The sequence below is a fragment of the Chiloscyllium punctatum genome, chromosome 7 (assembly GCF_047496795.1).
Source record: "Chiloscyllium punctatum isolate Juve2018m chromosome 7, sChiPun1.3, whole genome shotgun sequence".
NCBI lineage: Eukaryota > Metazoa > Chordata > Chondrichthyes > Orectolobiformes > Hemiscylliidae > Chiloscyllium > Chiloscyllium punctatum.
Window position 1 is genome coordinate 33433224 of NC_092745.1, and position 72089 is coordinate 33505312.

The 72089-nt window shown below is 47.2% G+C and overlaps 1 long non-coding RNA gene and 1 pseudogene across 1 annotated transcript; both read left to right on the top strand.

Annotated features, from left to right (window-relative positions):
- Positions 1-28111: 28111 nt before the first annotated feature.
- Positions 28112-36977, top strand: LOC140479567 (uncharacterized). Its single transcript, XR_011961076.1, has 2 exons — positions 28112-28147; positions 36104-36977. It is a non-coding gene; the product is annotated as an uncharacterized lncRNA (long non-coding RNA).
- A 15149-nt stretch (positions 36978-52126) lies between these two features.
- Positions 52127-53364, top strand: LOC140479562 (caspase-3 pseudogene; annotated as a pseudogene).
- Positions 53365-72089: the final 18725 nt, after the last annotated feature.

The window sequence follows — 72089 nt, forward strand, 5'->3', positions numbered from 1 at the left end:
TTCCCGTTTTGCTGGGAGGCTTTGGGGGCCTGGCAAGATTTCCTCTTCCTGTTTTTAACAGGTATCCACTCCTCTGCCTGCTTGATTACCTCCTCCTCCATTTCTTCCATCTGCCCGGCTAGAGCTAGGATCAGCTGCTGTGTCTCTCCGCTGGCTGCTGCCTCCTCCACTCCAGCCTGTTCTTCTTTCTGGGTGCCACCAGACTCCGTTTCCCTGCTGTCCGGGTGGACCTTACTGGTCTTTGGGGGTCCACGGCTCACATTGCCACCTCCAGCCATCTGTGCGTAAGTGGGGCCCCCCGTCTTGGGCAGGTCTTATACATATGGCCCGCCTCTCCGCACAGGTTGCAGCTCTTTTCTTCCTGGCAGTCCTTAGTCAAGTGACCCTCCTGTTTGCAGTTCCTGCAGATGGTCACTTTGCAATTCGCCGCCACGTGTCCCGACTTTCCGCAGGTTTGGCACACTTTCGGATGCCCTGCATATGTCAGGTGGCCTCTGCTCCCTCCAATTGCGAAGCTCGAGGGTGGGTGGAGGATGTTCCCACTATCATCGGCCCTCAGAGTTACCCTGACCTGCCGCTTACTGGTCCAGATCCCAAAGGGGTCGATCACATCAGTGGCTTCTCCCTCAACTTGGACGTACCTTCCCAGGAAGGTCAGGACATCAGCCGCTGGAATGTAAGGGTTGTACATATGGATTGTAACAACCCGATTCCTCTGTGCAGGAAGCACACACAATGGGGTCGCTGACAAGTTGGAAAACAGCGGCTCCCCTTCCTTCTCCTTGAAGACCTTCCTGCACACAATATTCCAACAGTGGCCTAACCAATGTCCTGTACAGCCGCAACATGACCTCCCAACTCCTGTACTCAATACTCTGACCTATTAAGGAAAGCATAACAAACGCCTTCTTCACTATCCTATCTACCTGTGACTCCACTTTGAAGGAGCTATGAACCTGCACTCCAAGGTCTCTTTGTTCAGCAACACTCGTGTATAAGTCCTGCTAAGATTTGCTTTCCCAAAATGCAGCACCTCGCATTTATCTGAATTAAACTCCATTTGCCACTTCTCAGCCCATTGGCCTATCTGGTCCAGATCCTGTTGTAATCTGAGGTAACCCTCTTTGCTGTCCACTACACCTCCAATGTTAGTGTCATCTGCGGCACTCAGAGACATGCATCTGCAGACAACATTACTAACAGACACACCTCGCTGACAGTCACACCTCCAGACAACATTGGGTATTAGTCACTTCCAACAGGGTCATGTATGATATAAGATCCTGACTGATCCTCTCGGAACGAAGGCCTTAGTCAGTTCAGTTTAGAGTTCTCATTGTGAGTAACAGGCTCAGCTGGGAGAAATTAACATTACGACTGCAGCTACTAACATCTGAGATTGGCCGAAGCTGATTTCAGTGTTGGACAGCAGAGAGAGTGGGCCTGGACCAACGGAGTGAAGAGTGAATGCCTCAGATTGCAATGATTGTGGAACCAGCAGCTTTCAGTTTCTGTTCTGTTTAGAATCTTGTAAACTCAACAAATTCCACATCAAAGGGATCATTTGAAAATGATTGATGTTTGGCTCTCAACCCAAACGTCATTGATTGACAGGCCAGGCAGCCAATCAAAACAATCATTTGCTGAAATCCTGCCAAATAACTGAATGGCTGATGGTCATTTCCAAAGTACTCACAACCGAATCTTCTTCATCTTTATTCCCTTTTCCAGATTGACATTGATAGAAAACAGACTGCAATTAACAGCCCAGACAGAGAAGCTGCACAAATTCACAGCCACAATGGAGCTTGAGGAAAACACTTGTGGAGATTTTCTCAGTAACATGAGAATACTGTCCCTTTAAACAGTGATAAACCTTAAATTGGAACTGGCGGCTGCACAGGAAGGAGATCTGGTTTACTGAAGCAGAGACTTCGGAGGTTCACCTTGTTTTGTGCAGCTGACAGTCTTCAGCATCTTCGAGAGATTTTACTGGGTAAAACAAGTCAACACTGTCCCAATCAAACACTCCCAGGACAAGGACAGCATGGGGTTAGATACAGAGTAAAGCTGCCTCTACATTATCCCCAAGAAACACTCCCATGTCAGGGATATGCATCATGAGATTAGATCCAGAGTAAATCTCCCTGTATACTGTCCCAGTTACCTGCTGTAACCCCTGAACCTCATAAATGTCTCTGAGCCAGTCCCGAGAAGGAAGAGAGTTGAATTTCAGTGCTGACAATGACCTTTGTCCTGCCAGCTCAGCCCTGTTCTATTTAAAGTTGTGTCTCCTCTGTGGACTGTCTCAAACATTCTACACACATTCTGATCTCCTGATGCTCTTGCTGAGGGGAGCGGGGAGGGTCACATGGGTGAGGGCACAGGAGAAACGAGCGTTGGACTCCCAGTCAGACCCAGAGAGGGTCAGCAGGCTGCTGACACTGTAGGTCCTGTCAGAATCTCGCAGGTAGTTGCTGGTCTGAACCCCGTCCGAAATGACTGCACCGTCCTTCTTCCACTGCACCTCCAGCTCATAGGGATAGAAGTGATTGGCAAGGCACACCAGGGTGGCAGTCCCCTTGGCATTGACCTGCTCTTGGGAGGGGGGCAGCAGGATCAGCTTGGGCTGAGAGTTCTCACGGCCTGAAAGACAAGAGAAATAATTTTAATCCCTACCATTCAAAGGGATTTCAATTATCTGAACTTTGACTAACAAACAATTTGCTTGAAGTTTTGCACTCTATACCTAACAACCTCAACAAAAGAACAGACATTTTTGAAATTGCTTTTTGAGATGTGAGTGTCACTGGTAGGGTCAGCATTTATTGCCCATCCCTAATTGCCCCTAATTACAGACGGTGATGGTGAAAGAGAAGGAACAGTTTTGGACCATTGTCTAGGGAATGAATGTGGGCAGCTGGAAGGGCTATCAATGGGGGATCATTTCAGTGACAGTGATCAGAACTCAGTGAGATTGAGAGTCGGGATGGAGAAATGCAGAGACTGTGAACATCATTTTGTGATCCTCTCTGGCTCCAGATGAGATGTATGAAGGGGGGATAAGGACAAGGCAGATGGGTATTTTCCATTTTTGGTTGACAGTGAAAACAAGGAGTTTGTTTAATCTGGAACTGTATAAAACCCCAGTTAGAGCACAGGGATGGAACAATGTATGGTTCTGGTCACCACATTACAGGAAGGATGTGATACCAATAGAGACCAGGACAGAGGAAGGTTTTGTCACAAAGCGGGAGTTTGAGGAATGATTGGTTCGAGGGGATATTTGATCAAGGTGCTTAAAATGATGAGGGATTTATATAGAATGGGTAGGAAGGACTGATTTCCATCAGCACAGTGGGCAATAATCAGGAGAGATTGAAATGAACTGGGAGCAGGGTTCGAGGAGTAATTGCTTTCACCCAGAGGCTGGTGGGATCTGGGACTCACTGTCTGAAAGGGTGGGAGAGGCAGAAACCCTCATCACATTGAAAAAACACTTGGATATTCACTTGAAACATTGAAACCTCCAGAACTATGGAGCAAGAGTTGGAAAGTGGGATGGAGCTCAATACCTCTTTTAAAAACCCACAGATCCGAAGAACTTTATACACAAACCTTGGATCAGACTTGGATCCAAACATTTCAGGAAGGAGTCACGTTCGGTGTCTGTGTAGATGATTCGAGAGTACATTTCAAACCTTGCTGCAACAACTGGGCTGAGGTCAAGGGTGAGGCTGCAAAGACACTCAGTGTCCAGGGTTAGCCAGGGTCACTGCTCCTAATGACCCCGTGACCCCTGTAAGGTGAGAGTGCATGGACAATGTGTGGGTCAAGAAGGATGTGATCCCAATAGAAAAGAAACGGGGGATTTTTGAAGATTTTATCAGGAATAGTGAGTTTTAGCTTTCAGCAATGATTGGATTGGCTGCAACTGTTTTCTTTCGAACAGAGCAGGCTGAGGGGAGATTTGATTGAGGTGTGTAAAATGTGGGAGGGCCTGGAGAGTGGATATGAAGGACTGATTTCCATCAGCAGAGACAGCATGAAATAACATAGAGTCAGAAATCATACAATCTGTATGGGTAGAGTTGAGCAAGCACAAGAGAAAAAGACCCTGATGGGAGTCATGTCCAGGCTCATGAGCAGTAATCAGGATGGGGGGAAGAAAATAAACCGGAGATGGAAAAGGCCTGTAAGAAAGGCCTCATTGCAATATGAATGGGGGACTTCAATATGCAGGTGGACGGGAAAATCAGTTTGGTAGTCGATCGACAGAAATGCAATTCATGTAACATCTACAAGATGATTGTTTTTTTGGAACAACTTCTGGTAGAGCCTTCTGGGGAGTAGGCAATTCTGGATTTGGTCTTGTGTAATGAGGCAGACTTGATTGAGGAGCTTAATGTGAAGGTCCCCCTCAGAGGCAGTGACCGTATTGTGACAGAATTCACCCTGCAGTATGAGAGGGAGAAGCTGGAATCAGATGTAATTGTATTGCATTTGAATAAAGATAAATACAAAGACATGAAGGGGTTGCTGGTCAGAGTTGATTGGAACGGGAGTCTAGCAGGGAAGCAATGGCAGGAGATTTTGGGGGATAATTTGGAAGGGACAGCAGAAATTCAGCCCAAGGACAAACATACGTACCAAGGGGATTATGAGACAACTATGGCTGACAAGAGAAATCAGGGACAGCATAAATGACAGTGGGGAAGAGGTGAGTGTAGTGTACGTTACTAAGGAAAAGGTGCTGGGGAAGTAGAAAGTCTAAATGATCTCAGAGATGAAGGGCATGTCATATGAGGACTGTTTGTGCACTCAAGTGCTGTACTCTGTGGTGTTTAGAATAGTGAGGGGCTATCTGATTGAAACTTTCAGAATACTGAGAGGCCTGGATAGTGTGGATGTGGAGAAAATGTTTTCACTCGTTGCAGAGACAAGTATGTGAGGGTCAGAGAATGACTCTTTTGAACCGAGATGCTGAGGAATCTCTACAGCCAAAAGGTGCAAAATCTATGCAGCTCATTGCCACAGAGGGCAGTGGAGGTCACGTTGAGTGAATTCAAAACAGAGAGAGGTAAGTTCTTGATTGGTCATGGGTTCGAAGGCTTGTGGAAGGAGGCAGGAGAATGGGCTTGAAAAATATCTCAGCCATAATGGAATAGCAGAATAGATTTGATGGGCTGAATGGCTTGATTCTGTTCTAATTAAGAACCAATTGTCTTTCAGTTTTCCAAATCCTGGGATACTGAAAGCATGGGACTGTGAGCCCTGCTGTAGCTGTTTGTCATCAGAACTTTGCCAAGAGGTAACCAGGGAGTGGAGCCAATGAGTTCCATATGGGAACTTCAGGATGCTTCCGGGGATCCTGGAAGACCATGAGAGTAGGACGGTCAATGACAGCAGTTTGAGCTCCGGGTTTCGGAGCTTGAGCAGCAGCTGGTGTCAGTGCAGAGCGTCCGTAAGGCTGAGAGCTCCGTGGAGAGCACGTTTCTAGATGTGGTCACTCTGCAGCTTCAGAGTATGCAGGGAAAGAAGGAATGGGGGAGCAGCAGACAGTCCAAAAGGACTAGGCAGCTAGTACAGGAATCCCCTGAGTGCATCCCACTGTCCAACCAGGATTCAGTTCAGAATCCTGGTGAGAATGATGGTTAATCTGGAGAGTGCAGCCAGAGCCAAGACCATGGCACCATGGGGAGGGCTCAGCTGTACAGGGGGGCACAAGGAAGACTGGAAGAGCGATAGTGAGAGGAGATTTGAGAGTGAGTGCAATCGAGAGTGAGTGCAGCTGCAGATGGGAATCCAGGATGGTGTGTTGTCTCCCTGGTGCCAGGGTCAAGGATGTCACTGAGCGGCTGCAGAGCGCCCTGAGGGGAGAGGGGGAACAGGCAGCAGTCGGGGTCCACATCGGTCCCAGTGACACCGGGAGAAAAGGGATGTAGTCCTGCAGTCAGAATTTAGGGAGGTCGGGAGGGAGTTCAGAGCAGGAGCTGAAAAGTAGTCATGTGCACATTACTCCCAGTGCCCCAAATAAGTGAGAATATAAACAGGAAGATAAGACAGATGAATAAGAGGCTGGAAAGAGGGTCTAGCAGGGAGGGCTTTAGATTCTTAGAGCATTGGGACTGGCTGTGGGCGAGATGTTACCTGTACAGACTGAATGGGATGCTCCTGAACAGAGCTGGGACTGAGTTCCTTTTGGGGTGATTTGTTGCTGCTGTTGGAGAGAGTTTAAACTGACTTGGTCGGGCTGTGGGAGCCGGGGGGAGCATCAGAGATAAACACCAAGGTTTACAGAATCCTCGGTGCAGTCCAAAGATCACCATCAAGTGGATCTTAGGAATGAGGAGGCCCAAGTAGATCAAGTGTCAGTGAGAGGACATTAAGGGAATAGTGATCATTGTATCATAAGGTTGAGGGTGACCATGGAACAGGAATCCAGATTCGAAATGATTCACTTGGGAAAACACAGACTTCCGTTGGGTAAGAACACATCAGAGTGAATGAACTGGAGTTAAACGTTGCAGCAAAGTCCTGAAGTAAATATACCTCGACTGTCCCTGAGGTCGGAGTTCAGGGACAGTCGAGGTATATTCGAAGAATGGCACTCAATTCCTGGCTGTTTTGAGACAGAAGTGGTCGAAATATTGTCAATAAGAAAAGGGAAAAAGTGTAACTAGGGAGTGAATAGGTCCCCTTAAAGATGGCTAATTCACTTAGCCTGCACATTCCTGTACACTTTGGGCAATTTAGCATGACCAATCCATCTAACTTAGACATCTTTGGACTGTGGGAGGAAACTGGAGTACATAAAGGGATAGTCAATGTGGTTTTGTGGATTGGAAATCATTTCTCACAAACTTGATTGAGTTTTTTTGAAGAGGAAACAAAGAAGATTGATGAAGGCAGAGCAATTGACATTGTCCACCTAGATTTTAACAAAGCATTTGACAAGGTTAGCCATGGTAGACTAAGTAGGAAGGTTAGGTCACATGAGTTCCAGGGTGAGCACGTCATTTGACTTGAGATAGGAGACAAACGGTGGTGGTAGAGGGCTGCTTTTTGGACTGGAAGTCTGTGACCAGCGATGTGCCATAAATATCAGTGCTGGGTCCACTATTTTCATCATTTAAATAAATGATCTTGATGTGAATATAGTATGTAAGTTTCGTAAGTTTGCAGATTACATCAAAATTGGTGGTGAAGTGGATAATAAAGAAGATTATCTCACAGTACAGCAGGACGTTGATCAGTTCGGGCAATGGCTGAGGAGTGACAGATGGTGTTCAATTTAGATAAGTGCAAGATGTTGCATTTTGGATCGGCAGGACTTATACAGTTAATGTCGGGCCTGGGGATTAATGGTAGGACCCTGGGGATTAATGGTAGGACACTGGAGATTAATGGTAGGACCCTGGGGATTAATGGTAGGACACTGGAGATTAATGGTAGGACCCTGGGGATTAATGGTAGGGCCCTGGGGATTAATAGTAGTGCGCTGGGGAGTGTTGTCGAACAGAGTCAAGCTGAAATTTGATCAGCAAGAGGGTGGTAGACCTGTGGAACTCACTGCCACAGTGGTCTATGGAGGCCCAGTCATTAAGAGTAGTTAAGAATAAGATAGATAGGCTCCTATTTGGTAAGAAGATGGAGCGTAATGCAGAGAACAGAGGGGAATGGGGTTGAGAAACCAATAAACCATGATCGAATGACAGAGTTGACCCGATGGGCTGAATGGCCTGATACTGCTCTTGCCCGAAAATTCGATTTTACTGCTCCTTGGATGCTGCCTGAACTGCTGTGCTCTTCCAGCACCACTAATCCATGATACTGCTCCAATACATGGTTATAAATGTACACCTGGATATGAAACATGATAGTTCAGAACCAATAAAACAAAACCCATTTTGCTGGAAGCCAGAGAAAAGGTCAAATTAACAAAGGAAATTCAATACATGATAGAGAATCAACTGATTAAACTGTCAGAGTAATTGGAGTTCTCCTGTGGTGTTGGTTCCTAAACCAAACAGTTCGATTAGATTCTGAGTAGACTACAGGAAAGTGAATGCAGTAACAAAGACGGATTCATTCCCTATTCACAGATGAGAAGATTGCATTGACAGGTTGATAGTGTGTCATTCTTATCTAAAATTGATTAATTAAAAGGATATTGACAAGTACCGCCAACACCAAGAACACATCTTCAGGGTTAAACCAATTGGGGAGTGTTGCCATTTCCTACGGTGCAACACTGGTCACAGGCCTCAAATCGCAGGCCTCTTATTTGGAAGCTGGTTTTGGATCCTATCCTGCCTTGGATTCCAATGGGCTCTTAGCCTTTAGGCCAGCCTTCCATATGGAACCTTGTCAAAGGCCTCACTGAAGTCCATATAAGCCACATCAACTTCACGACCTCATTAATATGTTTATTCACATTTTCAAAACAATCAGTTAACTTATTCAGAGGGAATTGTCCTCTAAAAAATCTGTGCTGGCATCCCTGTCCTACTGTCGGTTAATCCTGTTCGTCAGAATTGTTTCCAATAATTTCCCTCCCACTGGTATCAGATGGTTTGGTCCGTAATTTCCTGGCCTATCCCGGTCACTCTTCTTGAGCAAAGGAACCATATCAGCAATCCTCCAGTCACCTGACACTTCACCTGTGGCCAGCAAAGTTTGAATATCTTCCCCAGCGTTCCAGCAATCACCTCCCTTGCCTCCCAAAGCAGCCTGGGATACATTTCATTAGGCTATGGGCATTCACACACTGTTATGCTCCCTTCATTCTTACTAATCTTGACATGCTCTAGAACCCCGTTACCCGAAGTAAAATCTCCAGCTACAATGTCTTTCTCTGTTGTGTCCATTGACTCCACACGATGTCCATTGGTCTCCAATAGATTCCACTATTTCCCTGGTCATCCTCTTACCCTTAACATACAGATAAAATTCTTTGGGGTTCTGTTTGATCCTATCTCACAAAGATATTTCATGGTCCCTCTTTACCCTCCTAATTTCCTTTTTAAGCACTCTACCCAGTACACTATACTTCTGAAGGGTCTCCCCTGCTTTTAATTCTCTTTATGTGACATGTGCTTCTTTCTTTTTCTTTATCCAACCTCACTATCCCTTCACATCCAGGGCCCCCTGGGCTTGCTGTCCCAGCCCTTCACTCTTAGGGGAACACGCTGTCCCTGAATTCTCACGATACCATTTTTAAAAGACGCCCACTTTCCAAACGTCGACTGACCTGCAAGTAGCTGCTCCCAGTCTATGTTTGTCAGATTCTGTTTAATGGCATTGAAATCGGCCTTCCCCCAATTAAGACACTGAACTTGTGCACTGTCTTTATCCCTTTCTATCATAACTTTGAAATTTACAGAGTTGTGGGCACTGTGCTTACCAACTGACACGTCAACCACTTGACCGGCATCATTCCCTCAGATTAGGTCTAGCTCTGCCCCATCTCTACTGGGACTATCTACGAACTGGTACAAAAAGATCTCCTGGATGGACTTTAAAAATTCTGTCCTGTCTAATCTTTTCACACAAAGGCGATCCCAGTTAATGCTCACAAAATTGAAATTCTCTCCTAATATAACCCTGTTCCTCTCACATCTCTCTGTGATTTGCCTACATATCTGCTCGTCTCTCTCCATCTGACTATTGGGGGGCCTGCAGTATAATCCCAGCAAAGTGATGGCACCTGTTTTATTTCTTAGATCAACCCAGATGGACTTATTTGAAAACACTTCTAAGACATCCTCTGTCATTACTGCAGTGATGGTTTCCTTTATGAATAGTGCAATGCACCCGTCTCCCTGTTGCATGCCCCTCCATCCCGCCTGAAACTTCTATACCCTGGAATGTTATGCTGCCTGTCCTGTCCTTCCTACAACAGCCTCAGTGCTTGCAACAATATCATATTCCCACGTGCTGATCAATGTTATATGTCCATCTACCTTACAAGTCAAGCTCCTTGCATTAAAATAGATACTATTTAGCTTTCTAGTCCTCACATGTTCTGTATCCTGCCTATAACTCCCTGGTGGTTACTTAATACTTTTCTGTCTGTGTAGCCCTTACCCTCCCATGAGGGGAAACATCCTCTTACCGTTTATCTTGTCAAGCCCATTAAGACTCCTATACGTTTCAATGAGATAGCCATTCATTTTCCTAATCTCCAGCAAGCAGATTTCAAACCTTTGAGCTTTGCCCACAGGACAGCCCCCTCCACACTGAGGATTATCCCAGTGAACCTTCTCTGATCTGCCTCCAGTGAAATAATATGTTTTCATAAATAAGGCAACCAAAACTGTTCACAGTACGCCAGATGTGGTCTCACCAGCACCTTGTACATTGGCAGTAAGAATTCCCAACCCCCTTGAAACAAGGGCCAACATCCCAATAGCTTTCCTGATTCCCTGCTGCTCCCGTGTGCTAACTTCCTGTGTTTCGGGCACTTTCATGTTGCAGCTTTCTCATTGTTTCTCCATTTAAATAATATTCTGTTGTTTTATTCTCCCTACCAAAAGGTACAACTTCACATTTTCCCACATGAAACTTCATCTGCCAGCCTTTCCTCACTGACCTCACCAATAAATATCTCTCTATTAACTGTTTGTATCACTCTTGTAACTTGCCTTTCTCCCTATTTTTGTGCCATCTGTAATTGTGGCTACAGTACATTCACTTGCTTCTTCCACGTAATTGATAAATATTGTAAACAGTTATGGCCCCAGCACTGATCCCTGTGGAATGCCACTGGTCACAGGTCACCAACCTGAAAAGGAAACCCTTTATCCCCATTCCGTGTTTCCTGCCTATTTGCCAATTCTCTATCCATGCCGATATACTACCTTGAACTCCATGAGCTCTTATGATTTAATTTTCTGTGAGGTACGTGTTGAACACCTTCTGGAAGTCCAATCACAAACATCTAATGGATCCCCTCTACCCACTCTGGTGGGTCTTTCATGATAAACTCTAACAAATTAGTCAGCCTTAATATTTTGTTTATTATTGCTGTTCCTTAATGATTGATTCTAAAATTTTTCAAACAACAAATGTTTGTGAAATTAGCATCTGGTTCCTCCCATTTTAGTCAATTAATAATAAGAATACATTCCTATCCACTCTATCTCTGCCCCTCACAATCTTATACCTCTCTACCAGGTTCCCTCTCAACCTTCACTGCTCCAAGGAAAACAACCCCAGCCCGTCCAATCTTTCCTCATAGCTCAGACCCTCCAGGCCAGGCAGCATCCTGGAAAATCTCCTCTGCACCCTCTGGAGTACAATCACACTCTTCCCATAATGTGGGGACCAGAACTACACACAATACTCCAGTTGTGGCCTAACCAGTGTTTTATGCAGTTCCAGCATACCCCTCCCCGCTCTTGTATTCTAAGAAAGGCAAGTATCCCATCTGTCTTCTGAGCCACCGTATCTCCCTGTCCCCCGATCTTCAGTACAATTTTGAGTCCTCACTCTCTGCCATAAACTTTACCCTTTTACCTTCTCCAAACCTGTCCATCCCTTGACATCCAGGGTTCTCTGGCCTTGTTGGTCCCTCCCTTCATTTTTACAGTAACATGTTGACCCTGCACTCGCATTATTTCCTTTCAGAAAGACTCCCACTGCTCTGATATAGATTTTCCTACAAGGATCTGCTCCCAGTCCACTTCAGCTAGCTCCTGCTTCATCATTGGCTCTGGCACCACATGGAGGCCAGACCAGATAAGGATGGCAGATTTCCTTCCGTAAAGGTCATTAGTGACCCTGATGGGTTTTTATGACGTTTGTCAATGATTTCATGGTCATCACTGGATTTATCGCGTCTTACAGCTGAAAAAGATCCTTTGGTCCATTATCAGGCAGTTGCCTCCACTCATCCCACTCTATTCATGTGAGAGTGTGAGAGAATCTGGGAGAGTATGCGTGTATGTATGTGTGCATGTGTGTGTATGTGTGTATGAATCTGTGTGAGAGCGTGTGACTGTGTGAATGTGTGTGTGTGTGTGTGTGAGAGAGAGAGAGAGAGAGAGAGTGTGAGCAAGAGAGAGAGAGAGAGAGAGAGACCCCCACCTTCTCCATTTTGTTTGCTCTATTACTTTTGTCACCATTCATCGCCTGCTCCACAAGACACGGTAATGACAAATAGCTCCATCTCTGACCCATTCCCCATTGGGACTGGAACAAGCAGGGCTGTGTCATCTCCCCAACACTGTTCTCAATCTACCTCACTGCAATGCTTCACCTCACCGCTGACAAGCTCCTTGCTGGGGTGGAGCTAACTTACAGAACCATGTTGGAAATTATTCAACATCTGCTGCCTTCAAGCCAAAACCAAAGTCAGACCAACCAGTGTGATTGAGCTGCAATATGCAAATGATGCTTGTGTGTGTGCAATCTGAGAGAATGTATTCCAGACCATTGTCAGCATCTTTACTGAGTCATATGAGAGCATGGGCCTCACCCTGAACATCCACAAGATGAAGGTCCTAAACCAACCTGACCCGATCATCAAGGTCCATGAGGAGGCCTCAGAGAAACTCGAACACTTCCAAAACCTCGGAAGTCTTCAGTTGGCCAAAGCAGCTGTTGATGAAGAGATCCAGCATCACCCCCAATGTGTTAGAGCAGCCTTCAGCCACCTGAAGAAAAGGGTGTTCAAGGACAAGAGCATCAGATCCAACACCAAGCTCATGGTTTACAGAGCCGTGGTGGTTCCCACCCTCCAATATGTCTCTGAGACATGGACTGACAGAGCAAGCACCTCAAGGCACCAGAGTAGTATCACCAATGCTGCCTGCACAAGATCCTGTGAGTCAGCAGGGAAGACAGATGCATTAGCACCAGTTAGTCCTCAAAAAGGCCAACATCCCCAGCATTGAGGCACTGACCACCCTTGATTGGCCACAATGGGCTGGACATGTCATCTGCATGACTTACACAAGCCTCCCCAAGCAGGTGCTTTACTCCCAGCTTTGAAATGGCAGGCAAGCCCCAGGTGGACAGAGGAAGCGGTTCAGGGATACCCTCAGGGCCTCATTGGCAAAGTGTGGCATTCCCAGAGACACCTGAGATTCACTGGCCCAAAACTGTCTAAAGTGGAGGAGGAGCATCGAGCATCGTGAGGCTCACCACCGGGAAAAAAATGGAAGCTAGCTGAAAACAGCGAAAGGAATACACTGCCTCACCAATGCCCCATCTATCCCTCCCCGTGATCACCACCTACCCCACATATAGCAGAACCTGCTGTAGCCACATCAGTCTGTCCAGCCACATATGGACTCACCCTGAAGGTGGAAGAGTGTCATCCTTGTCTGCGAGGGACCACTGTCAATGTTGATGTCTTTTGTGTGTATGTCTCTGTGTGTGTGTGTGTTGAAACTGTCTGAGTGATCCCAGGATTCAGACCTGAGAACATTACTTCAAGTATGGGAATTTGAGTTCAGAACACATTCCACTGATCTCTGGAACAGGAGGAGGCCTTTCAGGTCATTCACTGGGAAAGTGACTAGAATAATGACACATCTCTGAGAATCACCTTAATAACTGTTTTATTGAAGCTTTCAAGAATTCTGTGTTGATTGACAAAATGCTCTGGTTTGGGTTTTGCTGTCTGTACAAACCATCTGTAATGTCTTTGCTGCAATGGTTCACATTTACATCATCAAACTTACACTCAAAATATCCCATCATTATTCTCCATGGGATTTACTGGAATTGGCTCAAATGGGATCCCAGTAGCTCAAATGGATGGAGGGATGGAGCTCAGAGAGATAGACAGAGAGAGAGAGAGAGAGAGAGAGAGAGAGAGAGAGAGAGTGAGAGATTATGTCTCCACAGAACAGGTCCACTCTGGATCCGAGTAAATCTTGGGTTAGGTTTTGGGAGTGAGTGGGACTGCTGGATCTGAGAGGGGGAAAAGGTAACAATGAGAATCCAATCCGACAGAGCCTTGTCAGGGAGAGAGGGTGGGAGGGGGTGTAGGCACTGGGCACAGTAAACCAACTCATGGTGTCCAAGAGGCCGAGTGGGCAGTTCCTGGTTAGAAACTGAAGCTTCTGCAGCTTCTCCTGGCTTCCAGCTCCATCATTAAATCAGGAGCAATTTCAATAGAGGAACCCCATTTCTCATCAACACACATCAACACCATCATCAGAACCAAAGGAATAGGGACAGCAGGAGGCCATTCTGTCTCTCGCTCCTTCCCTCTCTCTCTCTCTCCCCTGGCCCTCCCTCTGTCTTGGTGCTGACTTTTACCTCTGAAGGGGTTCTCTGGGAGTCAGTGTTTAATAGAAGAGGCTGGGTTCATGCTTTTTGATGCCATAGTGTTCATGAGTGTGGTGGGGGAGGGGATTCAGGCACTGTGCTTTGATGTCAGGCAGTGATGCCTGTCCCAGTGTATCAGACTGTGATGCTGTTGTTTGCTGGCACTGACATTATGATATTGATTGCAATGTCACCCAGTGTGACAGGAGGTTACATGGCTTGATCAGTGATGAGGGAAAAGCAGACTGAACAAGGAGCTGCAATCATCAGTCACTGTTGAAACCCTTCACATAGCCCTCACTTCTGGAAACTTCGTCACCAAAGGTTCTTTCAGCTCCTTCCTGACAGCCCTGGAGCTGAAAAGGGAGAAAGAGAAAGACATCTTTTCGAGAGGCTCCTGGACACAATGTGTATTCCCCATTAATGACAGGCCATCTGTCCACATTGAACTCATCGTTGAAGCTGCAGCCCAGCTCCTGTTTCTATCTGTGTTTCAGTCAAGGAGACAGAGAAGGATCCAGCACAGGAGGAGGCTGTTCATCCCCTTGTGTCAGTGCTAGATGTTTACCGACATCACTCACAATGAACATCTCTGTTGAATGTCTGTTGTTGGCAAGTGATTGAATCTGTTTTTAAGAGATAGAATATCTGACAAATATGAACTGATACAAGAAAGTCAGCATGGATTTTCTCAGGGTCAAACACCTAGAACTGACCTGGTTACATTTTATCAAAGAGGTCACAAAAGTGTGAGATAAGGGAATGTCGATGGGTGCTGTTCACATGAACTTCCAGAAGGCATTCAAGAAAATTGCACACAAAATTTATAATGTTATAATGAGAACAAAAAGATGGCAGAATAATTAAATATATATTCAGGATTTTTGTACACAAAGGAAGACTCGAAAACATTCCCAAATTGTTGTGTTCACAGGGTCTACACCAGGGGTGGGGAACCTGCGGCTTTAAGGCTGCATGTGGCCTTCTAGGCCTTTTGAATGAATCCAAAATTTGCAGAACAATTTTTTTTATTTTTTATTAATATGTATTTTTCATCCTTCATTATTTTTATTTTAATCTTAAAATGAATGTATTTAAAATACCAGAGAGTAAAAGAAAGTTCAACGAAATAATCCTCACACTGACCGCCACAATGAAAAAATGTGAATTTTCAAGAATATATAATTGAAGTTTCTTGGATGCAACCTTATTAGATTACAACTAACATCATGCAGCATTCCAACATGAAAAGGTTCCCCACCTCTGGTCTAGAGCGAGGGCAGAACAGTTTTTAAAAGTAAATGGGAAAATTGATGGGATTAAAGTTTGATAATCGACATACTAGGTGTTCAGGAAATGGCTCAAAAATTTTGGAAACATTGATGATCATCTTCCAAGATTCTATTGATTCTGGAACAATTCCTGCAGATTGGAGAGTTGCTGATGTAACCTCACTCTTAAAATGGGAGGGAGAGAGAAAACAGGGAATTTTAGATCAGTCTGCCTGGTGTTGATATTGGGGAAAATACTTGTGTCTGTTATAAAAGATGTAATAGCTGAGCACATGGAAAACAGTGACAGGATTGTACAGAGTCAGTATGGATTGTGGGAAGGGAAATCATACTTATCAAATCAACTGGAATTGTTCGAGGATGTAAGGAATGGATTTAACAAGGTGAAGCTCGTAGTTTTTTTTTCTTTATTCATTCATGGGAAGAGGGTGTCACTGGATAGGCAGCACTTATTGCCCAGAGGGCAGTTAAAAGTCAACCTTATTGTTGTGGGTCTGGAGTCACATGTTGTCCAGACCAGGTACAGATAGCAATTTCCTTCCCTAAAGGACATCAGTAAACCAGATGGGTTTTTCCAACAATCAACAGTGAATGCATGGTCATTATTAGATTCTTAATTCTGGATTAATGTGCTTCATTTACACTTTCAAAAGGCTTCTGATAAATCCCACAAAAGAGGATAGCATATAAAATTAAGGCTCATGGGATTGTGGGCAGTGTATTGACTTGGATAGAGAACTGATTGCAGACAGGAAACAAAGTCATGGAGTCATTGAGTCCTACAGCACGGAGACAGGCCCTTCGGCATAAACTGGCCCACACCGACCAAAATGTCCGACCACACTAATACAATTTCCCTGCACTTGGTGCATATCCTTCTTAACCTTTTCCACCCATGTATTCGGCCAAACGCCTTTTAAATATTATTAATGTGCCCGCCTCAATCACTTCTGCTGGCAGCTCATTCCATACATGTAACACCCTCTGTGTAACAAAGTGCCCCTCAGATTCCCTTTTATTCTTTCCCCTCTAAACTTAAACTGATGCCTTCTCGTCCTTTATTTACAAACCCTGGGAAGAAGACTGAGTGCATTCACCCTATCCATCCCTCTCATGATCTGAGACACTGCTATAAGGTTCCCCCTCAGTCTCCCATGCTCTAAAGAAAAAGGTCCTAGCTTGTCCAACCTCTCCCTATAACTCAGACCCTTGAGTTCTGGCAACATTCTTGTAAACTTCTCCTGCACTCATTTCCAGTTTAATAACATATTTCCTATAACAAGGTGGCCAAAACTGAACACAATACTCCAAGTGTGGCCTCACCAACTTCCCAACTTCTATAGTCAATGTCCTGACTGATGAAGGTCAGTGTGCCAAAAGCCTTCATCACTGTCCTGTCTAACAGTGACTCCACTTCCAGAGAACCATGCACCTGAATTCCAAGGTCCCTCTGCTCCACTACACTCCTTCAGGCCCTACCATTCACCATGAAACACCTACCTTATCTATATTAAACTCCATTAGCCATTTCTCGGCACACTTCCCCAGCTGATCAAAGTCCTGCTGCAATTTCTAATAACCTTCCTCACTGTCCACGATACCGCCTATTTTAGCTTGATTTGGAAATTTATGTATCAAGCCTTGTACATTCTCATCCAAATCATTGATATTGATGTAATGTAGGAATAAACGGGCCTTTTTCTAAAAGGGCTGGATGAGCACAGGTCTGGACCACAGGCCGGGATACCAGCTACTCACATGATATGTTAATGATTCAGATGATGGAATTAACATTAATATCTTCGAGGAGAAAGTGAGGACTGTAGATGCTGGAGATCAGAGCTGAAAATGTGTTGTTGGAAAAGCGCAGCAGGTCAGGCAGCATCCAAGGAGCAGGAGAATTTGGAAAGGGATGAACTCAGATTTCTCCAGTTTCCTCATTTCCCCTCCCCCCACCTTGTCTCAGTTAAATCCCTCGCACTCAGCACCGCCTTCCTAACCTGCAATCTTCTTCCTGACCTCTCTGCCCCCACCCCCACTCTGGCCTATCACCCTCACCTTGACCTCCTTCCACCTATCGCATTTCCAAAGCCCCTCCCCCAAGTCCCTCCTCCCTATCTTTTATCTTAGCCTGCTGGACACACTTTCCTCATTCCTGAAAAAGGGCTCATGCCCGAAACGTCGATTGTCCTGCTTCTTGGATGCTGCCTGACCTGCTGCGCTTAAGACTAATATCTCCAGGTCAGCAGATGACACAAAGCTGGTTGGGAGGGGGAGCTGTCAGGAGGATGCAGAGGTGCTTCTGTGTGATTTGGATGAGCTGAGTAAGTCACAGATGAAATATAATGTGGATAAACATGAAGTTACCCAGTTTAGTATCAAAAACAGGAATGCAGATTATTATCTGAATGGGGATAGACTGAGAATGGAAAAGTGCTATACATCAGTCGCTAAAAGTAAGTCAATGGTATTGAGGTCTTCATAGCGATAGGATTCAAGTACAGGAGCAGAGGTGTCTTGCTGCAATTTTGCAGGGCTCTAGTGAGATCACACCTGGAGTATTCCATTAAAATTTGGCTCAGTTGACAGGAGACAGAGCGAAGAGGCAGAAAGTTGTTTGTGTGACTGGATCCAGTGTGCAGTGGGTTACCACAGGGATCACTGCTTGGTCTCTTATTATTTGTGATACTTAGAAACAATGTGGATGAGAATGTGATGGTGTAAGGGGTGGGGTTAGTGAATGAAACTAAGTTTGTATATGATATGAAGATTGGTGGATGGTTAACAGTGAGGAAGAAGGTGTTAGGTTACAGGAGGATGTAAGTGGATTGGTCAAATAGGCAGAGCAAAGGCAGATGGGATTTAACCCTACTAAATGTGAGGTGAACCGCTGTGGAAGACACAACAGGTTAACAGGGCAGGAATGAAGACATATAGGACACTTACCGTTATCATTTCAAGGGTGGGTGATAAAACCAGGGAGGTTATATTGGAACTGTTCAGAACTTAGGTGAGGCCAGAGCTGAAGTACTGTGTGCAATTCTGATCTCCACACTATAAGAAGGACGTGAATTTACTGGAGGGGGTACAGATGAGATTAACCAGGAAGTTGCCTGTGATGGAGCATTTCAATGATGAAGCAGAGAAGGTTGAGGGAGTCCCTGATAAAGATGTTTAAAGTTATGAGGGGAATGTACAGGGTGGATAAAAAGTTCTCCTGAGGCAGAGAGATAATAACATGGTGGCACACATTCAATGTGAAAGGCAGGAGCTTCAGAGAGGATTTGAGCAGCATATTTTTCACCCAAAAGATGGTGACCATCTGAATACGTTGACAGGGAGGATAGTTGTGGTAGGAAACCTCATAAGCTTAGGATGAACACTGAAATGTCATCGCATTCAAGGCTATGGGCCTAATATTGGAAAGCAGGACTCATGCAGGTTTAATGTTGTTTGGCTGTTACAGGTTCAATGGGCTGAAGGGCCTCTTCTGTCCTGTGATTTTATGATTCTATTATGTGCAGTTTTGGTCCCCTTATCTGAGGAAGAATGATCTGGCTGTGGAGGGAGGGCAGGGAGGGGTTTGAGAACATGGGTGAGAATTTGAAAATCGAAGTGTTGCTCAACCGGGAGCCAATGTAGGTCAGCGAGCATGGTGGGGAGGGCGGGGGATTGTGATGTGGGGCTTAGATCAGCCTCAAAGATGAGGTCAAGGTTGTAACGAGTCTGTTTGATCAGCAGGCAGTGCTCAGGGAGAGGGATGGAGTTTGTGCCAGAATCTGAAGAGGATGGCTTTGATCTTCCCAATGTGTTTCCCAGTGAGCCTGGCTCCTCAGTCCTGACTGCTCTTAGCTGCTGTGATTGTCACTGATTGGACACTTATTATTAGAGATTCCAACCACAGCAGAAAGCCCCAGTGTAAAAAATAACTGCAAAGACTGTCAGCTCGCAAGGTTGAAACTTCACCAAGAGAGGAAGTGAAAGAAGGAGCTCGGAGCAGCTGGCTGTTTGATACTGAGATGAGAGAAAACTGTGAACCATCTGCACTCCGTGGAATCTGACAGCAAATAAGAATATAAGGACTAAGATCCTGAGTATAATGATGGAAAAAGTGTCAGTCTTTCTCTCACAAACAAACACTCAGAGATCAAAAACAGATCCCAGCAGCAGCTCTGTCTCCAAGCTGTGAAGCCTACACAGAATTTTTCTCTCATTCAGTTTTTAACTGGCAGGATAGACCAAGCAGGGGAGGCAACACAGTGGTGTGTACAGTCAGAAGGGAGTTGCCCTGGGAGTCCTCACTATTAACTATGGAACCCATGAAGCCTCATGACAGCAGGTCAAACATGAGGAAGGAAATCTACTGCTGATTACCCCATAGCATCCCCCTATCCTCTAACCTCAACTGAGCAGTCAGTCCTCCTCCATGTTGAATAATACTTGGAGGGAGCACTGAGGGTGGGAAGGATGCAACATATACCCTGAGTAAGGGACTTCAAAGTCCACCATCAAGAGCTGCTCAGAAACATCACTACTGAGCAAGCTGGTCACGTTCCACCTGATCCAGCTGCTAGACTGGACCTGGGGCGGGTGGTGAGGGAACCAACAAGAGGGAAAAACATACTCACTATCACCCTCACCAACCTGTCTGCTGCTGGTGTATCTGTCCATGACAGTATCAGTAAGAGTGACCACAGCACAGTCCGTGTGGAGACAAAATCCCATCTTCACATTGAGAATACCTTACATTTTGTTGGCGAAGAGATATGCGATGTCAGGAAGAACTTTGTTTTCAGCAGCAATTGGTAATGACTTGGAAATTAGTGCCCATTCAGGTGAGGCAGGTGAAGACACTCAGTTATTACAATGACAGATTGGATGGGCTCTTGATGGAAATAAACCTGCAAGGCTCTGGGGCTGAGGAGGGGAGTGGGTGGGACTGACTGGATTGCCCCATGAAATGACAGCATTTACCTGACAGACTGAATGTTCTCCCCCTGTGCTGGGAATAGGTCTCACTCAATGAGGGGTTCACAATTGGAGAGATTGGATGCAGTAAATACAGGAAAAATTGTTTCTCCAGGCAGGAGGGTCAGTAACCAGAGGGCACACATTTCAGAAAGGGTCTGAAGGACAAGGGAGAAGATAGGAACATTTTTATCCAGCGAGTTCATGATGACGGTCTGCAAGGTGAGTGGAAGTGGATTCAACAGCAACTTTCAAAAGGGCATTTGGAGAAATAGCTGAAAAGGAAACAATTTCAGGGTTATACAGGAAGGGCTGGGTAAATGGGGCTCATTGGACTAATTTGACTAACAGGCACAATCGGCCCAGTGACCTCTGTCTGTGCTGGAAAAGAGCTTACACACACTTAGTTTCACCTTTACACAAAGACTGGGAGAAACAGACAACCCAGTTTACAGAAGAGTGTTGTCTCATGCAAAACGCTCTTGAACCAACTCAGGGAACAGGCCAGACTAGATTTACTGATGAGGAATAAGTCAGCAAATCAATGGTAAGAGAACAGCGAGGGAGGTCAGAGAGGACGCTGTCGGGGTCTGAAGGCTCTGCTGTCAATGTTGGGATGGAGGAAGCAGCAATGGGCCGGAGACCAGAGATGGAAGGAGGAGGGAGGGAATGTGAGTCTGCAGCAGGACACAGTGTGAGGGAGGAGGGAGGCCATGGAGGTAATTGTCTGGCAGTGAGGCCAGGAGCAGGGGTCAGTGAGGTCATGGGGAGGAAGGCAGTTAGGTCAGGGATCACTCTGCAATGGCATTTGGTGTGAGACAGGGAAGGGACCACTCCATTTCAGACAAGCTGGGGTTTATGGAGCTTGGATAGAGGAAGCTGGGAGAAACGTCGGAATCATGGAGTCAGGAGGTGGGATGAGCAGGTATAAGAGTCTCTGTGGTCTAGGGGCTGATGTAGTGCAGAGACGGACAATGTTGTGGAGATGCAAATAAGAGGCCTATATGATGGAGAGGATGTGAGGTTTGCAACTCAGTTACTGGACAGTCGAGTGGGAAGCAGGCTCATGTTTATTGGTGAAGGATTCACATCCATTGGTGAGGAAGAACAGTGGGAGATTTCCCCTGAATTTAACTATATCCCCCCAGGGAGTAGGGTGGAAAGGGAGAAGGGCAGGGAGAGACAGAGTGAGGTACAGAGGGAGAGTGAGCAGGAGACTGTTAGTGACATAGAAAGAGAGAGAGAAGGCATTTAACTGCTGCACCAGGACTCTGTGTCCCAATGTCGAGCAGTAACATGGGGTGTAGAGATCAGTTAGAGAATGATAGGGAGATGGAGGGTGGGAGAGAGGAGTCAGTAGGCAGAGGGACAGGCATCGAGAGAAACAGGAATGAGGGAGAGCTCTCTTGAATAACAGAGAGAGAGAGAGTGAAAGAGTTTGGAGTATAGAGAGAGAGAGTTAGAGAAAGAGAGAGATAGGGAGTGAGACAGAGTTTGGGAAAGGGACAGTGAAGGAATCATAAATAGAGAGGAAGGTGGAGATGGATAGAGAGATAAAGAGCCAGACAGCTGGAGTGGGAGAGTTAAAGGCTTGAGAGTCTTTTTCTGTTGGTCAAAGTATACCGAATGGTTTTGTCACAGTGGTCAATGCTGGACCCTCAACTGTTTCCAATTTCAATCAATGAGTTGGATGAAGTGGGAGGAAAGGAAATTGTCGACAAGACAGAGACAATTTGGAAAGTAAGTTGTGATGCAGTCTAAAGGAGGCTATAAAAAAGTTAAATGAGTGGGCAAAGGTATGACAAATGGAGAATAATTTGGTAAAATGTGGAATTAGGAGAAAGTGAGGACTGCAGATGCTGGAGATCAGAAATGAACGTGTGGTGCTGAAAAGGCACAGCAGGTCAGGCGGCTTCCCAGGAGCAGGAGATTCAATGTTTTAGGCATATGTCCTTTATTAGGAATGAGGCTATCGACGTTTTGGGATTAATCCCATCATCAGGAATGAGGGCTGATTCTTGATGAAGGGCTTATGCCCTAAACATTGATTTTCCTGCTCCTTGGATGCTGCCTGACGTGCTGTGCTTTTCTAGCACTACACTCTCGACTAAAATGTGGAATTGTCCCTTTTGCAGGAGGGATGAAAAAGAAGCATATTATCGAAATGGGGAGAGATTGCAGAGTTCTGAGATGCAAAGGAATTTGGATATCTCAGTGCACGAATCACAAAACAGTCATGAACAGGCACTGCAAGTCATCAGGGAAGTTCAGAGAATGTTTTCATTTATTACGTGGGGAATTGAATACAAAAGTTGGGCAGTTCTATTTCAGTTCTACAGGAAACTAATGAGCCCACATCGGGAGGACTGTGCATAGCCTTGGACTCCTTATTTCAGGAAGGATGGAAATGTGTTGGGAACAGTTCAGAGGAGGTTTCCCAGATTAATCCTTGGAATGAGTGTGGATTCCGACTGATGAGGAAAGATCAGACAGACTGGGATTGTATCCGTTAGAGTTTCAAAGAGCAAGAGGTGACTTGATTGAAATTTCGATCATACTGAGAGGCCGAGATGTTGTGCATGTGGAGAGGACATTTTCCCCTATGGAAGATACCAGAACTGGGCTAGTATCACACTCACATTCACTCCATCACCGTCACCCTGGCCCCATTGTCAACAGAAATGAAGCAAAGGAATTTCTCTCAAAGGATTGTGAGAGTGTGGAATTGTTCTTCCAGGATCTTTTCAGGAAGAGAGTTGTTGACCATTTTTACAGTAGATTATTGTCAACCAAGGGGGTGAGAAGTGATCAGGTGAGAGGGGGCTGTGGGTTTGAGGTTACAATTAGATCAGCCGCCAGCTTATTGTCTGGTGGAACAGTATCTAGAACTCAGTGCCATTCTCTGGCTCCTAATTCACATCTTTACATTTTCATCTGAGGGAGAACAAAACAAGGAGAGAGAGAGAGAGAGAGAGAAGAGAGAGAGACAGGGAGAGAGAGGGAGAGGGAGGAACAGAGAGAGAAAAGAGAGAGAGAGGAAGAGAGAGAGATAGGACAGAGTTAGGGAGAGAGGTGGAGAGTGACAGAAAAAGAGAACATGGTGAAGCATCAAAGGATGAGATGGGGAGACGCATGGAGAAACGGAGAGAGAGAGAAAACAGAGAGAAAGAGAAAGAGATGGAGAAAAAGGAAGGCAAGTATACAAAAGGAGAGCTGGATAGTGATAAATAAAGAGACGTAAATTCAGAAGGACAGATGTAGAGAGAGGCAGACAGAGACAGAGAGTGAAGGAGGCTCTGTCACTGATACAGATGGACAGGTGGAAAGGTTTACAGAAATGGTGAAAGACAGGAAAGAGAGAGATGGTAGAGCAGTGTGGCTGAGTGACAGAGAGAGTCATGGAGATCTGCAGCACAGAAAATGGCCCTTCGGCCCACTGAATCTACATCAGTTAAAACCAGCAGCTGCCTATTCTAATCCCATTTCCCAGCACTTGGCCCATAGCCTTGAATGCCTTAACATCATCTCAGTGATTAGCACTGCTGCCTCACAGCACCAGGGTCCCAGGTTCAATTCCAGCCTTGGCCGACTGTTTGTGTGGAGTTTACACATTGTCCCCGTGTCTGCGTGGATTTCCTCTGGGTGCTCCGGTTTCCTCCCACAGTCCAAAGATGTGCAGGTTATGTGAATTGGCCATGTTAGATTGTCCCGTAGTGTTAGGTGCATTAGTCAGGGGTGAATGTAGGGGAATGGGTCTGGATGGGTTGCTCTTCGGAGGGTCAGTGTGGACTTGTTGGGCCGAAGGGCCTGTTTCTACACTGTAGGGAATCAAATCTAATCATCGGAACACATCTAAATACTTCTTCATGGTTTTGAAGGTTTCTGCCTCTCTCCAAATTGAACCCTTTGGGTTAAAAGGTTTTTTTTTCTCATGTCCCATGTTAACCTTCTGCTCCTTACCTTAAACCCATGCCCAGGTCAATGATCCCTCCATCAAGGGGAAAGGTTTCTTCCTGTCTATCTTGTCCTTCCTCCTCATAATTTTCTACATCTCAATCATGTCCCCTCTCAATCTCCTCTGCTCCAAGGAAAACAGCCCTAATCTGTCGAATCTCTCTCCATAGGAGACAGGGCGGTTGGGAAAGCTTCACTAGTTTTGTCTCCATTGCTCAGACCTTTGAGTATCGGAGTTGGGATGTCATATTGAGGTTGTGTAGGCTGTTGGTGAGACCTCTTCTGGAATACTGCATTCAGGAGGACATTATTAAGCTGGAGAGGGTTCAGAAAAGATTCACCAGGATGTTGGTGAGAATGTCGAGTTTGACTTATAAATAGAGGCTGGATAGGATGGGACTTCGTTCATGGGAGAATAGGAGGCTGAGGGGTGACATCATAGAGACAGGAAGAGAAAGTGACAGGGAGAGAGATAGGGAGAGAGGTGGAGAGTGACAGAAAAAGAGAAACGGGGGGGGTGGGGGGGGCGGTAAAGGGATGAGATGGGGAGATGCTTGGAGAGACAGACAGAGAGAGAGAAAAAAAACAGAGAGAAAGAGAAAGAGATGGAGAAAAAGAAAGGAAAGTATACAAAAGGAGAGCTGGATAGTGATAAATTCATAGACATATATTCAGAAGGACAGATAGAGAGAGACAGACAGACAGAGAGTGAAGGAGGCTCTGTCACTGATATTTCGGCCCATTGAATCTTAACCAGTTAAAACCAACACCTGCCTATTCTAATTCCATTTCCCAGTGCTTGGCCCACAGCATAGAGGTTTATAAAATCAGGAGGGGTGGAGATGAGGTGAATGGCAGGTGACTCAGGACATATTTTTAAGTTGAGAGGAGAAAGGTTTAAAAAAGACACGAGAGACAAGTTTTTTACTCGGGGGTGGTTCCTGAGTGGAATAACTTCCAGACGAGCTGGTGGATGCAGGTATAGTTACAACATTTAGAAGATATTCGCATAGGTACATGAATAAGCAATGTTTGGAGGGATAAGGGCCAATGGCAGTGAGGTGGGACTAGCTTTAGTTTGGGAACATGGTCGGTGTGGACTGGTTGGACGGTAGGGTCTGCTTCCTTGCTGTTTTCCTCTATGACTCAAGAAACTGAAATTCTCCAGCCCGTGCTCCATCCTGGTAAATCTCCTCTACAACCTCTCCAGTGCTATCACATCCCCCCTGTAATGTGAATTCCTGGATTGCACAAAACACCCTGGCTGTGGCCCTAACCAATATCTTATACAGATCCAGCATAACCTCCCTGCTTTTAAAACACTATACCTTGATTAGAAAAAGTAAGTATCCCTATTCCTTGGTGCCTACTTTATCTGCCTGTCCTGAAGGGACCTGTGCATACTCACAGCAAGATCCTATAGCCCTCAGGTTCTGCAGTCCTGGGTCCTACTGTCCTTGTGTCCTACTATCCAAGAGTCCTAATGTCCAAGGATTCTACTGATGTAGGGTCCTACAGTCCTTGGGTCCTACTCTCCATCATGTAATCCCTTGCCTTGTTTGTCCGGCCCAAGTACATCACCTCTCATTTATTCAGATTGAGTTCCATTTGCCGCTGATCAGCTCATTTAACCAGTCCATCTCGATCCTCCTGTAATCTAAGGCTATCCTCTTCACTATCTATCACCGATTAATATTTGTATCATCTGCGAACTTACTAAACCTCCTTCATGCAAGTCTAAATCATTGGTATAAACCACAAACAGCTAAAGCCCAAACACTGACCCCGTGGGACCGCACTGGACACAGACGCTCAGTCAGAAAAACAGCCCTCATCCCTTACCCTCTGCTTCCTTACTCTCAGCAAATTCTGATACCAATTTGTCAAGATTCCTTGGACACAGAGAAAGTGAGAGACAGAGAGTGACAGTGAGTGAGAAAGGAGAGTGTGTGAGAGAGGGGATAGACAGAGTGCGACAGTGGGTGAGAAAGGACAGTGTGAGAAAAAGAGAGGAAAGGAGATTGTGAGGGATACAGGGGTGGTGACGGCCTATTCGTATTGTCGTAACACCATTAATCCAGGGACACTGGGAATGCTCTGAGGAACATATTCTGCCTCAGCTGGTGGTGGAATTTGAAATCAATTAAAAAGAAATCTGGAATGAAGAGTCTCATGGTGACCACAAACACATTAAAAAAACCCATCTGATTCAGAAATGTCATTGAGGAAAGGAAATGGCCTTTCTTGCCTCGTCTGGACTACATGTGACTCCAGACCCAGAACAATGTGCATGACTGTGAACTGCCCGCTCGGCAACTAGGAGTTAGCAATGAATGTTGGCTCAGCTAGTAATGCCAAAACCTGAAAATAAATTTAACAACTTAAAAATCTGCTCAAGATCTCGAAAATTTAAAATTGTGAGCAAATGAGTGAGTGAGTGCGAGAGAGAAGAGGAAGTGTGAAGGGCTACGTGGCTCTCTCTGCCTGATGCCATTTACATACTGAGGAACACCCAGTCAGACTCTCACAGGCTGCAGCTTTATAAAGCAGAGCCCAGTGCAGGGAGAGTTTATCAGGAACCAGGCACAGGGACAGGAGCACACACCATGATTTCACACATCCAGCTGATCTGGCCCCTGGCATTCTGTGTCGCAGGTACAAATCTCTCTCCTTCCAACTTGAATCTTTAGCTGCTCTCCATTTCTCTTCAATTCCACTGACTTGTGATTGAAGGGAAAATGCTGAAATCAGAGGAATGCTCAGTATCTCCAACAATCTCTCATTTGACAGTCTCTTTCTGTGACAGGTCTGACTTTACTGTGTTTCTCTCTGACCCCTCAGGTATCAGTGGGGACATCATCATGAGCCAGTCTCCCCCGGTGCTGTCAGTGAGACTGGGCCAGACCACAACCATCACCTGTACGGCCAGTCAATCTGTTAGCAAGTGGGTTCGCTGGTTCCAGCAACGAGAAGGACAGAAACCTTCTCTCCTGATCTATGATGCAACAACTCGATTCACAGGAGTCTCCGATCGATTCACCGGCAGTCAATCAGGGACCAGTTTCACTCTGACAATCAGCAACGTTCAGAATGAGGATGGCGCTGACTATTACTGTATGCAACATAATAGCAACCCTCTGCACAGTGATATAGAGCCGTACAAATATCTCAACATGCACAGCACCATTGCTACAGTTATATGTAAATGAAATTAAACAAATTACCCCATGCTGCATTCATTACTGTCCACTACACACTCCAGTCCCTGTGGTGTCCACCGCTCACTGAAGGCCTTAAGTTTCCCTCTTGCCCTCCATGGCCACATGTGAAGGGCAGCTGCAAGATTTAACATCAAAAAATAAAGTTCACAAACTGTCTGAGCCCAGCTGCACACAACCCAGAGAGAGAGAGAGAGAGAGATACATTGATACAGACAGAGACAGAGAGAGAAAAACAGAATCAGAATAAGACAACTACAGAGAGAGAGAGAAAGACAGACATGAATAGGTGAGAGAAAGAAAGAGAGAGAGAGAGACAGGGAGAGGGTGAGAGTGACGGAGATAAGCAGAGAGCTGAGGTTTTTGTTCAGCCTCTGCACTGGGAACTCTCACTGTGGCTTACGTTCGGTAAAGGAACCAAGCTCCGACTGAGTAAGTAAACCTCAATCCTCTGTTATTAACCCTGTTAATACTGAAATACACTTTCTAAAATACAGTTGCTGAATTGTTGAAGGTGTTAGTCGGGAGCTGCAGTGAATGAAATGGTTGATTGAGGAGCACTGTCTAACAGGGTGTCTAGCTGTATTTCTTTAGTTCCATTGCCCCCTTTAAGCAGCAAGATATAAGTCAGTCAATTTTACTCACCGTGTGGAGGAGCTCTGTCCATTTGCAGCCTGTGGTCCCATTTCTGCAGCATGGAGTGAAATCAGTGAGTAGCCTCCTGCCAGTCTCAGTGTGACAGACACGGGCAGAGTTTGATGTGAGCTCTGGCTCCCTGTCCCAGTCTCTGATCTCACTGACCTCAGCAGCAGCAGCAGCAGCAGCAGCACAGTGAGACACCGAGCTCCCACCTCCCCCAGATTTAACTCTGTTCAATCACACAATCACAGAATTGTTACAGTGCACAAGGAGACCATTCCACCCATCCTGTCTAGACCAGCTCTCTGAATGAGCAATTCACTGAGTGTCATTCTCCTGCCTTCTCCCTGTCACTCTACACATTGTTCCTTTTCAAATAACATTCTCATTCCCTTTGGAATGTTTCAATTGAAGCTGCCTCCACCACACTCTCAGGCAGTGCATTCCACACTCTAACCACTCACTGGCTGAAAATGCTCTTCCCTATCTCACTTTTGCTTCTTTTACCAACTAACTTCAAGCTGTGGTCCCTTGCTCTCAATCCTTTAACGAGTGGACACATTTTAGAGTCATAGAGTCACGTAGATGTGCTGCATGGAAACAGACACTTTGGTCCAACTCGTCCATGCTGACCAGATATCCCACCTAATCTAGTCCCACTTGCCAATACTTGGCCCATATCTGTCTTTAAAAAAAAGTGAGAACTGCAGATGCGAGAAATCAGTCTAGATTAGAGTGGTGCTGGAAAAGCACAGCAGGCCAGGCAGCATCCGAGGAGCAGGAAAATCGACATTTCAGGCAAAAGCCCTTCATCAGGACCTCACCATATGTCCCTCTAAACCCTTCCTATTCATATATCCATCCAGATACCTTTTAAATGCTGGGATTGTTCCAGCCTCCACCTCTTCCTCTGGCAGCTCATCCCATATATGCACTACCCTCTGTATGAAAAGGTTGCCCCTTAGGTCTCTTTTATATCTTTCCCCTCTCACCCTAAACCGATGCTGTCTAGTTCTGGACTCCCTCTTCCACCCCAGGGAAAAGACCTTGTCTATTTACCTTACCCATGCCCCTCATGATTTTATAAACCTCTATAATGTTCCCCCCCACCTCAGCCTACGACGCTCCAGTGAAAACAGCCCCGGCCTATTCAGCCTCTCCCTCGAGCTCAAATCCTCTAACCCCGGTCACATCCGTGTAGATCTTTTCTGAATCCTTTCAAGTTTTATAACATCCTTCTGATCAGAAGGAGACCAGAATTGCACGCAATATTATATTTTCTCCCTATTTACTTTGTCCAGACCCCTCCTGATGTTGAATTCCTCAATCAAATCTCCCCTCAGCCTTCTCTTCTCCAAGTAAGACAGTCCCAGCTTCTCCAGTCTCTCTTCATCACGAATGTACCTCATCCCCAAACCTTCCTTGAGTATATTCTTTGTCCTCTTTGCGAAATATTAACATCCTTCCTGATTAATTAACCTAATCTATGCTCCCTAGTCTGATTTGGCCATATCCTTCATAACCTTTCCTATTCATGTTCCTGTCCAAATGTCTTTTAAATGTTGTAAATGTACTGACCTCGACCAGTTGCTCTGGCAGCTCGGTTCATACTTGCAGCACTATCTGTACGAAAATGCTGCCCCTCAGATCCTTTTCAATCTTTCCCCTCTCACCTTAAACCTATGCCTTCCAGTTTTGGACTCCCCTATCCCATGGAAAAGACCTTCGCTATTCACCTTATCTCTGCCCCTCATGATTTTATAAATTACTGAAGGATCACCCCTCGGCCCCTTACGCTTCAGAGAAACAAGTCCCAGCCTAATCAGCCCCTCCTTCTGACTCAAACTTTCCAGTTTCGGTAACATCCTTTTTCCAGTTTGATAATATAGTTCCTGTCGCAAGGCAACAGAATTGTATGCAGTACTCCAGATATGGCCCTCCCAATGTCGTGTACAGCTTTGGTATGATGTCCCTACTCCTGTACTCAATGTTCTGACCGATTAAGGCAAGCGTGCTCATTGCCTGCTTCACCACCCTGCCATTCCTGGGTCCACTGGCCCAGTTGATCAAGCACTCTCAGGTAGCCTTCTTCACTGTCCACTGTGGCACCAATTTTGATGTCATCTGCAATCTTATGGCCCATACCTCTTATATTCTCATCGAAATCATTTATATAAATGACAAACAACAGTGGACCCTGAACAGATTCTTGTGGAACATTGCTTGGTCACAGAGTTCCGATCTGAATAACAATCCTTTACCACCACTCTCTGTCTCCTATTGTCAAGCCAATTTTATATCCAGTTCACTAGCTCTTCCTGAATCCCATGTGATTTAATGATATAATCCTGTCTACCATCTGTCTACCATTCAGATATGTGCCTCTCCATCCTTCCCACTGGTCGGTGACCTAAAGACTGCACTGAACAATCTGACTGCACCTTTTTTTGTTCCTTATTGCGACCAAATTAACTCTGTCCTTGACCCCTCTGAGACATCCTCTTTCTCCAGCTCTGCAGTGGTCTCTTCAACCAATTCCTCCCCACCCCCCCAGCCCTTTTCCTATCTTTATGGAACATCTAATATCCAGGAATTAAGACACAGTCTTGCCCTTCTTTGAGCCCAGTCTCTGTCAGAGTCACTACATCAGATTCCCACATAGCAATCTATTTCTGTAACTCCCCAGTCTTAGTCCCCACTCTGTGCAGTTCCATACATGCACAGTGACCGTGATTTAGACTTTATTACTCTCACCCTCACTCTAACCCTGACGAATAAATTCCAATTCCACATTCTGCTGCTGTCTATCTCTCTCAGGATTCTGTGGACCTTGGTGTTCCTCTCTGCTATCTCCTCCTGGGTCCCACAGCCCTGCCAAGTTAGTTTCAACCCTCTCTAACAGCACCAGCGAATCACTCCACAAAGAACTCCGTCCCAGCTCTGTTCAGGAGCACCCGTCTGGTTTGTACAGGTCCCATTTCCCCCGAGCCAGTCCCAAAAACCTGAGGTCCTCCCTCTTGGATCCTCTTTCCAGCCCTACATTCACCTGTCTTCTCCTTCTCTTTCTATTCTCACTTGTGTCGGGCACAGTGAGTATTCCAGAGATTCCTACTTTTGAGCTCCTACTGCTAATTCCACCCTGAGCTCCCTGACTCCAGGACCACATCCCTTTTCTGCCTCTATCACTGGGACCAATGTGGATCACAACTGTTGATTGTTCCCCCTCTCCCCTCAGGGTGCTCTGCAGCCGCTCAGTGATATCCTTGACCCTGGCACCATGGAGACAGCACACCATCCTGGATTCCCATCTACAGATGCAGAAACACCTATCGATTGCCCTCATTCTCGAATCTCCTCTCAATATCGCTCTTGGAGTCTTCCTTGTGCCCCCTGTACAGCTAAGCTCCCCCCCCCCACCACCTCCACCCCGTGGTGCCATGGACTTGGCTCTGGCTGCACGCCCCAGATGAACCATCATTCTCATCAGGATTCTGAACTGAATCCCGGTTGGAGAGTGTGATGCACTCCGGGATTCCTGTACTAGCTGTCAGATCCTTTTGGACTGTCTGCTGCTCCCCCATTCCCTCTCTCCCTGCATACTCTGAAGCTGCAGTGTGACCACATCTATAAATGTGCTCTCCACGGAGCTCTCAGCCTCAGGGACGCTCCACACTGACACCAGCTGCTGCTCAAGCTCCGAAACCTGGAGCTTCAACTGATGTCACTGACCACACTTTCTACACTCACAGCGTCAGGGACCAGGGTTCGATTCCAGCCTCAGGTGACTGTCTTTGTGGAGTTTGTACATTCTCCTCGTGTTTACAAGGGTTTTCTCCAGGTGCTCTTGTGTCCTCCCACATTCCAACGAAGTGCAGGTTAGGTGAATTGATCATGCTAAATTGTCCATAATATTCAGGGGTGTGTTGGATAGGTGCATTAGTCTGGGGAAATGTAGAGTAATAGGGTTGGGTATGCATCTGGGTGGGTTACTCTTCGGAGGGTCGGTGTGGACTAGTTGGACCAATGGCCTATTTCGACTCTGTAGGGATTCTATGGTATTCCAGGAGCTGGGAAGCATTGTGAAGTTCCCACATGGAACAAGATGCAAACTCCTGGTTATCTTTCGGCAAAGGTCGAATGACAATGATGTTCATCAGGGTTCACAATCTAGTACTTTCAGTGTTCCAGGGGAAACGCTCAGTAGCTATCTGTTTGGGTTGAGTTCAGGCTGATATTTATCCCCGGAGCAACATCACTAACTTGTGCGTTGATCTCATTGCTGCTTGTGGGATCTTGCTGTATGCGAACTTGCTGCTACATTCCTGACATTACAACAGTGACTGGTTTTCAGAGAAGTCCCTCACTGACTGTAAATATCTTTGGGAGAGGCTGACATATGAAATACTCGATAGAAATATAAGTCTTTCTTTTGTTTGGATGAACTGGGAGCTCCCACAATCTCCGTGTTGATGAGACCTGCCCCAGGAGAACATCCACAGAAAGCTGCCTCCTGTGTGTCTGATGTGTCTGTGTGTCTCTCAGATGTGACTGAGCAGGCAGCAAGGGTTTCAGCAGCAACAAAGATGTTACTCTAGTGCCCCTCCCACTTTCACCCATCGACTTACCAACTCCTTTTGGGGAAAGGGCTCCGCACCTGCTTCAATGTCCCACACTCCACCTCAAGACAATAGACCCCACCAACACCCCCTCCCCCTCCCCACCTCCACAATCATCTGCTCTCCATCTCTCTCCTGAAGGCACTATCTCTGGCTGGGCAACATCTCGAGCCTCCCCAAGTGGACTCATTCCACCAAGTGTGAGGTGGGAGGTGGGGAGCATGGCCGAATATTGGACTGGAAGATGTCAGACGGGCCTCAGTGAGGAGCGCTCTCCCATCAGACTCACAATGTTGTGGCTTCATGTCACACTCCAGAGACTGCGGCTGTACTGTACATTGGTTAGGCCGCTGTTGGAATATTGCTTGCAATTCTGGTCTCCTTCCTATCAGAAAGATGTTGTGAAACTTGAAAGGGTTCAGAAGAAATTTACAAGGATGTTGCCAGGGTTGGAGGATTTGAACTATAGGGAGAGGTTGAATAGGCTGGGGCTGTTTTCCCTGGAGCGTCGGAGGCTGAGGGATGACCTTATAGAGGTTTACAAGATCATGAGGGGCAGCATAGGGTAAATAGACAAAGTCTTTTCCCCGGCGTCGGTGAGTCCAGAACTAGAGGGCATAGGTTTGGGGTGAGAGGGGAAATATATAAAAGAGACCTCAGGGGCAACGTTTTCATGCAGAGGGTGGTAAGTATATGGAATGACCTGCCAGAGGAAGTGGTGGAGGCTGGTACAATTGCAACATTTAAAAGGCATCTGGATGGGTATATGAATAGGAAGGGTTTGGAGGGATATAGGCTGGGTGCTGGCAGGTGGGACTAGATTGGGTTGGGATACGTAGTCGACATGGACGAGTTGGACCGAAGGGTCTGTTTCCATGCTGTACATCTCTATGACTATGACTTGAGCCCATCATCCAGGCTGAGAGTGCAGTGCAGTATTGAGGGAGTGCCACACTGTTGGGGGGTCAGCGCTAAGGGAGTGTTACAATGTCAGAGCTTCAGGGCTGTGAGAGTGTTGCACTGTCAGATGAATGTTCTTTCAGATGTGATGATCTGATGTCTGCCCTCTCAAGGGGCTGCAAAAGATCCAATCACATGATGAGACAAAGAGTGGGGTAGCTCCCTCTAGTGTCCTCATCAATATTTATCCCCCAATCAATGTCACTAAAAATCTGATTCTCTGCTCACTCCTGTTTTGCTCTCTGGGATCTTGCACAAATGCAAGAGAGGCTCAAGAGTCATCCTAATGTGGGCAAAAGGTGCTACACGAATGCAAATCTTTATTTGAGGTTGGAGCATCGTATTCCTGACCCTCACCCATTGTCTGTGTGCTCTCACCTTCCAGAAGTCATAGGGTCATTAGGAGCAGTGACCCTGGCTGAACCCAGGACACTGAGACTCTTTACAGCCTCACCCTTGACCTCAGCCCAGTGGTGTGCAGCAAGATTTGAAATGTAATCTATAACCTTCTACACACACACCTAATGTGACTCCGTCCTGAAGTGGGTTGATCCAAGTCTGCTCCAATGCTCTTGAATAAAGTTCTCCCGATATTTGGATGATCGTAGGTTTGTTAAAGAGATATTGAGGCAAAGGACTGAAATCTTGGGACAAGCACATCTGCAGTCCTTACCCAGTCTGATCTACATGTGACTCCAGACCCACAGCAATAAGTTTGACACTTAACTACCCTCTAAAATGGCTGGGCAAGGCCCTTCATTGTAACAATCGCTGGGAAGTCTCAAAAAAGGAATAAAACCTGATGGACTACCTGACGTCGACCTTGGCACCGGAAACAACATCAAACACAGCCACGTCTACCCTGCTCCAATCTCTTTACCAACATCTGGGGGTTCACGCCAAATTCTGGAGAACTGTCAAGGACTTGTCAAGCAACAGGCTGAAACAGTGATACTCACAAAATCATACCTTACAGACAATGTCCCAGATACCAGCTTGATCCTCCCTGTACAACCAGCATGACCGACCCAGCATACATGTGCAGTCTTTATCATTCCAGGCCTGGATTATAAAACCAGGGAAGATGTGTTCGAGCTGTACAGAACTTTGGCTGGGCCTCAGCTGGAGAAATGTCTGCCGCTCTGGTCACCACACTATGGGAAGGATGTGATTGTACTGGAGGGGGTCGAGAGGAGATTCACCAGGATATTGCCTGGGATGGAGCATTTCATATGTGAGGAGAGGCTGGATAAGCTCGGGTTGTTTTCTTTGTAGCAGAGAAGGTTGAGGGGGTCCCTGATAGAGGTGTCTCCGATTGTAAGGGACATGGACAGGGTGGCACGGTGACTCAGTGGTTAGCACTGCTGCCTCACAGCACCAGGGACCCAGGTTTGATTCCAGCCTCGGGCAACTGTCTGTGTAGAGTTTGTACATTCTCCATGTATCTGCGTGGGTTTCCTACGGGTGCTCCAGTTTCCTCCCACAATCCAAAGATGTGCAGGTTAGGTGAATTGACCATACTTAATTGCCCAAAGTGCTCAGCGATGTGTGGGATAAGTGCATTAGTCAGGGGTAAATGTGGAATAATAGGGTAGGGGAATGGGTCTGGGTGGTTGCTCTTTTGAGGGTTGGTATAGACTTGTACACCGAACGGCCTGTTCTACACGGTAGGGATTCTATGAGGAATAGAAAGCAGGTGTTCCCCTTCATCGGAGGGTCAATAGCATAATTTCAATGTGAAAGACAGGAGCTTCAGAGGGGATTTGAGGAGGAGTATTTTCACCCAGAGGATGGGGTCTGAAATGCACTGCCTGGGAGGGTAGTTGAGCTGGGCAACCTCACAACCTTTAAAACGAACTTGGCTCAGCACCCAGACTGTCTTGTATGATTCTATGAAGCCTCCTACTGATTACTATGTACTGCCCTCCCTCGGCTGATCAATGAGAACAGCACTTGGATGAAGCACTGAGGGTGGTGAGGGCACAGACTGTACTCTGGGTGGGGGACTGAAATATCTACCATCAAAAAGGAATCTCAATAATCAACCATTTGTTTGTTGGGTTTGTTCTGTGTTGGCGACAAATGTTCAATTGGATTATTTTACCAGTTTATGTTTGGAAAGATGAAATCCCTATGATTAGCAAGGATTAAGATTGTTTGTCTTGTCTTTCAGGCCGTGACAACTCTCAGCCCAAGCTGACCCTGCTGCCCCCCTCCCCGGAGCAGGTCAATGCCAAGGGCACTGCCACCCTGGTGTGCCTTGCCAATCACTTCTATCCCGATGAGCTGGAGGTGCAGTGGAAGAAGGACGGTGCAGTCATTTCGGACGGGGTTCAGACCAGCAACTACCTGCGAGCTTCGGACAGCACCTACAGTGTCAGCAGCCTGCTGACCCTCTCTGGGTCTGACTGGGAGTCCAACGCTCGCTTCTCCTGTGCTCTCACCCACGTGACCCTCCCCTCTCCCCTCAGCAAGAGCATCAGGAGATCAGACTGTGTGTAGAATGTTTGAGACAGTCCACAGAAGAGACACAACTTTAATAGAACAGGGCTGAGCTGGCAGGACAAAGGTCATTGTCAGCATTGAATTTCAACTCTCTTCCTTCTCAGGACTGGCTCAGAGACACCTCTGAGGTTCAGGGTGAAGTTATGTCAATGGGACAGTGTAGAGAAAGTTTTACTCTGTATCTACAGCCTGTTGTCCCTATCTAGGGAGTGTTTGATGGGGACAGTGTAGACTTACGATGCCAAGTAAAAACTTTTGAAGATGCTGAAGACTGTCAGCTGTACAAAACAATGTGAACCTCAGAATTCTCTGCTTCAGTAAACCTGATCTCCTTCCTGCTCAGCCAGCAGTTCCAATTTAAGGTTTGTCACTGTTTAAAGGGACAGGATTCTCATGCTATTGAGAAAATCTCCACAAGTGTTTTCCTCAAGATCTGTTTTGTGGCTGTGAATTTGTGCAGTTTCCTCTGTCTGGGCTGTTAATTGCAGACTGTTTTCCGTCAATGTTAATCTGGTAAAGATAATAAAGATGAAGAAAGTTCAGTCTCTGTCTGGCTTTGGAAGTGACTCTCACCCACTCAGCTGATTGACTGCATTTCAGCACGTGCTTGTCCTGATGGCTGTTTGGCCTGTCAATCTGACACATCAGCTGAAGATCCAATAATTTCCAAATGATCCCTTCGATCTGGAATCTGTCAAGTTTACCCGATTCCAAACAGAACAGAAACTGAAAGCTGCTGGGGCTCAATCATTACAATCTGAGGCATTCCCTCTTCACTCTGTTGGTCCAGACCCAGCTGGTGGGATCACACTGTGCCCTCTCTGCTGTTGCTGTGGCCAATCACAGACACTGGAGGCTTCAGTCATTACATGCATTTCTCCCACCTTAGCCTGTTGCTCACAGTGACAGCTCAAAACTGAACAGAGTGAGGACTTAGTCCAGAGTGAGGGTCAGCCAGATCTCACAGCATGCATGATCCTGAGTTGGTGTGACTGTTACCCAATGCTGTCTGTCACTGTGGATGTGACTGTTACCCATACTGTCTGTAGGTGTGTGTCTTTGAGTGTGGGGGTGACTGTTATCCAGTACTGTCTCTTGGTGTGTGTCTCTGAGTGTGGTTGTGACTGTTACCCAATACTGTGTCTAGGTGTGCGCCTCTGTGTGTGGGTGTGAGACTGTTACCCAGTACTGTCTGTCCGTGCATGTCTCTGAGTGTGGGTGTGACTGTTACCCAGTACTGTCTATAGCTGTGTGTCTCAAAATGTGGGTGTGACTGTTACCCAGTACTGCCTGTAGGTGTGTGTCTGAGTGTGGGTGTGACTGTTACCCAGTACTGCCTGTAGGTGTGTGTCTCTGAGTGTGGGTGTGACTGTTACCCAGTACTGCCTGTAGGTGTGTGTCTCTGAGTGTGGGTGTGAGACTGTTACCTAGTACTGTCTGTCCGTGCATGTCTCTGAGTGTGGGTGTGACTGTTAACCAGTACTGCCTGTAGGTGTGTGTCTCTGAGTGTGGGCGTGACTGTTACACAGTACTGTCTATAGGTGTGTGTCTTTGAATGTGGGTGTGACTTACCCAGTATTGCCTGTAGGTGTGTGTCTCTGAGTGTGGGTGTGACTTACCCAGTACTGCCTGTAGGTGTGTGTCTCTGAGTGTGGGTGTGACTGTTACCCAGTACTGTCTATAGGTGTGTGTCTCAGCTTTGCAGTATGCCATCCTTCCTTGAGTTTGATTCCAGTGTGAAACTCAGTTGGTGATTTCAGATTTGATTTGATTTGATGAAGAGAATGGAGAGGGGTTTGCTCTGCCAGGACAAATTGGGATCATTTCCTGGCCCCCATTCTCATATTCCTGTTAAACCTGGATTAATGGAATGCTGTGATTGGTGTGTCTATAACTGAGATTTACAGGACAGAGTAGAGCCTAACTTCTGTACAGAATGTGGTCATGTTGACACCAATCGAATGGTTTGAAGTGAACAAGAAAGAATTGAGATCTTCCTTTATATCTAGCTGAAGGGTCAGCACTATGGAGCAATCCCAAAACAGAGCCAGACCAACAAAGGGAGTTAGTTTCTTGTTGAAAATACAATTGTTACAAATGTGAGCTGCCTCCAAGAGTTGCCTCCACCAGGGTGAACAACAGGGGGCAGCTGGCATGACAGATAAACACACCAACAAAAGGAACCTGTTCACTGGGACAACAGGCTGCTGCAAGTTAAGCATAAAATATTGCCGAATTTTAACTACATTCAATACCAAACCTGTTTGAAAATTAAATAAAAAAGATAGATAATTTGTTCTTTGTGCACTGTACAAATAGAATCCTTTAGCCTTTTCTCTGTCACATCCACACACATCGGTTTATTAAGTCTCAAAGGGAAGAATATTGGACAGACCTGTGTAAAGATCCAGACAGAGCATTTTGTGTGTAAGACAGGATGAGCAGACTGAAACAGTGAATCATGGGAACTGACTTGTGCAAAACATCATAAACTCTGTAGAGCAGTTCTCAGTCCAGAGAGTCATACAGTCATAGAGTCCTACAGCATGGAGACAGGCCCCTTGGCCCAAACTGCTCCATGCTGACCAAATTGCCCATCCATGCTAACCCATTTCCCTGTACATGGCCCATATCATTCTAATCCTTTCCCATCTATGTATTCGTCCAAACATCTTTTAACTTTTGTTAATGTACCCATCTCAACCACTGCCGCTGGCAGCTCATTCCATATGTGTACCACCCTCTGTGCAAAAAGGTTACCCCTCATTCCTTGTTATTCCTTCTGTTCCAACCTTAAACTGATGCCCTCTCGTCCTTGATTCCCCAACCCTGTTGAAAAAGACCATGTCCATTCACCCCATCCATGCCTCTCATAATCTTATTCACCTCTATAAGGTCCCTCTTCAGTCTCCTTTGCTCGAAAGAAAAACATCCAAGCTTGTTCAACCTCTCCCTATAACTCAGAGCATTCAGTCCAGGCAAAATCCTTGTAAATTTCTTCGGCATTCTTTACAGTTTCATAACACCCTTCCTATAACATGACAACCAAAACTGAACATAACACTCCAAGCGCGGCCTCACCAACATCCCGTATGAATACAACATAATTTCCCAACTTCCTTAGTCAATGAAGGCCTGTGAGCCAAAAGCCTTCTTCATTGCCCTGTCCACCTGTGACTCCACCTTCAGAGAAGTGGAAACCTGAACTCCAAGATCCCCCTGATCCATTACATTCCTTAAGGCCCGACCATTTGCCATGAAACTCCTACCTCGATTTGACTTTCCAAAATGCAAGACCTCACACTTATCTATATTAAATACAATTTGCCATTTCTCGGTCCACTTCCCCAGCTGATCAAGGTCCTGCTGCACTTTCTGATAATCTTCCTCACTGTCCACGATACCGCCTATTTTAATGTCATCATCAAACTTGCTAATCATGCCTTGTACATTCTCACCCAAATCATTGATATAGTGAACAAACAGTAATGGGCCCAGCACCAGCCCATGAGGCACTCCATTAGTCACAGACCTCGAGTCTGACAAGCATCCTCCTAATATTACTCTTTGCTTCTTACCATCAAACCAATTTTGTGTCCTTGGATTCCATGCAAACTAATCTCCCAAAGCAGCCTACCATGTGGAACCTTACCAAAGGCCTAACTGAAATCCATCCAGACCATATCCACTGCCCTGCCCTCATCATCCTTCCGGGTCACTTCATCAAAGAACTCTGACAAATTTGTGAGGCATGATCTCCCACTCACAAAGGTATGCTGATTACACCTAATCAAATTCTGTCTTTCAAAATGCATGTGTATCTTTGTCAGAATCTTCTCAAGTAAATTTCCCACCACCCATGTTAAGCTGACTGGTCTCTAGTTCTCAGGTTTTCCGTTACAGCCCTTCTTGAATAATGGCACAACATTTGCTATCCTCCAGTCTTCCAGGACCTCACCCATGGCTTAAGATGCTGCAAAAATATTAGCCAGAGCCCCCACAGTTTCTTCTGTCACCTTTTGCGGTGTTCTTGGATATATCTGGTCAGGACCAGGAGATTTATCCACCTTCAGACATTCTCGTACATCCAACACCTTCTGTCCTGTGATATGGACTGTCCCCAAGATATGACCACTAACTTCCTCAAGAACAAGAGTGGGGTGGGGGGGGGGGGGGGGGGCGCAGTGTGCGTTTAAAATTGACTCACTCACCAGATTAAACCAATGAGATTCCCAAACAATGACTGCTGCCAACGAAAATGACAGGAAGGTACTGATTGTAAAATACAACATTTCCCATGATATAAAATACAAACAAACAATTGGCAAAATTAGATTCAGTTGTGAGAAACTACTTTATGTAGAGCTGTGGTTCACTTTGTGAGATCTTGTTGCCACAGTTAACAACATTTTTTTTTGTTTGAGCTCAGATTGAGGGTACGTGAGGGTCACCTATAGTTTGAAATGACTCTAAAATAATATAGTTTAGGGCAGAGGATGAGAGAGACACATCCTCGCTGACTCTCCCTGCAGACTGGGACTCTTCTCCTCCAGCTCCACATGGGTGTGCTGCTGGGCTAGTTAATGGGTTACACTCCAGTGATACTGTCCTCTGCACACTGATATCACTGAGAGAGGGGCCCAGGGCCTGTGTTTCTGGTACATACTCATGGGTTATGGGCATCACTGGCTGGGCCAGCATTCATTGCCCATCCCTAGCTGTCCTGGAGAAGGTGGTTGAGCTGCAATTGGGGATGGGCAATAGATGCTGGCACAGCCAGGATGCCCACAGCCCATGAGTGAATAGAAGACATTGATTGCTGAGTATTTAGCTCATTGTGAATAGATTCCCACAATCAGGAGGCTGTTGAGGCAGGAACCCTCAATTTCTTCCAGAAACATTTAGCTGAGTCCTTGAAACCCCTTCACATAAATGACTAAGGGCCAAGTGCTGGGAAACAGGATTGGAACATGCTTGGTAGTTGGTGTGGACATAATGGACCAAAATGCCTCCTTCTGTGCTGTAAAAACCTTGTGATTCCCCCAAACATACAACAAGTAATCCTATACAAAGACAGTACAAAGATAAATATTGGAGTGGGATGTGGGTGGATCATCAGAGGCTGCTCACCAGTCGATTCCTACCTTCACAAGATCCCATTCCTCCTTACTCACCGCCTGCTGTATCTCCAACCATGTCCTCAACTGTGAACAAATCTGAACAGGATAAGGCAGAGAGTTTTTGCTGCTCCTGTCACCTTGCTGACATGTGTGCGTAATTATAAATGTTCAAGTTATCAGACTGTACTCGACATACGTTTAGTGAGGAGTTATTAATTGTTATGCATTAATGGGACCTGCATCTGGATACCCCCACAAGAGGAAGCATCCCCTTTGTATCCATCTGTCACCTCCCCTCAGGGTCACAGTTAGTCCAGCTCTATCTGTTTGTTTATACATTCATTTGTGGGCTCTGGATGTCGCTGGTTGCACAGGAATAAATCATTTCTGTGTTGCTGCTTTTAAATTAAGCAGGAGGGTTTACCCAATGTTGTAACAGTTAAAATCGAGTGGCCAAGAACTATTTAAAGTAATAATTAACAACTTTATTTCTTAAGGTATAACCGAGAATAATTAACGAACCACTATTCACAATTTATTTCTCTCACCTATCTTTTAGCTTCCCTTTCGATAGCAGACAATGAAACACCCCTCCCAGATCATCTCAGCGCCTTCTATGCTGACTTTAAGCAGAATTTTGGCAGAGAGGTAACACAAGTCCTGACAAACCTATCCCAGCAGTCACTGCATCAGAGGTCAGATCATTTTTCCTCCGTGTGAATCCAAGGAAAGCGATGGGACCAGACGGAGTACCAGGCTGTGCATTCAGAGCATGTGCAGATCAACTGGCAGAGGTCCTCTCAGACATCTTCAAGCTGTCCCTGCAGCATGTCACTGTCCTTGCCTGTTTCAAGAGGGCCAACACCATCCCTGTGCCTAAGAAGGCTCATGCAGCATGTCTCAATGACTACCGCCCAGTGACCCTAACTTCAGTGGTCATGAGGTGCTTTGAAAGGCTGGTCATGCATTATCTAACTCCAGCCTCGCCACTACTCTTGACCTGCTCCAATTTGCCTACTGGACCAACAGATCCACGTCAGATGTCATATCGCTTGCCCTTCACTCCTCCCTAGAACATCCTGACACCAAGAAGAGCTAAGAAAGAGTCCTACTCATTGACTACAGTTCAGTCTTCAACACTATTATTCCCTCAGAGACTGAGAACTAAACTTCGTGATCTCAGACTGAGCTCCACTGTCTGCAATTGGATCCTCAGTTTCCTGATCCACAGGCCACAATCAGTGAAGATGAGGGACAATATTTCATCCTCACTAATACTCAACACTGGAGCCCCCCAGGGGTGCGTACTCAGCCCTCTACTGTACTCACTGAATATCCATGACTGTGTTGCCAAATACTAGACTAATGCCATTTACTAGTTCACTGATGACACCACCATAGTCGGTCAAATCTCAGGTGGTGATGAAACAGATTACAGACAGGAGGTAGATGACCTGGAAAAATGGTACACTGAGAACAACCTAGCTCTCAATGCCAGCAAAACCAAGGGAGTCACTTTGACTTTTGGCAGAATGTTACTCACATTACCACCTACACATTAACAGCACAGAGGTGGAATGAGTGGATAGTGTCAAGCTCCTGGCAGTGGTCATCCGCAGCAAGCTTTCTTGGACTCTTCATGTAGATGCACTGGTTACAAAGGCCCAACAACATCTCTTTTTCTTCAGGCAGCTGAGGAAATTTGGCATGACGGCAAATACCCTTGCCAACTTTTATAAGTGCACCATTCTGTCTGGATGTATTACTATCTGGTGTGGCAACTGTACCTTTCAAGATCAGAGATGGTTACAGAGAGGGGTGAACTCGGCCTGGACAATTACAAAGGCCAATCTCCCATCTATAGAATCCATCTCCCAGGCCCCCTGTCAAGGAAAAGCTGCCAGCATTCTTAAAGATCCATCCCACCCTGGCAATATTTTTCTACAGCCTCTACCATCGGGGAGAAGGTACAGAAGCCTGAACCCACCCACCAGCCGGTTTCGAAACAGTTTCTACCCTGCTGTTGTTAGAATATTGAATGGACTCACAAACTCTTAGCCTGAACCTGTGTTTCTGTTTTTGCTGTTGTTATTTCTTTATCCATGCTACTTAACTCTGTGATCTGCCTGTATTGCTAGCAAGACAAAACTTTTCACTGTGCCTTAGTACACGTGACAATAAATATTACATTGCTCACCAGCGCCCTCTCCACGACAATTAGAGAAGGGCAATAAACAGTAGACACATCAACACTTGCCCCATCTCAGGAGAAATCAAAATAAATTAGGTACAATTCAAATGATCAACCTTGGGGGAGACTTGAATTCATCTCTTTGAAAGACTGGAGCCTAGGCCATGACATGGGTGATCCTGCTTTTTCAGATTGCAAGGTGGAGTACCCCCTGGATGGCACTGGGATCAGGCACAAAATAAATTACACTCAAAAAATTAACAAATGGCTACCAAAGCAGTGTCACCAAACTGCAAAAAAACCACCAAGTTATCGGGAAGAACTCAAGAGACAACAGAAAGCCATTAATGGGTGTAAGAGCATAAGGCAGATGTTGTTCAATACACCAGAAATACAGTAAAGCTATTGGGATAGAGTAGGGCAATGGGATCAATTGAATTTCTCTACTGAGAGTTGACAAGGAGCTTTCCTGGTTATGATGACTGAGCACAATAAAGGATGAAGTGTAGCTCATACTGTAAACAACTTACTGCAGTGGGGTAGAAAGGATGTTGAGTGACATAAATGCTTAAAATTGGGAAACATTTCTGTTTGGGAGAGGGCAGTGGTGAGCCATGTAATATCTGTGAATGAAGGCGCTGGGATCTGAACAAAAAAACCCCATGAAACTCAATGTCATGTTCATGAATGCAGTTTGGACAAGGGAACCCAGTAATCACCCGGTCTGTGACTCCAGTCCCACACAAAGTGTCCCACACAGTGACGCGATTCATTCTTAACGGCCCCATCATCTGGCTCAGAGCTCAGTCCGAGGAGCTAGCGATGGGCAATAAATTTGAGGTTTAATTTACAATAGTTTATAGTTCATTTTAAAAACTATTTGAAATAGTTAAATCTATGTTAACCGGAGTGTACAAGGCATAATTTCAAAATTTGCTGATGGTATGAAACTTGGATGTATTATGGCTCATGAAGAAGATAGTGTCTAACTTCAAAAAAAGATATAGGTAAGTTAATAGAATGAGCAGATGGTTGTGGATAGAACTTAATGGAAAAAGATGTCACTGATTCATTTTGGAAGGAAAATGTGGAGAGACAAAAAACAAAAAAAAACAAACTAAAGGGTACAAGTATGGGTGGGGGTAGGGACAGTAGGACCTGGATGTTTACGTGCATCAGTCATTGAAGGTGGCAAGATAGGCTGCTGTTCTCATGAGAGAGCAGCTGATTAAAGTAGATGTGATATCAACATGAACATAGAATACAACGTGGATGTGAAAAGAATGCTTTCTTTTCAGGGAGAATATAAAACTAAAACAAGTTCCCTCATTTAAGACCAAGATAAGCAGAGGTTTTTTTCTTGCTTAAGGTCATAGATCTTTGGAACTCTTCTTCAAACATAGAAGTGAAATCTCTGAATGCTTATAGTGACAAAGTAGATAGCCCTTGTTTATCATAAATCTATCGGAGTGAGTCAAGAATGTGGAATAGTCAGGTCAGCCATGGAGAGTAGGCTCAAGAGGATGAATCTCCTTCATTTGTCCCTAATTCGTATGATCGTGTGGCCAGTTCCACTGTTGAAAGAACAGCGTCTTGAAAGCTTGTGGTTTTCAATAAAGTCGCTGAAGTGGCTGCTGGTTGGTGTGAGCGCGAATGGAAGGGGACTTTATCCATAATCCTCAGCAGCAGGGCAAGAGGATTGCCACTAGAGGACAGCTGCTTCACTGTCTCTGATCAGTAAAACATATTTGGGGCCCTGCTTGGAGCGAACAGGCTCAATCTGTAGAGACACATAGAGTGTACAGCTTTAGAAGCAGGGTACTTATCGCACCACAATGAAAATATCCCCTGTGATAAGAAAAGTACTTTGATGTGACTTTTGTTTATCTTCACAGTGTGCTGTTATGTTCATTCTGTGATACACGGAGACAATGTCAGTACTGAGTGGCACAAAGTATATTTTCTCCTCTAACCCCTTTCCAAACACCCTCTCCATCTTTCTTTACTCTCTATTGACTCTTCTACAATTACCCCTACTCCCTCACTCCATCCTGGTCCCAGAGGAATTGATGGCCAGAGTTCATGACCCCGCACTGTGTGAAGGTTGGTGTGAAGTGAGGCCAGTGTGTTGGAGCTTGGGCTCCTGCCTCAGGAGCAGGTGTAGGGGCCTGTTCAACAATCTGCACATTGTCCTTTTTCGCTTCCTGACCGTACTGGAGTTTTCATGCTGCAGTAACTTGCTGGCAACAAAGTGTCTTGTCTAAAATGATCCCAGGGAGAAAGTGAGGACTGCAGCTGCTGGAGACCAGTGTTGAAAAATGCGATGCTGGAAAATCACAGCAGGCTAGTACTGATTCTCCCCGTGTCTGCGTGGGTTTCCTCCGGGTACTCCGGTTTCCTCCCACACTCCAAAGATGTGCAGGTCAGGTGAATTGGACATGCTAAATTGCCCATAGTGTTAGGTAAGGGGTAGATGTTGGGGTATGAGTGGGTTGCACTTCGGCGGGTGCAGTGTGGACTTGTTGGGCCGAAGGGCCTGTTTCCGCACTGTAAGTAATCGAAGTAAAATCATCCAAGGAGCAGGAGAAGGGCATAAGCCCTTCTTCAACACTGGACAGATCTCTGCTGTTGATTTTTTCTCTTTTTTTTTTCTCAGGAGCCTGCTCTGTATTCAGTGTCTGTTATCATTAGTTTGTTGGAGTTCATATGTCAGCTGCTGCTTCCTTGCTATAGTACTGAAAAAAAGTCATCAATGCCTCTTGAGATTTAAATACTCCTTCAGGAAAGTGGTTGGCAGACTTTTTAACATCATTTAATATTCTAATGATGTGAATGCATCAGTGTTGTTCATGGCTGGGAGCATTTAACATCATGGTCCTAGTTTTCTATGGATCCTCACTTGTGTTAATACAGTTTGCAATGTTTCTCTCCCCTTTTGTGTTATTAAGAAGCTTGCAAACATGTTATGATGAGGACAATGCAACTTCAACACCATTTGACAGAGTGGGTGGCTGTTTGAATTCTCATCTCATTATCATCCAGCTTTCAAAGAAAATGCTGTAGTCTCTGAAATTAGATTGTACTCAGGTTTTATGCATATTGTGTTTGTATTTTATTTTTGGAATGCCAATTTGTCATAAAAATATCCTGTTCAGTTTTGTAGCTCAGTAATTGTGTTTGTTCCCTGAGATACTGAGATTTACACAACCCTCCATTTGAATGTGATCCAGTTGTTGGCTGAAGCCTCTGGTTGTTCGGTGAGTCCAAGCCATTGTCTTGCTCTCTGCAGTTGTCCCATCAACTTGGTTTCTCAGTGTGAGCCAGGAGATCACTGCGTGGTGACTTCCTGTTCCACTGTCGGTGTAAAGGCAAGTGGAAACCGTCGAGATTAATCCCATCATGAACATCAGAACATTATGTTCAGCTGGAACTACCTCCACTGACTCATTTCTTTGGTCACCATTGCAGTAAAAGCAAATCCCTCCCTTTACCAGCACAAAGAGAAAGTGCTTGTCAGATTCCCTCGTGTGTGATGGTTTAGCCCAATAGGAGCAGCCCTGGTAGATCATGCTGTATCAGCCTGGACAGAAACCTGGGCAAACTCCAAATGAAAACATATCCTTCAGTAGATCTGCTGCTACACAAAATATGGAGTTGGAATCCTTGTTCCCGAATCACCTCATCAAACCTAAATACAATTGTGAAAATATAAACCAAACCCATTTCCCAAGGACATATGTCACAACAAGAAAGTGGGGAATAGACAATTACTGTTCGCATGTCTTGGGGGGCATCGCTTTTCCTGCCTCCTCTCTCTTTGCGGGATATCATTTTTACCATCCTTTCTGTCTGAGAATATTACTGTTCCTGTCCCCACTCTCTTGGGGACAGGGTGGGGGTGTCACACCCACCCAGTTTGTTAGTCCCACTTACTCTCGCGAAATGTGTAATCCCTGCTTCACTATGTGTGTGAGCCATATGAATGTCCAGCACAGCTAACCCTTCACTTCAATCAGACCACAGAGTCTGAGGTTGCTCCGTACTATCTGGACCCAGACAAAAACTGGATCATGATCAAGATAACCCAGATCAAGTCCCAATGTGACGGCTGTTGACCTTCACCCTCAAAGCCCACTGAGGAGGTGGTCATTAATTCCAGTGTTGTCATAGATTATGTTCTCCCAGAGATTCATGATTCATTCTAGATTTAGCACAAGTGTGTGATATTGTCAGGTGACAGCTGGGAAGACATGGAGATAAAATATAAAAGGAGAGAGAATCATATTTATGTTATATGTTCCTTGAACTTAGGATGTTTGGAAATGTTTTACAGCCAATGGAATACTTCCAAAGTCCAGACATTGTTGGATTGTGGGAACTGTGACAGCCTGGGCAAGGCAGATCTTTTGGCAGCACCACCCAGAGACTGGAGGCTGCTACTGCAGGCAGGCTCCAACCAGCTCCACTGTGAGGGAAGGACACTGGAGCACACAAGGACATGGGAAATAGGAGCAGGAGGAAGCCTCCAATAGCTGTCCATCCTTTCTTAAATACAGGGACCAAAATTGCACACAATACTCCAAATGCAGGCTCACTAACACCCTCTATAGTTTTAAATTCCAACCCCCAGCAATAAAGGTGAAAATTCCTTTCACCTTCTCAATTACTTGTTGTACCTGCACTAACATTCAGTGTTTCATGCACAATACTACCCATATCTCTCGGTGTTGCACTTTGTTGGAATCTCTCACTATTTAACTAATAGTCGGCCCAATTAATTATTCTGACCCAAGTGCATGGTCTAACACTTTCTGACGTTAAATTCCGTTCGCTGTGTATTAGCGTTTCATTTCCAGTTTGGTCTTCTCTTTGTGATTGACTGTCTCAATGCAACTGTCTGTAGCATATCCCATCCCCATTTGTTGATGGCCCTGACACTTGATTGTTTAACCCTTTCCTGTTGGTTCCATTCAGTGACAGGCAGGAGGTGGAAGAACACAGCAAGTCAGGCAGCATCAGGAGGCGGAGAAGTTGATGTTTCAGGTGTAGCCCTTCTTCAGGAATGGGGTTGGGTGTACAGGAAGCTGCAGATAAAGGGGGTAGTGGGGACAGGATGATGAAGTGGGGATAGGTAGATGGTACAACTTGGTTGGTCAATGGAGTGAATCTGGTAGGTGGCAGGAAGGAGTGGAAGAGAGGGATAGGGGCTGGGAAGGGAGTTGGGGGAAGAGAAGAGTGGCTATTTGAAATTGGAGAACTTAATGTTGAGTCATCTGGGCTGTCGGCTGCCAGACAGAAGATGAGGTATTGTTCCTCCAATTTGTGGTTTGGTTCATTGTGGCAATGGAGGAGGCTGATGATGGTCATGTTGGAAAGGGAATGGGAAGGGGAATTGAAATGGGTGGTGACTGAGAGATCTGGTCAGCCCCTGCAGGCCTGGCTGAGATGCTTGGTGAAATGTTCCCTAAGTTTATATTTGGTCTTCCCAATGTAGAGAAAACCACATCGCAGGCACCTGATGCAGTGAACTTGGTTGGAGGGAGAGACAGGTGAACCTCTGTCTCACCTGGAAGGACTGTTTGGGGCCCTGGATGGAGGGGAGGGATTGGTGTACCAGCAGGCTTTGCATCTTTTTGGGTTGCAGGGGAAGGTTCCTGGGGGTTCAGGAGGGTAGGTGGGCAAGTGGCACAAACCAAGAATTGTCAAAGGGGATGTCCTTGTGGAAGGCACCAGGGGTGGGGAGAGGAAGATGTTCTTGGTGGTGTGGTCTAGTTGGAGTTGGTGGAAGTGTTTAAGGATGATGCGTTAATTGGTACATTGATTGGTAATAGCTGAGGACAATGGGGTCTCTGACTTCATTGTGTTTGGAGGGGGTGGGTTTAGAGCAATGGAACTGGAAATGGAGGTGGAGCAGTGGATGACAGAAGGAGGCAAAGCACGTTATTATTAACAGGTGGACACCTGTGATCAGCGGAATGTCTCCTCATCCGAGCAGATGGAGTGGAGGCAGAGGAATTGGGAGAATGGGATGGAGTTATTGCAGGATACTGGTTGGGAGGAGGAGTAGTCCAGGTAGTAATGGGAGTCTGTGGGTTTGTAGTAAAAGTCTGTCTGAAGATTATCACCAGAATTGGAAATGGAGAGGTGAAGAAAGGGCAGAAAGGTGTCTGAGATGGATGAAGTGAATTTGAGGACAGAGTGGAAGTTGTGGGGAAAGTTAATGAAATGCCCCAGTTCAGCCTGGGTGCAGGATGCCCTGTACTGATGGAATCACTGATGTAATGGCAGAAGAATTGGAGCACAGTGCCTGTATAGTCACTGAAGAGGGACTGGTCAACATAGCTCAACCGGGTGCCCATGGCCATCCCATGGACCAGTTTGGCAAGGTGGAGGAGGGTATTGGTGGAGGGGGACTGGCTGGGTCTGTTGCAGAGGGAAAGGTGTTGGGCCTGGAGGCCATCCTTGTGGGGTATGGACATATATAAGGACTGCACATCCATAGTGGAGATAAAGCACTTAGGGCTAGGGAACTGGAGGTTTCTGAAAAGATGGAGGGCATAGTTGGTGTAGCGGATGTAGGTGGGCAGTGCCTGAACCAAGGAGGAGAGTTGAGGTAGGATGAGAGGAGTTTGGTGGGGCAGTGGCATGCTGAAACAATGGGTCAGCTGGATAGTTGGGCTTGTGGATCTTAGGGGGGCAGGTAGAACTGGGCAATGCAGATTGGAGACAGTGGGGGGAGATCACTGGAGGCAATGGGGACACTGACTGTGTGAATGATTTTGGCCTGATGGGTCATGGCAGGGTCGTGGGCAAGGGGGAAGTAGGACATGGTGTCTTAGAATTGGGGTCCGGTCTCTGTGACATTTAGGTCTGTTCTCCAGACTAACACCTCCCCACCTTTGTCAGCAGGTTTGATGGTGAACCAGGGGTTAGCACAGAGAGAGTGGAGTGATCGATCGGACGGGGTGTGGTTGGAGTGGGTGAGGGGAAGAAATTGAGGTGGATGATGTCACAACAACAGTCAGCAATGAAGAGGTCTCGGGTGTGTACACAGCGGGTGGTGGGGGGTGGGGGGGGAGGTGACCAAATGGAGGAGGAAGGTTGGAGGTGGGAGAAGGGATCCTCAGAGGGAGTTTGGGAGTTTTTGTTAAAGAAGAAGACACGGAAGTAGAGGTGGCGGAAGAAGAGGTCCGTGTCGTGGTGGGTGCGGGTTTCGTTGAGGTGGGGTCGGGCGGGAATGACTGTGAGCCCTTTCCTGAGGATGGACCTTTTGGCCTCAGAGAGTTCGAGGTTGGGGGGATAGTAAATATGGGGCAAGGCTCAGGGGTGAGGATTTCGGGGGTGTCCCAATTTGACTGAAGGAGGGGAGAGGGGAGGGTGATGGCATGTGGTGGATGAGGGTTAGTTGTGATTTAGACGGGGGAATGGGTGTGGGAGAGAAAGGAGATTAGGGCGGAGGTGGGTTGTGGAGTGAAATGGGGAGTGGGAAGGTGGTGATGAGGTGAAGAGGGAGAAGTGGAGGGATAGGGTGCACTGTGGGGGTGGATGGGTGAGGAGGGAGAGCAAGTGTGCTGGCTGGCTGCAGGTAGGCAGTTGAACTCAGGGTGACTCTGGGAAATGTAGTCTGAGTCTTGGTTGCAGAGTGGATGGAGCCAGAAGTGGAGGCAGAGGCTAGAGTGAAGTCAAGGCCAGTCCGAATGTTTTGACCCAGGTTGGATTCCAGCCTCAGGCAACTGTCTGTGTGGAGTTTGCATATTCTCCAAGTGTCTGCGTCGGTTTCCTCTGGGTGCTCTGGTTTCCTCCCACAATCTAAAGACGTGCAGGTTAGGTGAATTGGCTGTGCTAAGTTGCCCATAGCGATCAGGCATGTGTAGATTAGGTTCATTAGTCAGGGCAAAAGTAGAGTAATGGGAAAGGGGATTTGGTCTTGGGTGGGTTACTCTTCCAAGGATCAGTGTGGACTTGTTGGGTCAAACGGCCTGTTTCTCACAGTAGGGATTCTATGACAGTCCATTCCAGATTCCCACCAACCCTGAGTGAAAACTGTCTTCCCCAAATCTGATTTGCAGTGTCCATGATGAGATCTTTCAAACCATTCATTTTATCTAGTGTCATTTAGCTTTTGAGCTCCTTGTTCCATAAATGTTTTATTCTTTTTGATAAAATATGAGTTCCCTGACAGGGGCAGTTATCTTTTGTCCAATCAGGGAATCCTGGCTGACAGAGAAAAAGGGGGGGATGGGGTTGACGTCCCCTGGACAGACAGGAGCACGTTTGGAATGAGGAACGGTTGGTGACGTAATGTTAGTGGGAGCTGGCGCTCCAGTCTGAGCCGAAGCTGTGACCGGACTGGACGTCAAGTGAAGAAGTGAAAGTAGCAATGGCTGACACGAGGACAATGTCTAGTGGTGATACTGTTGATGCACAATCCAGTACAGTCTATGAAGGAAGCCAAAAACAACTGGCTGGTGATACTCTTGCAGTGGATGCGATACCTGACCAGTGTATAAAATATAACATGAACTACAAGCACATTGGCATGTGTATTATCTTCAACAATAAGAATTTTCATCCAGTGACAGGCATGAATAAACGTAATGGTATGGATGAAGATGTGGCTAAACTGAACAAGACATTCAAAAATCTGGGCTACGATATTATGGTTTATAATGATAAAACATGCAATGAAATGTTTGAAATATTGCACAGAGCTGCCGAGAGAGATCACAGCCAAATGGCTTCATTTGTTTGTATTTTCCTTAGTCATGGAGATGAAGGGTTACTGTATGGAACAGATGGTGCTGAAGAAATTAAAAAATTCACCAGTATCTTTCGAGGAGATCAATGCAGATCTTTGGGTGGCAAACCAAAACTGTTCTTTATATAGGCTTGTTGAGGAAATGAATTTGATGGAGGTGTTGAGACTGACAGTGTTGTCGATGAAAAGAGTACTTCCCTGAAAAAAATACCTCGAGAGGCTGACTTCCTGTATACTTATTCTACAGCACCTGGCTATTACTCTTGGCGAAATACAGGCAATGATTCATGGTTTACTCAGTCGTTATGCCATGTACTTGATAGGCAAGGCAAGGAACTGGAGATCATGCAGATACTCACTAGAGTCAACCATAAAGTGGCACTTGAATTTGAGTCCAGCACAAGTACAGAGGCTTACAATGAGAAAAAGCAAATCCCTTGCATTATTTCAATGCTAACAAAGGAACTTTACTTTAGTTTGTTAAGACTCCTTTGGAAATGTGAAATTAAACAGTTTCTTCGATTTATTCCAGAATTAACTGCAACCTACAGCTTCCAATACTTTACTTGCCTGAAGAGCAATAAATACTTGAATCAACATAATCATAGAATTTTTGCTGGTTATTTTGACGGCATGAATACATTTCTAAAGTCTGTTCAGTTGAATTGTTGAATACAATATCTTCACAATGTTAAATTTTGAAAAGTGACAGTTGGTTTTTGAATTTCACTGTTAAAAGCAATTTAGCAAGTTTTAATGACTGAGCTTCTTTTGATAAATAAAACATCAAAGAACTGGTGATGTGGAGAAATTCAGCAAATTAGTGGACATTCTTCCCACAAACGCTGCCAGACCTAGAGTGTCTCCAGCAATTTGTTTTTATTTTGTTTGACATTATCGTGTTTGAGGATCTTGCATTGTTTTGTATGTATGAAAATCTGTGTTCAAATAGAATTAATTTTTTTCATAATTACAAAGTAATCCAGTGAGTGATTAAATGTAGATGCTGAAAAACAATTAGCTTTATTGTCTTTTAAATATGTTAACATGTCTCACCAGCATATTAAAATGTCGAATGCTGTACATTAATTCAGTCTTGTCAGCAGTAGCTTAGCTGTATAAACTTGAGTACCTAAAACAGGATGATATTTTGGTGTGCTACTGAAGGGCTGCTGCATTATCAGGTTCAGATGCAATTTTAAAGAGGCCAGATCTTGTTCCATGGTTGTATTGCCATTTTTGAACTTGAGGTTTAATCAAATGACTCTGCAGAGTGTAATTAGACAATTCACATAATGGGTAAGACTGAATTCTTAATTAGGAAACAGATTTTAAGGGTTATATTTTAAATATTTTCCTTTGTCACTATCTTAATTCTCCCTGTATTCTTAATTAAGAGACAAGCATAACGTTAAACTCTGATTACCGAGGATTCTTGACTTCTGTGGGTTTTTTTAATTGTGGTTGTAAGATGATCTGTGCATTTTTTTCTTCTGTATTTTCTGGAGAGGATGGGTGAGCTTGACCATTGCTGCCTTATCAATAATTGTTATGAACTTGCATCTTGAATACAAACTCCTTGAGTTGGGATGGCAAATTTGTACAGGGCTGCATTGTTCTGCTAAAAAAAATGCATACTTTGATTTATACTAAGTTGGAAATATCTAGACCCTAATTCTGTATAATGTTCAGCTGATGATAATGTAAATTTTAATTTTTAATGTTAATACCAGGACTCTTATTTGATATCTACACCTTTCTGAAATTTATATGGATGCTGAATATTACTAAGAATGGTGTCCTTTTCTGGTTCAGGTACATTACATGACTGAAATAAACAAACTGATACAAAAAAAAAGGGAGTGTGATCACACAGCATTGACCTTTGATGTGAAGGGCCACTGCTTGTCACTGGCCACTTGGGTGTTTGCTTATCTGGAGAGTTGGATCAGTGTATGACTGTGTGTGTGTGTGTGTGTGTGTGTGCACGTGCAAGGACTCTCCTCCTTGAAGGGGACTGTCCCTGTTGCTGCTTGGGGCCTGCCTCACTGCTGCTGCCTTGGACTTGCCTTGGGGCCCCTCCCCAGGATCTCTACCACTGCTGCTGCTGTAACTAGAGGCCCACCTCCGCTGCTGCTGCCTGGGACTCAATTTTGGGGCTGCCTGGGGCTTGCCTTGGGGACCCTCCCCAACAGGTCTGCCCCCCCCGCCCCCAAATGCTGCAACCAAGGGCCTGCCTAGGACTTGCCAGAGGCCTGCCTCCACTGCTGCTGTTGCCTAAGGCCTGCTTCCACCACCGCTGCCTCGGACATGCCTTGGGCCCCTCCCTACAACCTCCACCACTACTACTGCTGGAGGCCCACCTCCACTACTGCTGCCTCGGACTCAATTTCAGGGCTGCCTGGGACTTGCCTTGGGGACCTGCCCCAACAGGTGTGCCCCCACCACTGCGACCGAGAGCCTATGTGGGACTCGCCCGAGGCCTGCTTCCATCACTGCTGTTGCCTGAGGCCAGTCTCCACCGTCACTGCCTGGAGCCTAACATTTAGCAGCAGAGTATGGCGAGCCCGAAGGTCGCGGGCCCCAGCCGCACCTATGCCGTGGTAGCCGCTGCCTTAGGGTCGGCTGTCCCAACCCTGGCTGCAACGTCAGGCACCTAACCAAACGCCTGGGGGTAAAGGCCTATCCCCACCCTAATATGACCATCAAGGCCTGCAGCAAGGCCATGGCGAGTGTGGTCGACCCACTGGCCATCGTCGCTGAGGCCTGGATGTACGGGAAGGCCGTTTTTTTCCTTAAGACCGAGCAGGCGGTCCACCTGGCCGTGGAGAGGGGGCTCACTGTGGGCGGGACACATTTGCCCGTCGACCCTTCAGAGGTCACAGCCCAGAGGGTCATGATCTCCAATGTCCCACACTTCATTTCAAGCGAGCTCCTTCTTCCCCACCTCACCACCTTGGGGGAGATCCGGTCAGGGATCCAACTGCTCCTGCTCGGTCTGAAGGACCCCGCCCTCCGACCCATATACTCCTTCCGACACCAGGTGTTTATTTGCCTGGCCCGGGAGGAGGTCACGGAGGGATCCTTCACCCTCCTCCACGAGGGCGCGGCCTATCGTGCCTTCTGGATGGTGGATGGCGTGCGGTGCCACCTGTGCCGCGAGGTGGGGCACATTAGGAAAAACTGCCCCACCCAGAAGGCTGCCCAGCACACGCCAATGGCTGATGGTGGTGCCGCCGCACCCACTCCCCCTCTCCCGAAGTCAACACCACAGGCCCTGGAGGCTAAGCCAGAGGCTTCCAATGCTCCAGCCTCCGGCAGGGAGGGGGTTGAGCATCCGGCCGGCCAGAAGGCGCTCAAAAAGACGCATCGCATCAAGCCCTCCCTCGTGGAGACCACCCAAACCCCTTCCCCGACACCGAGCCCACGACCTGCCCCGCCCCTGCCTACGCCGACGATGTGCTCCTCACTTTCACTGACCTGGGGAGGATGCGCGAGTGCCTGGCCGTATACTCGGCAGCATCTTCTGCCAGGATCAACTGGGCCAAATGTTCCGGACTACTGGTCGGTCCATGGCAGGTGTACTCTCTGCCGGAGGAGTTATGGGGGTTGAGCTGGAGTACCATCCATCTCCTCTACCTGGGGGTCTACCTCAGCCCAGCTGAAGAATCCTGGCTGGCCAACTGGCAGGAGCTGGAGGCCAAAGTCTTGGCTCGCCTAGGCCGCTGGACAGGACTGCTCCGAGTGCTATCTTACAGGAGTCGAGTGCTGGTCATAAACCAGCTGGTGGCCGCCATGCTGTGGTACCGGCTGGTCACTTTGGTCGCTCCTCCTGGCTTTGTCGCTGACATCCAGAGAATGTTGGTCGACTTCTTCTGGGACAAAAAGATGCACTGGGTCGCTGCGCAGGTTCAGAGTCTCCCTATTGAGGAGGGCAGTCAGTCGCTGGTGTGTGTCCACACCCAGGTCGTGACGTTCCGCCTTCAGACCTTGCAGCGATACCTTTACGTCGAGTCTCCTCCTAGGTGGTGCGCCCTGGCGACGTATTTTTCCTGCCAGGTGCGCAACCTCAACTACGACACGCAGCTCTTGTTCGTCGACCGTAACGGTTTGGAGGTTGCCCTCAAGACGCTGCCTGTCTTTTACCAGGACCTGATCACTGTCTGGAACATGGTCGAATCGCGTCGCGCCTACCCTCCGGCTGGAGTAGCGGCTGTCGTCAGGGAGCCGTTGCTCAGGAATCTGCACCTCCATACTCTCGGGTTCGAGTGGCTGTTGGAGGGGATGGCCGTGACATCGAGGGTGACCAGGGTCGGGGACGTGCTGGGTGCCAGGGGCCTGAGCTGGACACTGCCGCAGGACATAGCGAGCAGGGCAGCAGTAGATATCTGGTACGTGGCCACCGCCATCCGACGCCTTAAAACGGCGGTGCTCAGACCCGACGTAGTGCACCGGTTGGAGGACGCTCAGGTGTGCGGTGGGATCCTGTCCGCGCTCACCCCAGCCTGGACGCAATTTCACATTGGCCCCAAGGTCCCGTACTTCCTGCGGGAGCCTGTGCCCCACAACCTCAGCCGCCTCCGCAATTTTCATTTTATTCCTTTTTCAGGGGGTAAAAAGGAGGGCCCTATATAGACTGCTGCTGCACACCGTCCACCTCTTTTCCCTCATCCACCGTCCGGACACACCTTGGCGTGCCCATTTGCCACCAGGTGGTGGGGATCCCCAGCGGAGGGCTCTCTACGCGGGAGTCCTCCCCCTTTCCCTCTGGGATCTGGGGTGGAGGGTGCTGCACGCAGCAGTCCCCTGCAATCACAGATTGAGGTGGTTCACGGACTCCCAGCCCAACTGCTTGTTCTGTGGCGCTGTGGAGTCCCTGGACCATGTATATATTGGGTGTGGGCGTTTGCACTCCCTTTTTTGATTTTTTTAAAAAACCTCCTCCTCTGCTTTTGGTTGCACTTCAGTTCCACGCTCCTGATCTTCGGGCACCCAGTACGGAGGAGTGAGGGCAGGTCCGAAGACCTCCTCGTGGGTCTGCTCCTGGGCCTGGCCAAACTGGCCATCAACAGGTCCAGGCAGCGGGCCATGGAGGGGGTCGTTAGGGTCGACTGCCTGCCCCTCTTCCGGGGTTACGTTAGAGCCCGGGTGTCCTTGGAGAAGGAGCACGTGGTGTCCACCAACACCCTGGAGTTGTTCAGGGAGAGGTGGGCGCCACAGGGAGTGGAGTGTATTATTTCCCCGTCCAACTCTATTTTGATTTAGTCCCTACCCTCCCCTTCACTGTTTTGATCACACAGCATTGCCCTCTGATGTGAAGGGCAGTGCTTGTCACTGGCCACTCGGGTGTTTTCCTATCTTCCTGGTGGTGGAAATTGAATAAAGATGCGTGCACCTTGTGTCTTTCACTGTGTCTCACACCTGTACACACACACACCATGGGTGCTGGGAAAAATATAAGCACTACTGCAATTAGGTGGCAGTGTGGGGTTAAATTTATAATTATAGTAAAAAGGGGGAGTGTGATCTTACAGCATTGCCCTTTGATGTGAAGGGCACTGCATGTCACTGTCCGTGGGGTGGTGTCCTATCTTCCTGGTGGTGGAAATTGAACAAAGATTCGTGCACTTTATGTCTCTCACTGTGTCTCACACCTGCACACACACAACATGGGTGCTGGGGAAAAAATAAGCACTACCGCAGTTAGGCGGGAGTGTGGGGGTTATATAAAAAAAAGTGAAAAAAAAGAAAAAAGGGGAGTGTCCGAAGGACTGGTACTCTGGGACCTGACTCTGAATTACAACTTGCCAACCAACCCCTTCCTTCTGCCACCTTCAATCTCCCCATGCTTACTCTTGTTTCCACTTCGATCCAGCTTGTGCTGCCTTTGGGAGAGGTTGGCCTTCCCTCCATTACCCAGGAATATGGTCATCATCCCAGAGCAATCACACTTTTAACTTGAGGGTCATCACAGCAGGTGCAGGGGGAGAGAAGGTGGCACCTTCATGGTGGTCATACCTGTCATTAATCCACCGCAACCTCTCTTGGGACTGCAAGAGTTCAACCTCCCTCCCTCAGACACCTCCCCTCCCTGGAAGGTAATATTGCTGCACCAAGTTTTGGGTTAATTAACCACTGAAAAATGACTATGGGGAGCCAGCAGTGGCTGGGCAGGCAGCCACGACTGCTCTGACCCTGGATTCAGAAAATCTCGGAATTGAGCAACACATTCAGGAGCACAGTGCCCACTGCCTCTGAAATCCCTCACTTACTGAGAATACACTCTCAGTATTCACCTTTTTCAGCTGTCATCTCAATTTACTATAAATTCTGTGTCCAATGATCCTGCCCTCCAGCTTCCTGATGAAGGAGCAATGCTCCGAAGGCTTCTACTTCCAAATAAATCTGTTTGACTCAAACCTGGTATTGTGTGATTTTTAACTTTGGCCATCTGAATGAACTGCCTCTAAGACTGAATCAGCTGAGCTGTTTTTTATTCATGATTTGAGAAGATAAAAGCCTCATCTTTAATCCCCAGCACAAAGCCCATTCTCAATCCATCGCTCGGAGACACAGACCTCAGAGAGACACCTACAGGCAGCACAGAGTAACACACGCGCACTGAGAGAGACACCTGCAGGTTGCACTGAGTAACACACTCACACTGTGAGACAGGCAGCATTGAGTAACATGATCACACTCCATGATGCCAGCAGGTGTCTCTCTGATTAACATACCCACCCTCAAAGGGACAACGACAGGCAGCATGAAGTTAAACACACTTTTTTTTATATTTCAAAAATATACTTTATTCATAAATGATTTGATGGTCTGTACATTGGATCATGCCATACATATGTCCATATTTACAAACACAGATTCGACTTTATTCTTGTCCTTTACAATCCTGTGCATTTTTTCAATCTTGTATATATACATATATTTGGCTGAGGCATCAGCAGAGCCCAAAAAAACGTCTGTATGGGCCCCCTGTTCTTCTTTCGGCAGGCCGATCTTACACAGTGGTCTTTCCCCACCGCGCCTTGGCGGCAGCTGCCCCAAGCTTCAGCGCGTCCCTCAACACGTAGTCTTGGACCTTGGAATGTGCCAGTCTGCAACACTCGGTCGGGGTCAACTCCTTCAGCTGGAAGATCAACAGGTTTCGGACCGCCCAGAGAGCGTCCTTCACCGAGTTGATGATCCTCCAGGCGCAGTTAATGTTCGTCTCGGTGTGAGTCCCGGGGAACAGGCCGTAGAGCACGGAGTCCCGCGTCACGGCGCTGCTCGGGACGAACCTCGACAAGCACCACTGCATTCCTCTCCAGACTTCCTCTGCATAGGCACATTCCAGAAGGAGGTGTGTGACAGTCTCGTCCCCCCCGCAGCCACTTCGAGGGCAGCGTGCGGTGCGGCAGAGAGTCCGGGCGTGCATAAAGGATCTCACAGGCAGAGCCCTTCTCACCACCAGCCAAGCCACGTCTTGGTGCTTGTTGGAAAGTTCTGGCGATGAGGCATTCTGCCAAATGGCTTTGACAGTCTGCTCAGGGAACCGCTCGACAGGATCCGCCCTCTCCTTTTCCCGAAGGGTCTCAAGGACGCTACGTGCTGACCACTTCCTGATGGACTTGTGGTCAAAGGTGTTTTTCCTCATAAATTTCTCCACGAAGGACAGGTGATACGGAACGGTCCAACTACTCGGAGCGTTCCGCGGCAGCGAGGCCAGGCCCATCCTTCGCAACACCGGGGACAGGTAGAACCTCAGTACGTAGTGACACTTGGTGTTTGCATACCGGGGATCCACGCACAGCTTGATGCAGCCACACACAAAGGTGGCCATCAGGGTGAGGGTGGCATTGGGCGTGTTTTTTCCCCCATTGCACCGGTCTTTGTACATAGAGTCTCTTCGGACCCGGTCCATCTTTGATCTCCAAATGAATTGGAAGATGGCCCGGGTGACTGCGGCGGCACAGGTCCTGGGGATAGGCCAGACCTGTGCCACATATAGCAATACTGAGAGTACCTCACACCTGATGACCAGGTTTTTTCCCGCGATGGAGAGCGACCGTTGCCCCCATCTGCCTAGTTTCTGTCTCATCTTCCTGATCCGCTCCTCCCAGGTCTTGGCGCACGCCCCAGCCCCCCCGAACCAAATACCCAGCACCTTCAGGTGGTCAGTCCTGACGGTGAAGGGGATAGAGGATTGGTCGGCCCAGTTCCCGAAGAGCATGGCCTCGCTCTTGCCTCGGTTTACCTTGGCCCCCGAGGCCCGTTCGAACTGGTCGCAGATGCACACGAGTCTGTGCACGGACAGCGGATCCGAGCAGAAAACAGCGACGTCATCCATGTACAGGGAGGCCTTAACCTGCAGGCCCCCGCTGCCAGGAATAGTCACCCCTCTCAGGCTCGCATCCTTCCTGATGGATTCGGCAAATGGCTCTATGCAACACACAAACAAGGCGGGTGAGAGGGGGCATCCCTGCCTGACTCCAGATCTTACAGGGAAGCTATCTGATTCCCACCCATTGATTGAGACTGCACTGACAATGTTGGTGTAGAGCAGTCTGATCCAATTTCCGATTCCCTCCCCAAAGCCCATTTTGGAGAGGACATCCCTCATATATGTATGCGATATCCTGTCAAAGGCTTTCTCCTGGTCCAGGCTGATGAGGCAGGTGTCCACCCCCCTGTCCTGCACGTAGGCGATCGTATCCCTGAGGAGTGCGAGACTCTCAGAGATCTTCCTGCCCGGTACAGCACAGGTTTGGTCCGGGTGGATCACCGATCCCAGAGCAGACCTGACCCGGTTGGCGATGACCTTTGACAGGATTTTGTAGTCTGCATTTAACAGTGAGATCGGTCTCCAATTTCTAATTTCCTCCCTCTCCCCCTTCCGCTTGTAGACGAGGGTGATGATGCCTTTCCTCATGGATTCACTCATGGTACCTGCCCGGAGCATACTGACATACACCTCCAGCAGGTCCTGGCCGATCAAGTCCCAAAGAGCGGAATAAACCTCGACCGGTAAGCCGTCGCTTCCGGGAGTTTTATTCTTTTCGAAGGACTCGAGGGCCTTGGTCAGTTCATCCAGAGATAGCGGCTGGTCCAGCCTCTCTCGTGTTCCGTCATCTAGGACCTCCGTGATAGAGGACAGGAACGACTGGGAGGCCGCGCTGTCGGTCGGCTTCGAGTCATACAGGCTGGCGTAGAAGGATTTGCTGATCCTCATGACGTCAGCCTGAGATGACGTTACCGAGCCATCTTCTTTCTTCAGGCTGCTGAGCACGGAGCTCTCTTTGTGCACCTTCTGGAAGAAGAAACGTGAGCACGTCTCGTCCTGCTCCACCGAGCGGACCCTGGACCGGAAGATTATCCTGGAGGCCTCCGAGGCGAAGAGCGAGGCTTGCTGGACCTTCACCTCCTTGAGGTCCTCCGTGACATCCACCCCCATCGTCTGCAGCAGGAGCAGGTTCTGCATACTTTCCTGGAGCTGGGACAGTTTTCCCCGCCTCTCTCTCGCCTCCTGGACACCTTTGAGGATAAAGAACCTCTTGATGTTCCCTTTTACCGTTTCCCACCAGTCCGCTGGAGACTCAAAGAGGGGCTTCACGGTTCTCCAACCTGTGTAATCCCTCTTGAGCTCTTCGATGTTTCCCGGGGTCAACAGCTTAGTGTTCAGTTTCCACGTTCCCTTGCCCGCCCGCTGTTCGTCCTGTAGGTGACAGTCGGCCAGCAGGAGGCAGTGGTCAGAGAAGAACACCGGCTTGACGTCGGTGGATCTGACCGAGAGCGTTCGGGACACAAACAGGTAATCTATCCTTGAGCGGATAGACCCGTCTGCCCGTGACCAGGTGTATCTACGCTGCGCTCCGTCTGCAGGGGCGCTGAAGACGTCGTGCAGCTTGGCGTCTTTGACCGTTTCCATCAGGGCCCTGGACGTAGCGTCCGGTTTACTGTCCCCCCCGCCGGATCGTCCATCAGCATCAATGATGCAGTTGAAGTCTCCGGCCAGAATGACCGGCCTGGACGTAGCCAGCAGCAGTGGAAGCTGTTGCAGGACGGCCAACCGTTCACTCTTACCCACTGGGGCGTACACGTTGATTAGTCTCACGGGAGCGTTTCTGTATTTGACGTCCACGACGAGGAGGCGCCCGCCCACCACCTCCTTAACCTCGGAGATGGTGAAGTTGCCTCCCCGCAACAGGATACCCAGGCCGGAGGCGCGGCTATCGTTGCCCCCCGACCACACTGACGGCCCGTGGGCCCACAAGCTCGACCATCTCCTGTAACTGCTGAGGTGCGGTATCCCGCACTCCTGCAGAAACAGGACATCGGCTTTGACGTTGGCCAGGAAGGCCAGCGTTGAAACACATCGCGTAGCCGCTTTAATGCTACGCACATTTATGCTGGCAATTTTAAACCCCATTTTAACAGTTTGCGGGGTTACCAGTGTCCATTTTCTTCTGGTCTTGCTCCAGTGGGGTAGCTGCGTGCATCCCCGTGGTGACAGCAAACTGCTGGACCTTCCCAGGGCTGAGGTAGTTGTCCGGCTCCACGCTGGAGTCATTTCCCCGCTCTGGTGTCATCGTGTCAGACCCAGGGTCCGCATCGCCCCGTTCTCCATCTGACATCAGGGCTGTCACTGGGACGCTGCTCCCAGTTCCCTGGAGCTGTGGGCCGGTGGGTACCCCTTGGTTCTCACCGGGTCGGGGGAGGCCTTCACCCATCCCCTCAGAGGGATCGTCTTTTCCTTCTTGGGCGGTGTTGCCCTCCTTTCTCCCCACGGCGCTCTGCCTCTTCCTCCGGAGGCGACCCTTCTTGCGCCCGTCCTCACCCTCGGAGGAGCTGCCTGTATCCTCCTCTTGGAGGTGTCTCTTCCCCCTTCGCTTGGTGGCTTTGGGGCCCTCGAGAGGTTTCCTTTTCCTGTTTTTAACGATAATCCACTGCTCTGCCTCCTTTGATCCCTCCTCTTCCATTTCCTCCGTCTGTCTTGCAGGAGCTTGGGTCGGCTGCTGCATCTCCCCGCTGTCTGCTGCCTGCTCCTCTACAACTTTCCCTTCCTTTTGGGTGCCTCCAGGCACCGTTCCTTTGCTGATTCGCGGTACCTCGTTAGACTTTGTCGGTCCGCGGCTCGTGTTGCCACCTCCGGCCATCTGTGCGTAGGTGGCGGCTCCTCGTCTTGGGCAGGCCTTGTACATGTGGCCCGCCTCCCCGCACAGGTTGCAGCTCTTTTCCTCCCGACAGTCCTTTGTCAAGTGACCCTCCTGTTTGCAGTTCCTGCAGATGGTCACTTTGCAATCCACCGCCACGTGTCCCGACTTCCCGCAGGTTCGGCACACTTTGGGCTGCCCTGCATATGTCAGGTAGCCTCTGCTCCCTCCGATTGCGAAGCTCGAGGGTGGGTGGAGGATGTTCCCACTGTCATCGGCCCTCAGAGTTACCTTGACCTGCCTCTTACTGGTCCAGATCCCAAAGGGGTCGATCACATCGGTGGCTTCTCCCTCGACTTGGACGTACCTTCCCAGGAAGGTCAGGACATCAGCCGCTGGAACGTAGGGGTTGTACATATGGATTGTAACAACCCGGCTCCTCTGTGCAGGAAGCACACACAATGGCGTCGCCGACAAGATGGAGAACAGCGGCTCCCCTTCCTTCTCCTTGAAGACCTTCAGGAGCTGTTCGCACTGCTTCACGCTTCTGAAGGTCACATCGAAGTAGCCTGCCCCAGGGAAATCCTGCAGGCAGTACACGTCTTTTTTTTTTTTTATTTCAAAAATATACTTTATTCATAAATGATTTGATGGTCTGTACATTGGATCATGCCATACATATGTCCATATTTACAAACACAGATTCGACTTTATTCTTGTCCTTTACAATCCTGTGCATTTTTTCAATCTTGTATATATACATATATTTGGCTGAGGCATCAGCAGAGCCCAAAAAAACGTCTGTATGGGCCCCCTGTTCTTCTTTCGGCAGGCCGATCTTACACAGTGGTCTTTCCCCACCGCGCCTTGGCGGCAGCTGCCCCAAGCTTCAGCGCGTCCCTCAACACGTAGTCTTGGACCTTGGAATGTGCCAGTCTGCAACACTCGGTCGGGGTCAACTCCTTCAGCTGGAAGATCAACAGGTTTCGGACCGCCCAGAGAGCGTCCTTCACCGAGTTGATGATCCTCCAGGCGCAGTTAATGTTCGTCTCGGTGTGAGTCCCGGGGAACAGGCCGTAGAGCACGGAGTCCCGCGTCACGGCGCTGCTCGGGACGAACCTCGACAAGCACCACTGCATTCCTCTCCAGACTTCCTCTGCATAGGCACATTCCAGAAGGAGGTGTGTGACAGTCTCGTCCCCCCCGCAGCCACTTCGAGGGCAGCGTGCGGTGCGGCAGAGAGTCCGGGCGTGCATAAAGGATCTCACAGGCAGAGCCCTTCTCACCACCAGCCAAGCCACGTCTTGGTGCTTGTTGGAAAGTTCTGGCGATGAGGCATTCTGCCAAATGGCTTTGACAGTCTGCTCAGGGAACCGCTCGACAGGATCCGCCCTCTCCTTTTCCCGAAGGGTCTCAAGGACGCTACGTGCTGACCACTTCCTGATGGACTTGTGGTCAAAGGTGTTTTTCCTCATAAATTTTACACGTCTGCGGCTGCAAGGCCGCAACACTCCAGCAGAACTTTCTTCACAAACACCGTCCGATCCACCGGTGTGTGCTCCTCCACCTTCTTCACAGTCACCCTGACTGTGTTCCGAATGCCCTGGCCCGGGCGGCGAGTGGCTGCTGAGGCCATAGCTCAGAGGTTGGCTGGTCCCTGAATTGGCGTTAGGCCGAAGCCAGCATGAAGATCCACCAAGAGCAGGTCAGCACAACCAAACGATCCTCCAACGTCCAATCACGATCCAGCGATGGTCTCCAGCAGCTCCGACGACTCGCAACACGACCCCCGCAGTTTTTCCCCCGCCAGCACGCTTCTGCTGCGTCGAACCTCCAACACTCGAGCAGAATCTCTTCCTCTGGTCCTCAGGAACGACACATATTCCGAGCCAAAAGGCAACACACACTCAGAGAGACACAGCCAGCAATGTCTGTGAATATCCAAGATTGTTTCAGCGGCTACCCAACATGCAGCAGAGATTGCACAGTGCGATCCCATCAGCTGGGCCTGGACCAACAGAGTGAAGACGGAATGAGTCAGATGTACTTATTGAGTCCTAACAGTTTTCAGTTTCTGTTCTTTTTGGAAACTTGTAACCGGCATAAATTCCTGATCAAAGGAATCATTTGAAAATGAGTAATGATTGATGATTGTAATTGATTGACAGTCCAACGAACCAATCTTGACAATGACCTGCTGAAATGCAGCCAATCATCTGAGGGGTGAGGAGGTGGTCTATTTCCAAAGCACACAGAGACAGAGACTGAATCTTCATCTTTAATCCCTTTTCCACATTCACAATGACAGAAAAAAACTGCAATTAACAGCCCAGACAGAGGAAGCTGCTCAAATTCACGGCCACAATGGAGCTTGAGGCAATAACTTGTGGAAATTTGCTCAATAACACGATAATCCTGTCCCTTAAATAGTGACAAAACCTTAAACTGGAACTGACAGCTAAGCAGGAAGAAGATCTGGTTTACTGAAGCAGAGAATTCTGAGGTTACATTGTTTTGTACAGCTGACAGTCTTCAGCAACTTCAAGAGATTTTATTTGGCATCACAAGTCAACACTGACCCTCATCAAACACTCCCAGGCCAAGGACAGCATGAGGTTTGACATAGCATAAAGCTCTCTTGACACTGTCACATTGACCTGCTTTAACCTCCAAACCTAAGAAGGTTCTCTGAGCCGTCCTGAGAAAGAAAAGAGTTGAAATTCAATGCTGACAATGACCTTTGTCCTGCCAGCTCAGCTCTGTTCTATTTAAAGTTGTGTCTCCTCTGTGGACTGTCTCACACCCTCTACACACATTCTGATCTCCTGATGCTCTTGCTGAGGGGAGAGGAGAGGGTCACGTGGGTGAGGGCACAGGAGAAATGAGCGTTGGACTCCCAGTCAGACCCAGAGAGGGTCAGCAGGCTGCTGACACTGTAGGTGCTGTCTGAAGCTCGCAGGTAGTTACTGGTCTGAACCCCGTCCGAAATGACTGTACCGTCCTTCTTCCACTGCACCTCCAGCTCATCGGGATAGAAGTGATTGGCAAGGCACACCAGGGTGGCAGTGCCCTTGGCATTGACCTGCTCCGGGGAGGGGGGCAGCAGGATCAGCTTGGGCTGAGAGTTCTCACGGCCTGAAAGACAAGAGAAACAATTTTAATCATTGCCACTCGAAGGGAATTCAACCCTCACAGTATTCACTGGGAAAACAATCTTTTACAACATTTTTAGTCAAGACAGAATAAACCCAACAAAAGAACAGATATTGTTCACATTGCTTCCTGGGATGTGAGTGTCACGGGCAGGGCCAACATTTATTACCCATCCCTACCTGCCCCTGAGAAGGTGATGGTGAAGCAGCAGATAGAGAAGGGACAGTCTTGGACCATTGTTTATGGAATGAAAGTGGGCAGCTGGAAGGGCTATCAATGGGGGAGCGTTTTAGTGACAGTGATAAGAACTGAGTGAGATTGAGAGTAGGGATGGAAATGGAGAACTGTGCAGTGTGTAAAAGTTTTCATTACTAAACCGTGTGGTGTTTTGGTAGAAGTGGACTGGAAGCAGTGACATGATCGGAAATCAGTGTCAAGGCAGTGGGAGCCCACGCAGGACGAGACAGAGATCGTTCAGAATCTGTTCCCACAATGTGTAAGGGTCAGACTCCCAGATCTAGACCAAATGAACAAGAGGACTGGGGGTTACGTACTGACATGCTTTGGGAACTAATTGGCAGACAGGACAGAAAGAATGAGTTTTTCTTTCTGAATGACAGGTTATTACAACTTAGGGCACCACAGGGGTCAGTCCTTAGTATTCAGTTATTCATAAAATATAATAGAGTCATAGAATCAGAGGGACCCTAAAGGCCCATCAGCCCATTGTGTCCATACTGGTCAAAGTACAACACCCAATAATTGTCATCCATTTTTCCAGCATGAGGGAATTGGAGGCAGTATGTGTTTAAGAAGGAATTAGATACAGTTCTTAGGATTAAAGGGATCAAAGAATGTGGGGAGAAAGTAGGAACAGGGGACCGTGTTGGATGATCAGCCATGATCATATTGAATGGTGCAGCAGGCAGGGAGGGGCCGAATGGCCTACCTCTGCTGAAATTTTTGATGTTTCTATCTGTTTCTCAGATAATGAAGGAATCTCTCTCGTCAATTTGAAGCTGGAAGTCACATGTGTGTGGAGGTGGAAGATGTGGCCATGGTGATTAATGAATGCGGGTCAGTAAGGTGGTTAAGAAGACACATGGGAGAAACTGTTTTTCTTTTTCCCTTGATGGAATGAGGGCACTGCTGGATCCGCAGCATTTTTTGCCGATCCCTAATCGCCCAGAGGACAGTTTAGAGTCAACCACATTACTGTGGGTCTGGAGTCTCATGGGAAGGATGGCAGTTTCCTTCCCGAAAGGACATCAGTGAATCAATGTCTTTTTCCTGACAATCAACGATGGTTTCATGGTCATCATTAGACTCTTAATTCCAGATTTTTTTTGATTGAATTTGAATACCACCATCTGCTGGATTCTAACCCTGGTCCCCAGAACATTATCTGGATCTCTGGATTAACAGCTCAGCAATAACACCATTAGACCATCGCCTCGCTTATCTCATTATTGGTTGACAGTGAAAGCAAGGGGTTTGTTTATTCTGGAACTGTATAAAACCCCAGTTAGAGCACAGTGAGAGAACAGTGTACGGTTCTGGTCACCACATTACAGGAAGGATTTGATCCATGAGAGACCAAGACAGAGGAGAATTTTGTCTGGAATGGCAAATTTTAGCTTTGAGGAATGATTGGATTGGCTGGGAGTGTCTTCGTTGGAACACAGGAGGCTGAGGGGAGATTTGATCGAGGTGTGTAAAATGATGAGGGGCCTGGATAGAGTGGGTAGGAAGGACTGATTTCCACCAGCAGAGAGGGCAATAACCATGGGGAGAGAATGAAATGAATTGGGGGCAGGGTTAGAGGGGAGTTGAGGGTAATTGTTTTCACCCAGTGGCTGGTGGGATCTGGGACGCACTGTCTGAAAGGATGGGAGAGGCAGAAACATTTAAAAAAACACTTGGATATTCACTTGAAACATCGAAACCTCCAGAGCTATGGAGCAAGAGCTGAAAAGTGGGATGGAGCTCGATATCTCTTTAACAAACCTCCGATCATCCACAGATCAGGAAAACTTGATCCGATAACATTGGAGCAGATTCGGATCCACACATTTCAGGAAAGAGTCACATTGAGGTGTCTGTGTAGAAGGTTCTAGATTATATTTCAAACCTTGCTGCACACCACTGTTCTGAGGGTCAAGGGTGAGGCTGCAATGAGTCTCCGTATTCCAGGGTCAGGCAGGGTCACTGCTCCTAATGACCCCATGACCCCTGGAAGGTGAGTGTGCGCAGACGATGGGTGAGCGTCTGGATCAGGAGACTCCAGCGTTAAAGAAAGACTTGCATTTGTGTAGCTCCTGTTCCCAACTCAGAATGACCCAATGGATCTTTCCAGCAGACTGTGCACTGCGAGATCCCAAACGCCGTGGGATAATTAGCAGAGAAATACATTTCTAGTGATTTTGACTGGGGGATAAATATTGACCATGAACACCAGGGGGAACTGCCTGCTCTTCATCCAATAGTGCCATGGAATGGCATCTTTCACAACTGAAAAACTCTCAGTTCATCCAAAAAAGAATAGTTCCTTGTAGATAATGTAGCAGGTCGCTCGGGGAGTGACAACGTCATTTGGTTTGCTTTCCTTTATTGGGCAGTGCATTGAGTATTGGAGTTGGGAGCTGTTGCGGCTGTACAGGATTTTGGTTAGGGCACTTTTGGAATACTGTGTGCAATTCTCGTCTCCCTGCTGTAGAAAAAATGTTGTGAGCCTTAAAATGATTCAGAAAAGATTTACAAGGATGTTGCCAAGGTAGGAGGGTTAGCGCGAAAGGGAGAGGCTGAATAGGCTGAGGCTGTTTTCCCTGGATCATTGCAGGTTGATGGGTGACCGTATAGAGGTTTATAAAATCATGTAGGGGATGGATAGGGTGAATGGAGAAGATCTTTTCTCCAGAATGGGGGAGTCGAGAACTGGAGGGCATAGGCTGTAGGTGACAGGGGAAAGATTTAAAAGGTACCGAAGGGACAACGTTTTCATTCAGAGGGTATTAAATGTATGGAATGAGCTGCCAGAGGAGGTGGTGAAGGCTGGTACAATTACAAATATTAAAAGGTATGGGTATATAAATAGGAAGAGTTTAGAGGGATATGGGCCAAATGATGGCAAATGGGACGAGATTAATTTCGGATATCTGGTTGGCATGGACGAGTTAGACCAAAGGGTCTGTTTCTGTGCTGTCCATCTCTCTGACTCTAATTATATTTCAATCCAGCCCTTAATACTTCAGGATCTCCCAAAGACATTTACAGACAGTTTTGTTTGACAAGCAGTCACAGTTGCAATGTCAGTAACGTGGCAGCCAGTTTCTACACAGCAAGATCCCACGAGAAGCAATGAGATCAAAGAGCAATAATGATGTTGGCTCAACGATAAATATTGTCCTGATTAGTGAGCTGAAGGTGAAGATATCCCTGTGGATAAGTGACCATAATATGATAGAATTCCCCCTGTAGTTTGAGAGGGAGAAGCTGCAATCAGATGGAACAGGATTTCAATTGAGTAAAGGGAACGACAAAGACATGAGGAAGGAGCTGGCCAGAGTTGATTGGAAGGGGAGCCGAGCAGGTAAGATGGTGGGGCAGCAAATAGCAGCGTTTCTGGGTGTAATTCAGGAAGCAGAGCAGGAATTCATCCCAAAAAAAGAAGGAACATACTAAGGTGAGGATAAGGCAACCATGGCTGATGAGGGAGGTCAAGGACAGCATAAAAGCAACAGAAAAAGAATCCAATGTGATGGAGAATAGTGGGAAACCAGAGGATTAGGAAGTTTTTAAAAACTTGAGAGGATAACAATAAAAGCACTAAGGGGGAAAAAGGTGAAATGTGAGGGTATGCTCGCCAGCAATATAAAAGAAGATTGCAAGAGTTTTATCAGATATATAAAAAGGAAGAGGGAGGCAAAAATAGACATTGGTCACTGGGAAATCAGGCTGAAAAAAGAATAATAAGAAATGAAGAAATAGTCGAGGAATTGAATAGATACTTTGCATCAGTCTGCACCATGAAAAACACCAGCAGCATACCAGTACTCCAAGACTGGCAATAGACAATAGACAATAGGTGCAGGAGTAGGCCATTCTGCCCTTTGAGCCTGCACCACCATTCAATATGATCATGGCTGATCATCCTCAATCAGTGTCCTGTTCCTGCCTTATCTCCATAACCGTTGATTCCACTATCCTTGAGAGCTCTATCCAACTCTTTCTTAAATGAATCCAGAGACTGGGCCTCCACTGCCCTCTGAGGCAGAGCATTCCACACAGCCACCACTCTCTGGGTGAAGACGTTTCTCCTCATCTCTGTCCTATATGGTCTACCCTGTATTTTTAAGCTGTGTCCTCTGGATTGGCACTCACCCATCAGCGGAAACATGTTTCCTGCCTCCAGAGTGTCCAATCCTTTAATAATGTTGTATGTCTCAATCAGATCCCCTCTCAGTCTTCTAAACTCAAGGGTATACAAAACCAGTCGCTCCAGTCTTTCAGCGTAAGGTCGTCCTGCCATTCAAGGAATTGACCTCGTGAACCTACGCTGCACTCCCTCAATAGCCAGAATGTCTTTCCTCAAATTTGGTGACCAGAATTGCACACAGTACTCGAGGTGTGGTCTCACCAGGGCCCTGTACAGCTGCAGAAGAACCTCTTTGCTTCTATACTCAGTCCGTCTTGTTATGAAGACCAGCATTCTATTAGCCTTCTTCACTACCTGCTGTACCTGCATGCTTACCTTCATTGACTGGTGTACAAGAACACCCAGATTTCTTTGTACTGCCCCTTTACCTAAATTGATTCCAGTTAGGTAGTAATCTGCCTTCCTATTCTTACCACAAAAGTGGATAACCATACATTTATTCACAGTAAACTGCATCTGCCATGCATCTGACCACTCACCTAACCTGCCCAGGTCACCCTGTAATTTCCTAACATCCTCCTCACATTTCACCCTGCCACCCAGCTTAGTATCATCAGCAAATTTGCTAATGTTATTACTAATACCATCTTCTATATCATTAACATATACTGTAAAAAGCTGCGGTCCCAGCACTGATCCCTGCGGTACCCCACTGGTAACTGCCTGCCATTCCGAAATGGAGCCGTTTATCACTACTCTTTGTTTCCTATCAGCCAACCAAACTTCAATCTAGTTAGTACTTTGCCCCCAATACCATGTGCCCTAATTTTGCTCACTAACCTCCTATGTGGGAATTTTTCAAAAGCTTTCTGAAAGTCCAGGTACACTACATCTACTGGATCTCCCTCAT